General features: G+C 38.2%; 1 protein-coding gene across 3 annotated transcripts; it reads left to right on the top strand.

Moving 5' to 3' along the window:
• Window positions 1-306: 306 nt before the first annotated feature.
• ogfrl1.L (opioid growth factor receptor-like 1 L homeolog) lies at window positions 307-38216 on the top strand. 3 transcript variants are annotated; one of them, XM_041563148.1, is made up of 7 exons: window positions 307-469; window positions 24187-24276; window positions 27950-28031; window positions 29736-29814; window positions 30419-30485; window positions 32484-32629; window positions 37058-38216. In XM_041563148.1, the coding sequence occupies exons 1-7, from the start codon at window positions 401-403 to the stop codon at window positions 37878-37880; spliced, it is 1356 nt and encodes a 451-aa protein (XP_041419082.1). In that variant the 5' UTR covers window positions 307-400; the 3' UTR covers window positions 37881-38216. The 3 variants fall into 3 exon arrangements, with proteins under 3 accessions (XP_041419082.1, XP_041419081.1, XP_018096051.1); XM_041563147.1 differs by having other exon boundaries at window positions 341-1869; window positions 27953-28031; XM_018240562.2 differs by having other exon boundaries at window positions 341-1869.
• The last annotated feature ends 22732 nt before the right edge of the window (window positions 38217-60948 follow it).

Genomic DNA, 60948 nt, shown 5'->3' with positions numbered 1-60948 from the left:
CCCTCAGTCCTCCACCCTCCCTGCTCAGCCTTCCACCCTCTTTCCTCAGCACTCAGTCTTCCGCCTTCCCTCTTGAGCCCTCCGCACTTCTCCCTCCGCTAAATGACATCACATAAAAAAACAAAAGTTTAAAAAAAAACACCCAAAAAGACCACCCAGGACGCATGGCTGAGGAGGGATGAGTGAGGATCCAGGACCCATGTCGGATGGCTGAGGAGGGAGGATCGAGGACCCATGTCGGATGGCTGAGGAGGGAGGAGTGAAGATCCAGGACACATGCCTGATGGCTGAGGAGGGAGAAGTAAGGATCCAGGACACGACGGATGGCTGAGGAGGGAGGAGTGAGGACCCAGGACACATGTCGGATGGCTGAGGAGGGAGGAGTGAGGACCCAGATCGGATGACTGAGGAGCAGGAGCTGGCTGCCGAGGAAGTTGGAGCGAGGTGTGATGTCTGCTTTGAGGGAGGGGTGAGTTGAAAAGCAGACGATGTTGCATTCCTCTAGCATAGGAGATCGCATACAGGACAGGAATTGCCTCGGAGTATGTGCTGAAATGCGTTCTGTAATCCTTAACGTACTGGCCCCTCCTCCAATCGATGACATCACACGGCCTTCCTCCATCATTCTTATGGGCAACACAATTATTCTTCCCCCATCTGCCCTACCTTCTCGCCAAATAGACCAACCCTTTCGACGTCATGCAGTAAGGAAACTTTGGCCGAGGATGTACTAAAATTGTTGCTGCAGTCACACCTCGGTCCTGGACACATATCATGTTCCAATCTCCCCCCTCGTGTCTCATTTCTCGGTCCACCCGCCTCGGTACTCAGCCCTCAAGCTCTCCGTCCTCTGCATCTGCATTCCGCTTCTATAAGAGAGCACATACAGGAGACTGATTTCTCCTCAGGCTGTCCTAAAATGCTTTTGTCGCTTATGGGATCTCCTCTTTCTTTTTCCCCGACAGGTACCTGCTTCCCCAATCCCATCCTTCAACGCAACATTATCCCAGGCCCCTTCTCCAAATCTCGACATGGCCATCATTCTTACGGGCTACAATGTATTGCTGCTTCTAAAGCCCTGCTTGCTCTCATGTTTCTAACGTAATGATCATATAGCGCAAAAGAGAAAGCAGGGCGGGTGAGTGTGCAGCCCTTCAGGAGAATGGATGAAAGCCGAAGTGTGACGTCAGATGGAGGCGGACCAATGGATGATGTCGCAGGGAGAAGGATGATTGGTGAAGCTGGGACCTGTCAGGAGAGAGTAAGAGGAGCTCGCATAGCTGAAATGGGAGGGAGGAGACTGAATGAAGAAGGCGGGACCTGTCAGCACAAAATAAGAAGAGATCGCATAAGTGCTACCAGCAGTGGGGAAGGTGAACTAAGGATTTCTAAGCAGTACTGAGATTTTAAAGTGACAGAGGACAGGACGCACTTGAATTTGGTGCATCAGTGTCCTATAATGCACACCGTACTACCGGGGCTCAGCCTGCCGCTACCGCAGTGTGACATGGGACTCACTATTCCTATGGTGCTGATGCTGCTGCAATTCTAGTCATCCCAACACAGTCGTGCACCTGCTCCAAGCCGCAGACAGCCGCGCCAATGGGGAGCATCTTCAGTGTCGCCAACTTCAAGGAGCCCACCACAGTGGAAGACTGTGACTCCACATGGAATACTGACTCTGGGGGCGAAGAGGAGCAGCAGGAAGCCGAGGAGGAAGATGAGAGCGAGGGGGCAGAGAAGAGAGAAAGCGACAATGAAGAAGAAGAAGTCATCAAGCAGAAAGAGACCAGTGCAGGCGTTGATGAGGAGACAACAGCTGAGAGTGTGATCGCAGAAGGGAAGGCAGAAATCCCTGATCCAGAGCAGGTATAATGTAGCACAGCAACAGCCTGAGGGAATGGGGGCACCTCATATGGTCTGTCTGTGTGGGTGGCCTCAGCCTACCTGCTTAGTGCATGAGCCAGTCCATGCTGTGTGACACGGGGATGCTTACTGGTGTTTACCTTACTCCCTTCCTGTTCTGCTTTTCCGATCCCTGCAGTCACCATCTAAGTGTCCTGTATCAGGGATGTCGTGGTAGGCAGGGAATTAAAGTAAAGTAAAAGCTTATGTGGGGCAATTTGAAGATCTATCTTGCTAGGTCGTATTATGTACTGTATACTCAATATTAGGGATTCACTGAATCCACTATTTTGGATTCAGCCGAACCCCCGAATCCTTTGTGAAAGATTCAGCCGAATACCGAACCGAATCCGAACCCTAATTTGCATATGCAAATTAAGGATGGGAAAAGGAAAACATTTTTTACTTCCTTGTTTTCTGACAAAAAGTCACGCGATTCCCCTCCCGCCCCTAATTTGCATATGTAAATTAAGATTCGGTTCGGCTGGGCAGAAGGATTCGGCCGAATCCTGCTGAAAAAGGCCAAATCCTGGCCGAATCCCGAACCGACTCCTGGATTCGGTGCATCCCTTCTCGTTATTGACTTAAGGTGGCCATACAAGGGCAGATAAAGCTGCCGATATCAGTCCTTTAAGCTGGCCATAGACGCAAAGATCCGATCGTGTGAATTGAGGATTTCTGCAATTTTCAGACCGTGTGTGGAGAGTCCCACGGAGATCGGTCGTTTGGTCGATCAGACAGGTTAAAAGATTTCTGTCGGCTGCCGATATCTCTGCATGTATTGCTGATCATACGATTTTCAGATGGAGACTGTCACTAGCTTTTGTCGGACATAACTTTCGTACGATTGCTGTCAGGGGCAGAACATCGGCTGATCTGTTCTTTTACTACTTTATTTGATCGAAATGGTTAGTGGCAGATCAGGAGATGGGGAAGTCTGATCGTTCTAGGATTCGAACAATCGGATATTTGCATCTATGGCCAGCATTAGACCAATTTGGCAATTTATCTGCCCATGTGTGGGGGCTTCCAACAGGTCTTCCCGATCGATATCTGGCCACTATATAGATTGGGAAGGTTTAATTTTTCCACCTACCTGAGCCCATTGCTCCTAGTTGTAATCCGATCGTTGAACCCTAGAGTTTACCCCAATATAGCCCGGCCGTTGGTGGGCATATCGGTGAAAGATCCGCTCGTTTGGCGATGTCTCAGATGAGCGGATCTCTTCATGTATGGCAAGCTTTAGTTTTCTGCTTGTGGGTCAAATAGTGCTCTGTAATTTTAACCAAAGTTCAGCAGCATTTTATGCACCTCACATGCCTCCTGATTCTCTACATGATTTTATTGTGTGTGTATCTTTTCCCACGTGTGTAACATCTGGGTTGTTTGGGATTCTGTGCATAATGACAGGAGCCAGTGTTGGTCCAGGTGCTAGGACCAGATTCAGTTCAGTGAGAAAAAATCTTATAGTTCATCATGTGATAACTCATGGACAAGATTCAATGCAAGGAGAAAAAACGTTTCTCCAAATTCAATTCCAGTTTTTCCCCATAGACTTCAATAGAGTTTTCCTGTGAAAACAGTGAGATACATTTTTCTGAATAGAATTTCATCCCAAATCGAATTCTCCCTGAATATAATTGTTTCATGACCCTTTAGGCTATGGGCACACAAGCTGAAGGCTTCGGCTGTTGTCATCCTGCATATCTTTCAGGCTGAGAGAATCAGATCTGCTCAGTGCCCCTGCTCCAATGAATTGAATCCAATCAACCTGTGTGCGCCAATAAAAGCTCCAGAACAAGCCGCCAGGTTATTGGCCCATAGTACGGCTTGCCCTAGTCATATCTAGCGAAACATTTCCTGATATCTTTTGGGCAGGTAAAAAAATGAGGATCACATTGGTATGTTGGTGAGATCCAACAATAAGATTATAGTGCAGTGAAGGGCGGCACCAGTGCAGTTCAAAACCCAATTTTGCCCATTTTAGGAAAGGATCTGCATGCACTGCATTGATGCAGTTCTTATCTGAACGGTCCTGCACTGTGATGTCCACTTCTTAAGGTGCATGTTGTAACAGTTGTGTTTACAAATGGTATTAAAATTGTGTCCACTTTAATGCAATGGCACACTCTGTATCATATACAAATGGGGGTTGTGGGTGCACTCCTAAAGCTAAGTAAAAATATATTAAAAGTATAATGAAAGTGCTACTGACTTGTCCAATTAATCAGTGCACACTCTGTGTCATGCCTGATTATAAAGCTGTGTACAGGTATGGGATCAGTTATTCTGAAACCCATTATCCAGAAATTTCCAAACTACTGGAAGGCCATCTCCCATAGAATCACTTTTAATCAAATAATTCACATTTTTAAAAATGTTTTCCTTTGTCATAATAAACCAGTAGCTTGTACTTGATCCCAACTAACATATAATTTATTCTTACTGAAAGTAAAACAGTCATGTTGGGTCTAATTAATATTTAAATGATTTTTATGGAGATCTTAATAATGGATCCCTGATCCAGAAAACCCCAAGTCTCAAGCATGGTGCGAGTGCAGCAGTGAGTAACATCATGTAGGAAAAAGAGGTGTTATCTTGGAAAAAGAGCTTGTAAAATTCAGCATTGCTCATTGTCACCTTTTATATACATGTTTCTACACCACTTTTTATCCATAGATTTGTCCCTTTGACTTGAGTAGATTATGTCAGATAGGGCAAGGGCAAAAAAAATATTCCTACCTTATATAAAACTGCAATCTGCTCTGTCAAATTGATTATTACTACAGACATGACACTAAGGGGGTTATTTAATAAACCTCAAATTTATCTGGTCGGGATTTTTGGGGCAAAAACTAAAATTTTTTGTGGAAAAAAAACTAGAACTTTTTAGATTTATTGTACCACAATGCTGCAAAAATCCCAAATCCTAAAATTTGCCATCTCAGACCTGTCAAGATCATGTATAAGTCAATGGGAGATGTCCCTATCCCAATTGGAAGATATGGTGGTCTGCATGAGTTAAACCAGATAATCTGATAAATTCCGGGGGTCGAGCAATTTAGGTTTTCCTTCAATTTTTTCGAGCTTTTTTTATTTAAATTATTAAATAAATTAGGATTTTACTAAATAACCCCCAAGGTGTTAATTCACAACACAATTTGAAAAACAGGCCATTACTTTTTAAACATTGTGTTGGATAAAACATAATTTGCATTGGTGTTTTTCTGTACATTTCTGTCTCTGGCAGGGAACCTAAAAATACATTTTAATATAATGTAGACTTTGGTTTTTGTCCATGTGTGCAAGCTTTGCAGCTCTTCATCCAGCTGCAAATTTATGAGCAGTTTTTCCAGACAAATTGAGTTTTTGGTGCAGACTCATGGACAGAATGGTGTTCCCATATTAGGAGTAAACTATTTTATATAAACTTGGGCCCCTGCATAGACCCCCCTATTCAACGTCATCACCCATATAGCCAAGAGGGGCTGCTCTTCTTCTGTACAACATCCACCAGTCTCCCCAGCTTGGATTGCCAATCAGGAGTATGCACATTGAAAGCCAGGGCGAGCTCCTATTCTAAACTTCAGCATGGCAGCTTTCAAGTCTTCTATGTTGTGTTTGCTTACAGAAATGCTTCATATTGTCCTTTAACTCAAACCGTATAGACCCATATGATCAAATAATATGCTATTGAAGAATCACTGTAGAGAAAACACTGGAGTTTATTAAGCTGTATACAGTTATGGGACCTTTTATCCAAAATGCTCAGGACCTGGAGTTTTCCAGATTACAGATCTTTCTGTAATTTGGATCTTTATACCTTAAGTCTACTAGAAAATCATGTAAACATCATTTAGGATGAAATACAAGGCAATGTTTTATTATTACAGAGAAAAAAGAAATCATTTAAAAAAAATAGGATAAAATGGAGTCTATGGGAGATGGCCTTCATGCAATTCGGAGCGTTCTGGATAACGGGTTTCTGGATAAAGGATCCCATACCTGTAGTATAATTTCCCTTTTCTGTGGTTGAGTCCTTTGAATTTTTTTATTAAAAAAAAGTCTGGATGGTGATGTGCACAGACTTTTCTCCATACAGCTCATGTTTCAGGGACTAACAAATACAGGATTTGTTGCAAGGCATATTCTGTGTTTAAATTGCATCACTGCATATAAATTCAGTATTTCTTGCAAGGCATATTCTGTGTTTATATTGTATCACTGCATATGTCCTCTCTCTTCAGTGTACAGATAAATAGTCTACTTATTTAGTCTTGTCCCTGATCCTAGTAAGCCGTTTGTAGCATGTGGAATTGAAAATCCACAATTCTAAAACAATGTGCATCAACTGCCAGATCATAATAACTTCAGCAAGTTGTTAAATTTGTGAGGCTTTTTGTAGCATTCAGTTTTAATTTATCTGAAAAAAAGAATATAAACTGCCAGCAACTATTCTTCATATTATGTTTTATGGGTATGATGATCTAGGCTGTTGGTGTGATGCTTTCCAGTGTATTTCACTTCACATGGGTGTATTAATTGGTCCCATTCATCTTTGTGGAAACAAATGAAATATAGGTCTTAATCTATTGTTATTGTCTTTAGCATCTCACTCCATGCCCATGGGTACGCTGCTGCCTTGAAGTGCATCGGAAGCATGTAAGTGAAGCGTGCAAGCAGTTAACCACACTGGTGTTTGAGGATGAGCCATTTTACTTTGTGAGGTGATAACCTGCGGTGAAGTGGTGCATCTCTTATGATATTTTGATTATAGGCCATTTTCTGTAATTGTGCCATGGAGAGCATTATGAGTGGGGGATTATTAAAGGCATTACTCATATTTTGTTCTACCTTTCAGCAGGAAGCACATGCAGTTCATCACGCTCACTGTACACAACAAATACAAGACATCGTTATTACAATTATTTTGTCTTGTAAGACGAGACATTAAAAATTTCTTTAGGACAAAGGACCATAAAAAAATATGTTTATTAGTTTACTTTGTGTACTTGTGATTATAATTTAGCATGTTGTCATTTAATAGATTCAAAGGTGCAATATTTCCCATGCTATTTGTGCAGCAGTTTGCTTCAGCTAACTACAGACCCACTGCCCTCCTTCTCTGGGAACCTGAGCTTACTTCCTTACTGAATGGTCTGTTCTAGGGTCCTGCAGCGGGTTGGGGAACCATTGAATACCAGCAAACAGTGGCGCTGTGCCAATGAAGCAAGTTGAGAAACTCACCTCAGATGGTGAATCCCCAGGTACCCTTTAATCTTCTTCACAACATAAAAGCAATCAGAGTGTTACTCCATTTCAGGTTGGTGTGGCGCTAACATGATGCAATTACATGGGCATAAGGAAGTGGGTATGGGTTGGGCATAGGGTAAGCGGGTACAGGTTGGGTACAGGTCTTAAAAAACAGACCTGCTCAGGATCTCTAGTCTGTTCCTCTCCTATTTAAAACTAAGAAATGTCTACCTAGCTTTCTCTGCAGTTAATTCTCCCTTTTGCTATTGTTTTTCTGGGACATGTTGGTTTCATGACCAAAGTAATCTTGACCAGTGAGGCTAAATGGTTGGTGGGCAGGAGGTTTAATGTGGTAGGTCCTACTAACTGGTCTTCCTATGCATGTTTTTCCCCAGATAGGCTTGAGGTTATATAATGTGCTCCAGAAGCATATAACCCACAAACTAAATAAACTGTGTGGGGGACATGTGAGCACAGACATTGGGCTTACTGATTACTAAAGATTGATTGTCCTGAGCCAAGTGTTTGCAATTACCTTTTATTCAGTTGTAGAGTTCAATTTAACTTTGGTTTAATGTCTTTAAAGGCAAAGAAAAGGCCTATTTACTTGGGGGTGCCAAAAGTTAGCAGGCCCAAGTGATTATATATACTTACCTGAAACACCGGGCCGGTGCTTCTGTCAGGAGAAAACTGCACTGGACTGGAGGTTCTTCCAGCGAGCACCATGGAGCGTTCAACTTCCTTCTTCAAATTTCCCGAGGCAGACGCATGCCCAGTAGAATGAAATAGCCGACTTCTTTGTTAAAGTTTGACTTTTCGCGATACTGCACAAGCATCCCCGTGCGAGTTTAAAGAAGAAGCCGGAAGCCAATCGCTCTGTGGTGCTCGCTGGGAAAAAAAACCCAGAACGGTGCAGTTTTCTGCTGATAGGAGCGTTCGACCTCGGGGGGTGAGGTAAGTATATACAATCACTTGGTGGTGCCTAACTTTTGGCACCCCCAAGTAAATACAGTCTTCCTTCTCTTTTAAAAAGGTTGTTATCTCTTTTAAAAAGGTTGTTACGTACACACTTACTGTGTGTAAGTGCTATGCCTCATTGCAAACCAGGCAAAAGGGGGCTGGTCCTTGGTGGTTTTTGATAACTGCGTAATAATTCTGTGTGAAAAAGGTTGTAGAGAGAGGTTCCCAGAGGTCAGGATACTAGAACAAACCATGTCAGCAGATACAGTTCAGATACATATTTAGAGTGTTGTCACCATATTGCCCAGGAGACCAGCTAGAAAAATGGTTGTGTTTATGAGATTAGGAGGGGGACACAATGTCACACACATCAGTATATGTGAACATAACAACATTATAAAGAAGCTTTATGTCTCATCATCTATGGGGTGGATGTAGGAAGTCATATTGTGCATTTGCATTAGGGAGCAGTTATGATTACGAGGGAATGATAAATCTGCATTTTGTTAGGGCAATTCAGCATGTATTTCCTTGCTTTTGTACTTTTGTCTTTATCTACAGTGGCTGCACGTAAAAGCACATAAATTGTACCGCTAAATGCTTTACCTGATGCATAATTATATACTGTAGCTGAGTTGTTATTAGGGAATGAAAATCAATAGTTTGTTGATCATTGGTTTTGGTGTAGTACAATGCTCTATTATTAGCGGCACTAGTTTGGATTAGTTTGCCCATAATTTCAGTGACATTATGGCTAATGTTAATTTGCTGTGTTGTATCTGAACGCACATTATTATTTATGACTGAAAAATTATTTCCTTACAAACCACTGACTTCTCTGTCAAGATAACAATACCCTAGTGTAGGTAGCTGCTTGTTGTATGAATTGTATTCCATTAGTAAAAGGGCATTCCCATTTCAACTTCTTAACAAAGGTTCACAAACAGTAATGGCAGGGTTATGGTATGGTGATATTTTATTTGAAAGCTTATTTGCAGTGCTATATATCTACATGAGTCTTGTAAAAAAAAACGTGACAATAGTTGGTTAGAGAGCTAGGGACAAGGCTAGGTTGTTTGAGAATGGGAGTATTTAGTTCTTGTATGAACCAAAATAAAAAAGTGCTGGCAGAAAGTTACAGGTTTATTAGGTGAGTAAATGCAAGGCTAAGTATATTGAAAACTGTGCAAAAAGGTGAGAAGGTATGGGTCAAGTGAAAGAACATAGAGCATGGAGCACTGGAGAGGACATCAAAGGTATGGGTCAAGGGATTGGGTTGTAGGTAAGGATGCACGGAATCCAGGATTAGGTTCGGGATTCGGCCATATGCAAATTAGGGACGTGGAGGGAAATCAAATCAAAACAAGGAAGTAAAAAAAATGTTTTCCCCTTCCCATCCCTATTTTGCATATGCAAATTAGGGGTGGGGAGGGCTGCAAATTACGATTCGGTTCGGTATTCAAAGGATTCGGGGGTTCGGCCGAATCCAAAATAGTGGATTCGGTGCATCCCTAGTTGTAGGTTTATCCAATATACTATCTTTCAATCTTTTCGATAGCTGCTGCTAGACTTGTCCACCTATCTTACCATTCGTCATCAGCTACTTACCTAAGCAAATCTCTTCCCTGTTTTGAATTCAATTCAAAGTGCTAACATTTTGAAGGCCCTTAATTATGAAACCTTTCCTCCTAGGTCCCAACTCTGAAATCAAAACCCACTCCACTGTCCCTATGTGTGATATTCTCCCCCCTGTTCTCCACTCATCACCTCATACCATTCTTGACTGCAGGGCTTTTTTCAAGCCTCTGGACTCTCTCCTTACACCCAAACCTTTAAACCTTCCACAAAGACAAACCTGTGCATATTCAGTGCACCATGCCTGAAAGAATCCTTATTTTATTCAGTAACCCCTGTTTGTTAAATTATAACTATTATATATTATATAAATATTATAAATTATTGTTGATGCGTAATTTGCTGTCACCATATAAACAAATAATTAGGATGGTGATGGATTTAGAGCATCTAAGCTTCTAGAAGGAAAGAAGGAGGTGTAGGCTGCATGGAAACAGTCCAAGTACCCTTGTGTCTTTCAAGGCAACTGACTATGAAAATAGAAACTTCTTGTAGGACATATGTTCATTAACAACCATAGATAATTCTAAATGAAGGTTCTCTCTCATGGTATGGACTAAACTGAATCTTGGGCAATTTCTAAAGTACCATTTTGCTCTAGATCAGTGTCATGTTCTCCCACTTCTATGAAGTGGGCTAATTATCCAAAATAGCATGTCTTGGGGTCATATTATTGCAGTCACAGTATTTTTCATGTACTGTAATCTTTTTCTTGTCTACATTATTATACTATGTATGTATGTAATATTTTATTTCCCATATATTTGACCCTATCATGGAACTTCAAGGTATTTTTCTCAGATCTGATTGCCTGGTCTGCCTAAGTGTCTTATGCCAACATCACTTTCTGTGTTGTTAGTACCCTGTTCACCCAGAAGCAACAACCTATGTACCATGTATAGCTGGCAGCCAGTTTAGTGCCAAGAAAAAAATGCCTTTAATTCCTTTCACCAATGCCAACCCAGTCAGTGCTTTAAAATATACTTTGTTTGCACTTCAAAACACAAAAGCCACGAGTAATCTGCAAAAATAGATCTTGTAATACACAAAAACCATTAATAACCTGTAAAATATATCCTTGTGTCATTAAAATCTGGCAATTCAGGTAACTTCCAGGGTACTTGTATTTTATAATAGGGGTACATTATTCTTTGTAAACCATCTGAAGCTCTAAATAGGTTGCACTTCTATACCTTTCATCACAGTCTTGCTCCTATAAATTGAAGTATTGCCTGCTCTACTTTTTTCTTGTTCTTAGCAGTATCATCTGATGGTTATTCCGTTATCATCAGCAATTGAACTGTACTTTCAGCCTGCTTCTGCTGACTTTGTATGTAAAGGAAACAGTGTGTAAAGTGTCATCAGGTTCTGCTTACCCAAATGCAAAAAATGTTTAGATTGCTTCTTTAATAACATCAGTCAAAATCAAGCATGGGAACTGCTGATGCAACAGAAATAACTGCTGCTCCACAATGTATAAAATGTCTAGAAGATTAGATGTATTTATTAAATCTCACAGGATTAGCTATGGGTTTGAATGAGCTTTATTTGTTAAAGGAGCATATCACAAGTTCTAAGATGATTTTAATAAGCGTATTTATCTGCAACACAGGCTTGAATATGTATGATATAAAGAGTTATTCCAGAAGCCGCAATGCCATCTGTTATTAGAGTCACTCATCTGCTTGAAACAGCTGGTCTACTTGAAGAATGGTCAAGCATCTTGCTCTCTCAGTTCAGAATTTCAGAATTTGTGCAACACTTCCAAGAAGGGACTTTGTTAAGACATAGGAGGATCTAGCGTCTTATCAGTGTATATGTATATTAATTAGTGGTGGCATTATAGGGATCCTGTCATGATATTTATGGTTTACTTTCTTAATTACACTGTTTACATTGCAAATAATTCACTTTACTATTTAAAATTGTATTCTTGAACCAACAAATGTAATTTTTTTTAGCTGTAATATTGGTGTGGAGGCAGCCATCTCAGTTTATTGTGCTTTATTCTGAGCTTTGAGAAGGAGCCAGCACTTCAGGATGGAACTGATTTGAGACAGCTATTGTTTCTCCCCTTCCCATTGTATCATACCACGACATGGGTCGTTCTCCCTAGTTTAGGGATAGGTCAGCTAGGGTACATTAAGCAATGCAAACAAATCCTCTAGCAGAGATGTCAGGTAGCTGCTATCTGGTGAGCTGCCCATTGTTCTGTTGATAGGCTGCTGATCGGCTGCTGGGAGGGAAGGGAGGGGGAGATATCACTCCAACTTGCAGTGTAGCAGTAAAGAGTGACTGAAGTTTATCAGAGCACAAGTCACATGACCTTAGGGCTCCTGGGAAACTGACAATATGTCTAACTCCATGCCAGGTTTCAAAATATAAAAAAAAAATCTGCCCCTTTAAAAAAGGATTTCAGTGCAGAATTCTGATGGAGCACCACTATTAACTGGTGCATTTTGAAAAAAAACATGTTTACCTGTGACAGTAACCCTTTAAAGACAGTCATTTCCATCCACTGTATTTGTTAGCATGGAAATGGGTTTTCATTAAAGGACCAGTAACATCAAATTTTTTAAAAAAAAAGACAAATTATACTTTAAAATCACAAAGTCTTTATTAAGAAATAACTTACCAAAACTCCACTTCCGCTCTTCCTTCAGAAAAGGCGACAGGGCGACCCCCCATCCTGCGTGTCTTGATTCCATCTCCCTGGCTATTCTACTGACAGGTTTTTGGTGGAGGAGCACCCCGGGGGAGCGGGGCATCAGCAGGTCCCCATCTTTTCCTCTTCTTCCTCTGCCCGTGTCTTCTGCTACCACATCTGCAAAAGGCAAATTATAAGGCTGCTGTGGCTGAAGGGAGAGACCTGTACTCTCCCCCCATCTAACTGGTGCCTTATACTTTGCCTTTTGCAGATGTGGTGGCAGAAGACACGGGCAGAGGAAGAAGAGGAAAAGGATGGGGACCTGCTAAATCCCCTCTCCCCCGCGCTGCTCCTCCACCAAAGACCTGTCAGTAGAGTAGCCAGGGAGATGGAATTGAGCCCCGCAGGATGGATGGTCGCCCTGTCGCCTTTTCTGAAGGAAGAGCAGAAGTGGGGTTTTGGTAAGTTATTTCTTAATAAAGACTTTGTGATTTTAAAGTATAATTTTTCGTTCTAAACTAACAATTTTTTTTAAAAAAAATTTGTTTTGATGTTACTGGTCCTTTAAGAGTCATGACCACTTGACACTAATGTGAATCTCAACAGCTAGACATCATGGTACCCTGTTTCTGTGACTTCCAGTTATCAGATCATGCACACTGGTATATAGCCATTTCCATGACAGCAGGTAGCAAAGGCAGTATAGTACAGCAGGTTTTATCAAATAATTGGACCAATTCAATTCCACGAGTAAACGTTTCTTTATGGTTTATCTCATGAAAACTTATGGATGAGATTCAAATTAAAGGGGAACGCCACAAAAACATAACTAGTAAGTAAAAATAATTTCAAGCAAATTTGCAATATACAGCAATAAATAAATATGCAGATGATTTTTAATGGTTTGGAACAGTTCCCTAAGCCTAGCCCCCTGCTCTTCTGCTGACTACTTTGCTGAGCTGGCTGACTACTGTTACTTTGTATCAACAGCCAGCTGTACTCAGCCTGCATTCTCCAAACCCCACAATTCCCTGCACACATGATTTCAATATGGAACAGAACATCATAGTGCAATGCATTGTGGGTTATGTAGTTCCTGCATGCTGTCTGTAAGCTGTGGAGAAGTTGTTACAATTTGTAACATCTGTGTTTTAGTCCCTCCTTCCCTGCCAGGATTTCAAATGATGCAGAAAGAGAAGAACTGTTAAACAGCTGGATTTCACCTTAGAAAATGGCATTCATTCATACTTTTTGAAGAAACAGTTAACTGTGATTTATTAGGGGTTCCTGTGTTATGTGGGCCTCTTTATCAAATTTTGGTTTGGAATCCAGAGTTCTCCTTTAAGGAGGTTATGTGGGTCAATCTGGAATTGAATTAGGAGATAAAATGTTCTCGTAAAATTTAATCTGGTTCTATGCTTGAAGTCATAGCTGAAAAAGGACTTCAACAAATCTAGGCACTTAACCTTCAGTACATGATTTAGGACACAATGGGTTAGATTGAATTTGATGAGAAAAGCTTTTCTCCTAATTTACTTCCAGATTTTCCTATACAGCCTGGTGAAATTCAGTTAGAAAATCTTATCTCACCGTTTATCACATAAGAAGTCTATTGAAAAAACCGGAACTGCATTAGGAGGAAAGTTTTTTTTTCCTCCTCAGATTGAATCTTGTCCATAAGTTTTCACATTATATACCATAAAAATAATTATTGATTTGTATCTGGCCTCATCTCTTGAATGCAAATTAATATTTTAGCAAACATTATTTAGCCAAAGTGATTTAAAGATGGGTCAGTATTAATTCTATAACTGGGTAGCCTTTGCATGGGAATCGTTGGGCAGGCACCTGCCTGCAGTGATTGTGAATTCAGTTTAAATAAATGATATTGTGTAAGTAAAGTTTATTTTGGCTGATTAACACAATGAAAAAAAAATATTTGTAATTATTAGGGTGTATGGCCCTTTATACCACTTAGACTGAGGCCTATTGGAATAACCACAAGTATGACACTGGTAAACATTTTTATCCTGAAAGTGTGGCTGTCTGTATGCATAGTTAAGATGATTCAGTTGTCCACATTTGAAAACAACTAGAGACAATTTTCCATGTTTTATAGCTGCTACTTTAATGGAGAAAAGTCATTGCTAAACACTGACATATCTCCTGTGGTGTCATAAGCCTTTATGGGACAATTTCAGTTGCAGAAGCAATAAAATGTAACAAAGCTTGCAGTATTCCCTTATATCTGTGAAAGTTATCCACTTACAACTATAACAAAAGCTATTTCAGGAAATGACACAACTTTTATATATCATTTAATGCATTTAACCTCTTATTTCCTAATCTTTATGTACTGTGTTATATTTGCTATTTGAAATAACAAGGATTAAGGTGTTGATGAAGCTCGTAAAAAATAATGAAGTTGAGTTAAGTGAATGAAAAGGGCAATATAGAGAGGCTTCATGCATAAGGCCCCATAAGTCATACGGTAGAAAGCATTAAGCCAATATGAAATGATGTGAGCCCCATAGTAAAGTAAATGAAGTAGTTGTAGTTGTAAAAAATAAATGAAATCTATTTCATTAGAAATTAGAAATGGCCTAACATGTTTCATGCCGGATGGGGCACTTACTACTAACAGGCACACCACTGTACAATGTCTTTTAGAGAGGCCGTGACCAATAAAAAAATGCTTCAGAATAAAAGTAACAATTTTTTCAATTCAAAGAAATTGATTTTTTTTATGTTTGCTCAAAAGTGTGTGCATTAGTTATATACGGGCCGGACTGATAGATATGGGTTTACCAGCGGGATGGTCCGGTTCCGGACGTCGTGCACAGTGAATTCGGCCACTGGCAGGTTCAGGCCAAACCCTTCCTACCGCCCATCCCTCCCTCAACCTACGTATGCTATTTATTTATAGACGCAGCGTTTGCATGCTGCAATCAGGCCCGGACTGGCAATCTGTGGGTTCTGGCAAATGCCAGAGGGGCTGCTATAAGGTCCCATAGAAAGTCAGTATTTAGTGGGCTGGTGGGGGCTGTTTGGGCCTCTATGTGGGCTGATTGGGCCTCAGTGTATCTGAAATGCCAGGGCCTATTTTAATTCTCAGTCCGGACCTGGCTGCAATACATTTTAAGCAAGGTTTCATCCCGCCAGCATTACCTGTGTGCCAGTGATTTTCTTGCATATATTGGAAGCTGAGGTGGCCGGGGTGTGCGAGTACATTTTAACTATTTAAAGATACCTTTCTGCCACGCCCCCTCCGTGACATCAGGGGCGGGTATATAAGGGTAGGCAGAGCGACGGGTTGGGGTCAGATGCGGGTGCAGAGCAGAGGGTTAGGGTTGGATGTGGATGCAGAATGGAGGGTTAGAGTGACAATTTGTCGACCTTACACTTATGTATAAGTGTAAACTGACCATTTCAATAAGATATATAATCTGGTTCCTTTAAGTTGAACATATTGAATACAATGCTTTTAACACTGTGGATTTAAATATTAAAAGTATATTTTTGGTACTGTTCAGTGTTTTTCTGAAATCGTAGCTCTGTCCCCAATGGCAGTAAGCAGGATTAGACTCCTTCATGCTGCTCTGACCAAGCAATTGTGGAGTACTAGGTGCTACTGAAGAATATAAGAGTTAAAAAGAAGTTGTTTACCTTTAAATTCACTTTTATTATGATGTAGAGAGTGATATTCTGAGACAGTTTGCAGTTAGTTTTCATTTTTTATTATTTATGGTTTTTGAGTTATTTAGCTTTTTATTTGTCAGCTCTCCAGTCTGCAATTTCAGCAATCTGGTTGCTAGGGTCCAAATTAACCTAGCAACCAGGCATTGATTTGAATAAGAGACTTGAATATGAATAGGAGAGGGTCTGACTAGAAAGATGAGTAACAAAAAGTAGCACTAACAATACATTTGTAGCCTTACAGAGCATTAAAAGCTGAAGAGAGTGAGGAGAAGAAGGCAAATATTTAAAAAAAAAAAATGAAGGCCAGAAAAGTTGTTTAGAATTATCTATTCTATAACATACTAAAAGTTAACCTAAAAGTGAACCACCCCTTTAAGTTACTGGATTCTGGATCAGGGAAGCCAATGGGATGCTTGCATCAGCTTCTTTTAACCATAGGATACTCCGTTAATCTTCTTGTTCCTTGGGATGCAGAGGTAAATACATTGATTTTCTTACACTTGCTTGTGCCATTCATCCAGTCGTAACCAGGACTGAAATTTTAATGGCTCAGTGTTTTATTACCACAGAAATTAGCCCTGCACAGTCGTGTACCTGGCATATAGAACATATGTTACACTCGGCAGAAATCAAATAGGATAGTGTTTTACCTTTCTCAGCCTAAGTGTACAGTGTTCCTTCAATATAAATAAACAGAAGATAAACCTATAGCAGCATGTTTAGTATTATTTGAGCCTTATTTTCAACTTGATGAAAATTGTTGATCTATAAATGTAATAGTGAGGTCCAGATGCAATGACAATAGTGGTGATTCTGGAGCATATTTTCTAAGAAGGTGCGGGAACTATGACTGTTCCACTTGCTAATATTTCAGCAGGAACAGTTGCTATAGTGATATTGGCTAGAAGTCTTGAGGAAGGGCATAATCAGCTAGGGGTAACTGAGGATACTACTCCATTATAACATTGTATAGGCTACAAGCAAAAACAGACAATCAATCTTCATTTTCCTGCTGACACTGGCATGTTTTCATTGCTTCATCCCTGCTTATGAAATATTAGGGTGCCTATTCCTTCCTTTTTAAATGTTCACTTTATATTTGTTAAATGAAGTTATTGAGGGGGTTATTTATCAAAAATCGATTCAAGGAAAAGCATGGGAAAAAAAGCATGAGTAGCTTCTGACACCTTTAAAAGTAGGGATTTATTAAAGGGGGAAAAAAATTAGAAATGTTGTTGGAAAAAAATTGGCAAGTAAAACCTGGCGAGGTTGTATAGAAGTCAGTGGAAATCATCTCTGACAACTTTATTTCCTTTCCCAGTTCAATAAAATAATCAAGTTTTTCAGCCGCATTGAAAATAAATAGAACAAAGTTGTTTTTTGACAGTGTGCGTCTTTTCCCATGAAAAAAAGCAAACTATTTGGTTTGAGTTCTTAAATAAGCTAGCCTTTGAGAAAAAAAGTGAAAAGTTGCTCGTCAGCAGTTTCTTCTTTCAGGCTAGTGGTTTCCCCCTCAAACTCAAATTTTGATAAATCAGCCTCTAAGAGCTAAAAGGAAGACTGGGTTTGGTTTATAAGTGAGCAATCTGTGATGTAAGGAAGTTACTGTCTGTCTGTGAAACTAATGCACTAAAATTAGAAATCTTTATAGCTCAGGGTTACAGCTTTATAGAGTAGGATATCACAGCAGCACCCATATGTAAACTCTCTCTTAAAGGGATACTGTCATGGGCAAAATGTTTTTTCCCCCCAAAATACATCAGTTAATAGTGCTGCACCAGCAGAATTCTGCACTGAAATCTGTTTCTCAAAAGTGCAAACAGATTTTTTTTTATATTTAACTTTGAGGGCTAGAAAAATTGTCAGATTCCAAGCTGCCCCCAGACATGTGACTTGTGCTCTGATAAACTTCAGTCACTCTACTGCTGTACTACAAGTTGGAGTAGTATCAACTCCCCCCCCCCTCAACAGAACAATGGGAAAGAAACCAAATAGCAGCTCCCTAAAGGTGGCCATACACTATAAGATCTCGTTTGGCAAGGTCGACAAACAAGCGGATCTTGACCCGATATGCCCACTAACAGTTGGGCGATATCGGATGAATCCGAATGTTTGGCCCTGGGGCCAAACAATCGGATTATGATACTACAAATGGGCTCCGACGGGTTGCAGGACCACATCAACTAGCCGATGCGGTCCTGGATCGTACAAAAAAAAAATTAAACTTTACCGATCGATATCTGGCCAATTTTTGGCCTGATAATGATTGGTTGGACCCATTGGGAGCCCCCACACATGGGCAGATAATCTGCCGAATCGGTCTAAAGGACGAATATTGGCAGTTTTAATCTGCCCGTGTATGGCCACCTTTAGAGCGAGTTTGCTCTGATCAGATAAAGATCACCCTTGCGCTTTTGCGGTGCGACTAGTGTTTCGCACTGCTCTGAAATCTCTGCCTATTTGGGATGACGGGAACCAATGAGATGTCACCAGTAGCTCCGCTGCCTGACCACCAAGATTGACGTGGAAGACACGTCAAATTAATCAGAACAAACTGCAGCCAGATAACTTAAGATAACAGCTGCCCGGTACAGCACTTAATAGTTAAATCCAGGTCCCACTGTGACACATTCAGTTACATTGAGTAGGAGAAACAACAGCCTGCCAAAAAAGCAGTTTATCCATTCTATAGTCCTGGCTCTTTCTGAAAGCACATGACCAGGCAAAATGACCATAGATGGCTGCCTACACACCAATATTACAACTAAAAAAATACACTTGATGGTTCAGGAATAAGATTTTATATTGTAGAGTGAATTATTTGCAGAGTAAACTGTGTAATTTAGAAATAAAAACTACATCATAAAAATAATGACAGAATCCCTTTAACCTACATTCTGGAGCTGACAAACTGCTAAAAAGCTGTTACTGGCCATTATTTACCTAATAAGAGAAATTCAGCTTGAATAGATTAATACAAGTATGAGGTTTTCATACCACACTTTGGCAAGAATATGTAAGTTTATATGCCACATCAAAGCCCCTCATTGTACATGAGTCCAGATCAGCCTACTGGTGTACTACATTCTATGATATTTCCCCCTAAAAAGAGTTTGTGCCAGTGTGTAAGTGAAATATGTGTTTGATCATGACATCTGACAAATGTAAGACAGCTTTGAGAACGCATTGTACAATGTAGTTTGAATCTCTCCTTGTTCCTTCTTTGTTAAGCTATTTCTTACTTATCTCTTCAGCCTTTAGAGGTTCAGGGCTAATCTCTCTGGATGTAGTAATTCTTTTTATGTACCATAAAAGATTTGTACTTTCCACACAGCAAAGAAATTGGTTCTCCACAAGGAATATGTTTAAAAATGTACCAGTGGGCCGGACAGATATCTCATATATAGCTGAGCACAGAACAGCTCAGATCATTTGAACACTTCTTGTCTCTGGGTCCATCATACAATGCAATAGAAAAATTCTGTACATACAAGAGGATTAACAGCATGGCGTTGCTTTGCTTTGAAGTTTGCTGCCTGTAGTGCAGATTTATTGGAAAAAATACTTCTATACAATCCTGAAACTTTATATTACTGTTATTAGGAACATGTAGACGTGGAGTTAATGTTTTCCTCACAGCCTGAGTGGACAAAAAAAATGCAGTGGCATAATTCTAAAAAGAACAGTTGGATATTTAGGGACACTTCCAAATGGCTACATGAGGCCTGGTGAAGGGCGGCATATCTGTCACTAGTCATATCATGTATATAGTATAAACTGGTCAAAGGGCATTGGTCATCCTGATTTCTTTTCTATTTTTCGATAGGGGCTATTTTTTTTTTTTAAAAGACTATTATATCCCCCAACCAGAGTGTGGGCTCTATTAGCAGGGTAACAGGGTGACCAGTGCCTTTCATACAGAACATGTAGGTATTTTCGTTATCTTATGGGGTTTTTTTACCCTTTACATGCCAGGGATAGTAGAATGACATGCAAGTCACAAACAAATCAAAGTTCTTGGCACACAGAAGTCTCTCTCATAATTTCACAAACACGACTTGAAAAGTAGTTCCTTTTTTAACCATTGATATTATTCCGATTTGTAGTTGTAATTGGCTGATCTGTGTAATGTGCCCAATATGACTATAAGCATTAGATCACAAAAGAGGTATCAAGCCAATGAGAGCGAGGACCACATCACCAAGTTGCAGTCCTTGCTCCAACACGATTTTTAAACCTGCCTAATGGACATCTGAGTAGTTTTTGCCCGGAAATCGAGAGATAACTTGTTGTTTCGGTCTGAATGGAGTGAATTGGAACCTTAAAGGAATAGTTCAGTGTGAAAATAAAAACTGTGTAAATAGATAGGCTGTGCAAAATAAAAAATGTTTCTAATATAGTTAGTTAGCCAAAAATGTAATATATAAAGGCTGGAGTGAACAGATGTCTAATAAAACAGCCAGAATCCAACTTCCTGCTTTTCAGCTCTATAACTCTGAGTTAGTCAGCGACTTGAAGGGGGGCCACATGGTACATTTATGTTCAGTGAGTTTGTAATTGATCCTCAGCATTCAGCTCAGATTCAAAAGCAACAGATATGACCCATGTGGTTCCCCCTCAAGTCTCTGATTGGTCACTGCCTGGTAACCAGGGTAACCAGTCAGTGTAAACCAAGAGAGCTGAAAAGCAGGAAGTAGTGATCTGACTGACATGTTATACTTCAAATCACTCCAGCCTTCATACATTACATTTTTGGCTAACTAACTATATTAGAAACATTTTTTATTTTGCACAACCTATCTATTTACCCAGTTTTTATTTTTACACTGAACAATTCCTTTAATCTACCCATGTATGGCCACCTTGAAGCTCATGCATGCCATTTAAATTGAAACACGTGCATTATATGTGTGGACTAAAAATTATATTTAGGGCATGATTTACCAACGCAAACAGAAAAACCTGCGGCTCTATCCAAAAGTTTAAAGTTCAGCAATTCAATTTGTAAATCGAAGCTCACCCAATGTAAAAATTTACCTTGGTGCAAAGCCCCAGGTCTGTCTCTAAAGGGTCAGTCTTCTCTGCAAATTTAATCAAACGATATGAGCATTATTCACACTCATCGATGGAGATGGGTGGCCTGGGTGCAGCACCCCAAACCCGTAGCTTGTGGAGGGATGCAAGAAAATCCTGAAATGAGCACACACTCCTGTGACACATCAATTAGGATAAAATTCAAACTTTATTCCATAGGTTAAAAAAAATGTTCTAACGCATTCCGTATCTAGAGATAAGAAAGCAAAGGCACAAAGTCAAAGCAAACCGTTACACAAATTTAAACCTTTTAAAAGGATATGACGTGAGGGTAACCTCACTCAGGTTTTTTTTGGGTGCTAGCTGACACATAAAACATGTATCCATATATCTAAACAAATTAAATACATTTAATTTAAATTACAGAATATGAATATTTAAGCATATCTATTTTTTGAACAACTTCTATCCAGAAAGAGGAGTTTTTCAAATAGCTGCATAACATCATTTAGGGGATAATACATTATAAAAGTACGGGTTAAGGATTTTGAAGATACAAGTACACAAATGTCATTATGTCCTCTTAAACAGGTAAACGTCATTTTATAAATTTTTCATTAGATTGATATCATTCCAAAATTGACATTAACTTCATCCAACATTAAAAGAACGCCGACTAAAATTATAATTAATTATATAAATAATTGAATTCAATATTTAATTTATAATTAATTAATCAATAATGTATCAATAAATGAGACAATCCAATAGAGTTATCAACTTAATAAGCAAAAGACGAATACACAAAATTGCCTCCATATAATATATATATTGCTGGTACTTATAGAATCCATATGAGGTATTATGTTGTATCCTATATATACCCCCGAAAAATGCCAATATCACTGAAACGGGATTAAAAAATCCCACAAACCAATTCAATGGTTAAACAGATGAATGACCAAGCAAGCGCAAGTCCGCACTCAGAGCCTTCATAATAAACGCAACACGTAAGAGCAAAAAACCCCACTGTTTTATAAGGCTTATCCACATGAGATCCATTTAGCTCAATATAGATTTAATCGATCACAGCGTGTTCCCATAACTGTATGCACATTACTTTGTGTAAACTGTGACCCGGTAGCAAGTTCAAATAAAATGTATAATAAAGTAAAATTCAATGTATAACCAAAGGCTGGTGAGTTCATTGGATAAGAATAACGATCAGAAAAATGCATTCTCCCAAAGAATTACTATGATGGACATAATGACCAGGTGCAAAGAATGCCGATGCCATAAAGCTTTTGTCCTTAGAAAATGCGCCAAAATTGGTGGATTGATCTAATCCAGCACGGCATGTGTTTTAGTTACATATATTTATTAAATTGTTTAACGTATCAAAAAAAGGAAATTTTGATGTATTCTATGAGTGTCAATACTAATGTGGATGGAATTAAACGAAACAGGTTGAATTAAATAAATAAAATAACAAGCTAATGTGCAATGAAAATGTGCTCTTAACGTGCATCCATAATAAATGGTGCAACTATTATGCGTGGGAATACCATTACAGGATGTATTAAAACAACTCTTATTCTAAATTAATCTAGTGACCAAATAAGTGAATATATTACGTAATTAAGTGTTTATAAAGCAAATCTAAACGCAATCTTAAAATTACTGATTTATCAACACTCGTTTTAATATTTGCTACAATTCTTTTTAGTTAAAACATTTAGCTGCAGAGTTCATGTAGAAGTCAGAAGTTGTCCTAGGCAAGATTTAAGCATTTTTTTTAATTTGAGCTATTCAGCTATATTTTGAGCTTGAATTCCTCAAATTTGTGAGTTTATATGTTTTTTGTTTCACAATTTTATTCAATAAAGTTCATTATACTCAGATTTTTTAATAAATAAGCAAAATTACACAACTTCAGATTTGGCTAAATATGTCACTTATTGGGTTTACCCACTTTTCACAAGCTTAAAGGAGAATTCAACCCTTAACTAAAAAAAACCTACCCCCCTACCCTACGTAGACCCTCCTCCCCCCAGCCTAAGTGTTAGCCCGGGCAAATGCCCCTAACGTTTTACTTACCCCTCGGTGCACTGCAGATTCAGGCATTGCAATTTTCTGGGTCTTCGTGTCTTCTTCCTTCGCTTTGGTAATTTCCATCTATTTTGACGTATGCACAGTTTTTCGTGAACCCGGAAATTGCTCCAGTTGCGCGTGAGCCGCTTTGCCGGTCTCAGACCCAGAAGATGACTGCCGTGAACTACGATCCCTGAAGCTGCACCGAGGGATAAGTAAAAAGTTAGGGGCATTTCCCCAGGTTAGCAGCTAGGCTGGGGGGGGGGAGAAGGGAGGGGGTGGGTGTAGGGTTTTATTTCGTTTACGGTTAAATTCTCCTTTAAGCATTATTTGTCAGTATTTTATAACTTGTCTGTATTTTTAAGTTGTTATAATTATGGTCACCTTTACACACATTTTGTGTCCTACTTTTTATTAAGTAGGCTCATACAAAATACAGCACGATTCCATGCAATAATCTGTGCTTATATTTATTATATATTTATACTCTCCTTATAAATAAACAGAGCTTCCACGCATATTTAAATACACAACAAAGCAAGTAAGGTTTTTACACTTATTTATTAGGATTTTTCCCTCCTGCCTCTTTAGTTCTTGCAGAAAAACTCCCAGTATCCCCTCGCCAGCAGTGGTACAGGGAGTTGTAGTTTTGCAACCCATGGAGTAGCAAAGGGTGCTTGTGCTTGATGTAAAGTATTTCTACATGAGTTAAGCACTTACAGCATCTAGTTCAAAATGATGCAAACTATTTATGTTGCTCCATTGTCCACTAAAAGCTATAAAGTATAAAGCAAAGGGTTCAGAGGCCTATATGGCTTTCATGGGATAACAGAAGACAGACCCTAACAGTGCTTTGTGGAGAACATAAAAAGTGGATTTAGTTACCATTTAGCATTGTGACAATGTCTTGTCTTATTATCTATTTTCATTGTATTTTTCATACTTTCTTTTATGCATTGCAGGGTGACAGCAGCATTGCAGAACAAAACATCAAACCAAAGAGAAGCTTTTATGCAGCGAGGGATTTATACAAGTATCGACACCAATATCCAGTAAGATTGGCTTTTCACATTTTCCTTGCAGCAGCCTTTCTATTTTCATTTTTAGCTCTGAAAACAAGCATGTTAGGAAGACATAAAATGAACAGCTTTATACTTTCCATTCATATCCGTTTTGTCATATACTGCTCAGTGCACTTTCATTAAATGAACTGATGCTTCTAAAAGCAGAACTGTTGACTGCTGTATTACTCTCTGTTCTCGGAGATTTGTTTCTACTACCTGTTTTCATAAAGAGTAGATGGGGAAGTATATCTTTTTGAAAGGGTGATGTAGAAATGTACTGCTCTGCAGTCACATTTAAACCAGTTCTGATTTGTTAAATGGCTGTATACTGAGAGGTGTTAGTTATATCATCTGTTTTGCACCCAAACTGACTTTGGGTTTCTGGGTAGACAGTTTCTGCAGACAGCTTATTTTTTATTTATAATATAAGACAAAATCAGACAGAACTATTTTACTTAAGGTAATTGTTATTGTCACCTGTGTAGGAGTGTAAAGGTTTTCCTATGCCCCAGGGAATGTGTTAGCCAGCTAGACTGGGTCCTTTTTCCCAGAGGAGAGGGGGAGTAGTTCCCACAGGTTATAAAAAGGGATGCTCCCATGTGTTCTGCAGGGTTGCCAGTTTGGCGGTATTCCAGGCAAATTGGGCTACTAATTTAAAGCCCAGGCTGGTTTTGAAAGTACAAACTATCCAAAGTACGGATTTGGGCTACTTTTTGGGCTTTTGGCTGGTTTTACTTTGGAAACCAGCCAAAGTTTTTTTATTGCCGTAATGTGCTAAGCCTACATCTTCCAGTGCATGTTGGGTAATGTAGTTTTTGTTTGGCCATCTGCCAAGTTTAATGTAAGACCACAATACCCAGCATGCAATGGGACTGACTTGTGTAGAAGTCGGGAGCTAACAGATTTTGGTCTCTGTACCCCAGTCTCCTATCACTCTTAAGCATTCTCACGTTTTCCAGTGACTTTCCTCAATTTCAGCTCATTTTGGGGCAAAAATCTGCTGGCCATCAAAATGTGTAGAAGTTGACCAGTTTTACCAATATTTATTGACATTGTATATGTATGAGGGCTTTATGGGCCCCTATACCTCCTGGGCCACCTCTGTAGTTAGTCCCTGGTGATGGGCGAATCTGTCCCATTCTGCTTCATGGAAAAATTTACTAACCAGTGAAAATTTGGAAAAGGCGTATTTTCACATATATTCATTTATTGTTTAGATTATTTTTTTCACTGCACATATTGGGCTACTTTTGAAGTGCCTCTTGGCTATTTTTGGGCTGGTTTTGTAGCTGACTTTAGCTGGTTTGAAAAATTAGACCTGGCAACCCTGGTGTTCTGCCTCTTTTCTAGTACACCCAGAAGGTGGTGTGTGGTGGAGAGGGTCTGAGATGGAGGTAGGCCTAAAGGTAGGCAAGGCCTTATGACCAGCGGCAATTCTGGTGAAGAAGCCACCTGAGGCGGCTCCTTAAAGTGCGGCCCCCCCTTGCCGGCTTACCCATCGGGTGGGGAGGCATACGAGGCAGGAGTGGCTTTTTGCCGCCCCTGGAAATGCATCTGGCGCTGCCGCCTGTGGCCAGCGGCACTGCCGCCTGTGGCCAGCGCTGCAGCCTGCCTCATTGGCCGAGCGCCCCTGCTTATGACAGGCTAAAGTAACAGATCCAGTCCTGGTCAAAGGAGTAACCAAAACAATGCCACATGTGATTACATTAAAGAACTTTTGGTGTAGCTTCCATATTATTTTAACAGAATTCCATGCAGTTATCTTATTGAAGATATCAGTTTTTCCACTTTTTTAGTAAACTTGTTTTGCTTTGTTTTTTTAAAATCTGCTGCTGCTTACTTACTTCTATTATGGAGATGGCACACTGTGCTTGTTTTGCTGCGCAAGCATTTTCCAGCTTGGGTAGTAGCTAAATATTTTTTATTACGATAAGCACCATTGTCCTTAGAGGGCCAGTAGTATCAGGGAAAAAAGCATTTTCATAAACTGTTAATTTAGTCTGCACTTTTGACTTAACATAAGTTATTTTAACTGGAAAATGTATTTATATTATTTTGGTATGGTTTTTGGAGTCATAATTATGATCTGTTATTTGCAATAATATCTGTAATCCTGTAATTAGAGATACTAGTGTGCTACACACAACTCCTGGAAAATTTATGGGGCCTATTTATCATGCCGTGTAAAAAGTGGAGTGAAGCATTACCAGTGATGTTGTCCAGAGCAACCAATCAGCAATTAGATTTCAAAAATTAGAAAACAAAAGCAAAGATCTGATTGGTTGATATGAGCAACATCACTGGTAATGTTTCACTTCACCTTACAAATCCCTAAATGTAAATGCTCTATGATGCACCTGGCACTGAACTTCCCATCACAACTTATGAAGTGTTAGAGATGTAACTAAATATTTACATGAAAGTTAGTTATGTCTCTCCAAAGTTTGAAAAACTATGATCCAAATTTGACCTATATGTGAATATTGATAAACCTGAGGACAAACAACAAGGTATGCATATATAGGTATGGGACCTGTTATAAAGAATACCCAGGACCTGGTTCAGGTTAACGGATTTTTCAGTAATTTGGATCTTCATACCTTAAGTCTACTTGAAAGTCATGTAAACATTAAATAAACCCGATAGACTGGTTTTGCTTCCAATAAGAATTAATTATATCTTAGTTTTATTTTTATTACAGAGAAAAAGGAAATCTTTTTAAAAACTCTTTTTAAAAAATCTGGATAAAATGGATTCTATGTGAGACAACTTTTTTTACGTAATTTGGAGCTTTCTGGACAATGGGTTTCCGATTAATGGATCCCATACCTGTAACTTCTGTAACTTAAATATGTACTTGTAAAACCCCCACGATGTTCTCCCCCTTGAGCATTTCTAAGCAGGGGATCTGTCTGTCACCACATTTAAATATATAGGAGCAACATTTTCTATACATTGATATGGAATATGACTAGAAGCGTTTTGATCACCTTGTTTTCAGCCAGTTGGTAGCAGAGGAGAAATTCTATGTCTGTCATCAGTAAAAAGCATCAAGATAAAGTGTACTGGGGCCATATTTTCACATAGCATTTTCAAGCAGTTTTTTCGATATTCACCAGATTTTTACACAGAGGCACATGATTGCTAAAAAAAACTATACGCAGCTTGACAAGTGCACCGTTTTTAGGCTATGGAACGGGATGATCTGTTGTACATTTAGTCACCATTGATTTATGCAGCATGATAAATAGGCCCCATAGCCTGGTGAGACCATTCTAAAATAATTTTTGTTCCTGAAAGCACCTTCCTGGATGTATGCCAGCATGTCATAATCAACAAGTGATCCAAGTATAAGAGAAGGAAGAGGAACTCCAGCAGTATTACTGCAAACAACTTTTTATTCCAGGCAGTGGTAAAGCACAGTTTACCACTGCCTGGAATAAAAAGTTGTTTGCAGTAATACTGCTGGAGTTCCTCTTGCTTCTCCTATACTTGGATCTTTTGAAGCAGTTGCAGCACAGAGCAACTATTAAGGAATTGGACGCATATTATTTGGAAAAGCTGTGCTTACCACCATCCCTCTCTTCTATTTGGATAATCAACAAGTGTATGTGCAGTATTCGTTTCTCTGCATATATTTACCTAGATTTTTCTTTTCTAGCAGAATTTTAAGGATCCTCGCTCTCCAAATGACCTGTGCAATCTGAGATTTTACATGAATAAGATCCCTTTCAAACCGGATGGTGAGTAAAAAGGCAGATTTCTTATTATACGTGAAAAGCCTAAATTTTTAAGGCTGATGGCTCCTATTGTTGCCGTCTTGTCAGAATATGATTTTAGCTAGGTGATGCTCAAATTGCATGAAGAATAAGGACAAAGATAAACACAATCACATTTTCCTGTGATAAAGAAGCCTGTATGATTATGTCTGTGTCTGTGCAACATATTTCTGTTGACTGAGCTACCACAGCAGTGTGTCTGCCTTAAAAGCCATTTTAGTTAGATGCCTATAGAAACACGTTGTAAAGATTTATTATCTAAAAAAAATCTCAGATTTGTTTAGATGTCCTTTCGTAAAATAGTATTTTAGAAACTATTCAATAAAAAAGTATGATTGGAAAAAAATGTAGAAAGTGATAATGAAATTTAGTAAAGCATTTTAAAGGACCCCCACACACTTATTAAAGTTTGCCCCCTTGTGTCCCATGCTTGGTCTTAGAATACAGCTAGGTTGGTGGCCACAAAGTCTCTCTACATTATATCAGAGGTCCATTTTTGGTTACTGGAAGGTTTCCTTGGCCTTTAATTATAATATAAATGTGTAATTAGTTTGCATTGTAAGTTTTTTGGGCAGGGCCCTTTCCACCTTTGTATTTAGCTATTGGTTGCTTTGTATGTAAAATGCTTAATATTATTAGAAGCAATAGTGGAAAAAAAAACACTTTTTCCAGTCCATAATGAACACTGTCGCCAGGCTTATACACCTCAGCAATCGCTCCTCCTCTGCAATTCCACTCTTTTCAATTTGTGCACTGGCTTCCACTACCTTTCAGAATAAAATTCAAATGAATGACTTTGACATTCAAAGCACTTCATAACTCTGCCCCACCCTACATCTCTGAACTCATCTCTAGATACTCACCCAACCGCTTACTACTCTCCTCTACTGACCTGCTACTTAACTCCTCTCTCTTTACCTCCTCACCTTTGCATTCTCCAAACCTTTCTGCTTTCAAAAGACCTCTTAAACACACTTATTTAAAGAAGCCTACCCTCACTCTGTTAAGCTACCAAATGCAATACCATATGATACATTTCTTACCTTGCTTATTTCTGATCTTGCTCACTCCCACACCTTGTGTCTCATCCCCTTCCCCTTTACATTGTAAGCTCTTTTACATGGGGCTTCCTCACCTTTTTTACCAGTATTGGTTGCTATGTATGTAACTCTGTATGTTCAATGTATGTAATTCATGTGATTTCTTTGTATAAACACACTTATTTTACAGCGATGCTCAATATGTTGGTGCTATAAAATTAATAATAATAAAAAGACTTTTCAATGCAAGTAACATATAAAAATGTAGTATAATATTTTGTATGCTGATAACAGCCTGGTAAAGCCAAAATCTGCCAAGCCAACACACCAGTTTTGGGACAACTAGAAAGCTGAGAAACACCGTTGTTTTTATAAATGACGCTTTATATTTGTCTCATAAAATATTGAGAGGCAGATCTAGCCTAACCTGTGTTTCCATTGCCGTTGTTGTACTGATTCTGATTTATTGAAAATATTGTTTCTTCTCTATTATATTCTTTTCTACTATTTTTCCTTTCTTACCCCATCTTACCCCACTCTTTTTTAATATTTTTCCCTACCATGTGTCTTCCTAGTTGAAGCCTGTTTGCATGGACTTTTAATATGTTTATGGTTCGATTGCTCCCAGGTGTTAATATTGAAGAGATTTTAAATAAATGGAAAGGTGACTATGAAAAGCTGGAACATAATCACACCTACATACAATGGTAAGTACTATTACTTTAAAGGAAAACTATACCCCCCAAACAATGTAGGTCTCTATTAAAAGATATTGTATAAAACAGCTCATATGTAAAACCCTGCTTCATGTAAATAAACCATTTTCATAATAATATATTTTTCTAGTAGTATGTGCCATTGGGTAATCATAAATAGAAAATTGCCATTTTAAAAAATAAGGGCCGCCCCCTGGGAACGTACAATTCACTGTGCACACAAACATACTAACAAACCATACTTGTTAGGTCACATGAGCCAATTAACAGACAGAGTTCAGTCTTTTGCTTCAGCACTTCTTCCTGTTACAGTTAGAGTTGTATTATTTCTGGTCAGGTGATCTCTGAGGCAGCACACGGACCATCACCAAATGGTGGCTCAAGGCAAGAGATGTAAAAGGGCAATATTTACTTAAATATATAGACCAATTTGGTAAGATTCTTTAATATGCCACTTAATATGATGTAAACTATCTGTTGCTTAAGTGTTCATTTTGGGGGTATAGTTTTCCTTTAACTCCTGTTTTATGGTACGTTCTTATTCAGATCCTTGTTGAAACGTATACATGTGTGAAAATGTCTTCTCTTTTTCAAGGCTTTTTCCTTTAAGAGAGCAAGGCTTGAATTTCTATGCTAAAGAGCTGACTTCGTATGAAATTGAGGTAATTTACGACTCCTTTCCCAGGAGAAGGAACTACGCATGTCCTAGTCAAGCCCTATAAAAACTGTTCAATCCTTTCTTATAAAACTTTTTAATTTTGTGGAGTGTTTATTTGTTCTCTGGAGCAAAAATATAAAAAAAAATTCATGTGATATCAGAGAGGTTGCTGCCTATTCGTGTGGGTTCTTGTGAAATAAGAAAGCACCCTTTGATGCTCTGATATTTTCAGTGTATCTTGTGTGACATCTATTAATGCAATAAAGGAGCCGTAAGATCCAATATTATTTATTAATTATAAGAGTAATTGTAAGTACAACCTGCAGTCTGTTTTTTAATAATAGGCTTCTATTGTAGGCATCAGCTTCAGGCATGATACAACTTGGCCCTTCAGATGTGAACTCCCATCATTTGCATCACTCGCTAAGGCATAAACTGTTCATATCACCGTGGCAATATATAAGATAGAGCCCTGTGATGTCCCTGTTTACTTCTGAAGCCCACATAATGTTAAATAATGGGAAATATACCTTAATCAATTCAATTCTTTAACCTACAAATACAGCATACAGGTAAATGAATATTCTTTATGGAGGTTAAAAGCAACTACAGGTATAGGATCCTATTATCCAGAATGCTTGGGACCGGGCTTTTAGTCCTGTTTACCTACCTCTGTGAGAAGCAGTTCCTAACTTATAGTTAATCATTTTAATGCATTTTAGCTTGATCTTGTCTCATAAAGGCCACTTTCATTATACAGAAATGTATACAATTAATTATTTTACCAGATGCCTTGCAACATTGTGATGAGCCAGATTTTCATGGCTTATTTTTGTATTCAGGTCATCTCCTGTCCCTTTTCTTGTCTGTCGTTGAAATCACTGCCTAGATGCAGTTCTCCTCTTCCAGACTGTCTTGTTGCAGTATAGCTGCAGATCCCGTCTCTGCCAGACTTCCCATTAGTCTACTTCTCCACCTCACCTTTCAAAATCCTCTCCTATAAAAGACAGCAAGATATTGTGGAGTTTTCTCAGTGGTAGTGTACAAAGTATTTTGCCATCATTTCCATTCTAAATTCATATTGTAAATAAGTAAAATAAATAGCTAGACAGAGAGAGGATCTAGAGCATGAATACAATTGTATTCAATTATTCTATGGTAGCCCTTGAAGAAGTAATTGATTTATTTTAGTGAATAAATTGGGAAAAAGCAGTAGCAGTATTTGCACTTTTTGCACTCGTGAATGCTCATTGGAGAATTCTTGCTGTTTGAATAGGAATTATTTAAAGCTAATAGTGCTCTGCTCTTAAAAAAAGATGGCAGAATTTACAACACATGAAGTATGCACTAGCAGAAGACTTTGTTTAAAAGGTTGTATTTTGCAATTTAAATTACAATAAACAGTATAAAATAAAGTAGACATAAAAAAACAACAGAATAGTGTACATTATATAGTTATAGCATATAGTACAGGTATGGCAGCCAGTGTAAGATTACTAGGGATGCACCGAATCCACTATTTTGGATTCGCTCGATCCCACCAAATCCTTTCTGAAAGATTCGCAAAAATACCCAATCGAATTTTCATATGCAAATGTAGGTGTGGGAAGGGGAAAATATTTTTTACTTTTTACCTTGGTTTGTAACAAAAAGTCACGCGATTTCCCTCCCGCCCCTACTTTGCATATGGATGTGGTTCAAACAGGCAGAAGGATTCGGCCAAATCCGAATCCTGCTGAAAAAAACCAAATCCCTAAAGATTACACATAAAGTAGAAAATTTACAATTACGATTTATATTTCGAAATGTAACCCAGCAAACCCAAGTTTCATAGGGAAATCTGATGAGAAGAAATGTATTTTATATTATTTATTTATAACCTAGCGACTAGGTTGGAGGTCCTTAAAGTGGCAGCCCCAGTAAGACATTTCATGCAATTTAAAATAAGATTAACTTGAGTATACTTTTCATATATTTATAAATTCTTCTTTTTTTTTTTAAGGAGTTCAAAAAAACAAAGGAAGCAATGAAAAGATTCCTTTTGGCGTACAAGATGATGCTGGATTTTTTTGGGATCAAATTGATTGATAAAAATGGAAACGTTTCACGGGCTCCAAACTGGCAAGAAAGGTTTCAGCACTTGAATGAGTATGTTCTTATTTTCCACCTTGTTTGCATTATGACACATAAACTCATTGTTGGTCATGTCTTGTTGGGCTTTGGGGCAATATGAGTTCAATGAACGGTACTTGTGCTTAACATACTTTTTTGCCTATTCTTTTAATCCTGATAAATCTATGGTTTGTGTTATCTCTTGAGTTTAAACAGGGCAAACGGATATAGAAGCCACTCCATGTTTGGTCCTTACAAGGTAAACCATTAGTTTGCCAGTGTGTCGATGACCCCCTCACAATGGACTTCTGTTTATTGGGAATCTAATTGTCTACCTCACAAGAACCAAACATGGAGTAGATCTAGTTTGCTTGACTGCTCTGTTTAGCTCAAGAAGTAACAAAACCATGATTATTTTATCATTAATATAACTGGCAAAAGTATCTTCAGCACAAGCCCAGAACATTGCACTCATGTTGAAAAGGGGTATATGCTTTCCATTATGCTATTATACATCAAGGGGCAGATTTACATAGGGTCGAATATCGAGGGTTAATTAACCCTCGATATTCGACTGCCGAATGTAAACCCTTCGACTTTGAATATCGAAGTCGAAGGATTTACCGCAAATAGTTTGATCAAACGAATTGTTCGATATGAAGCATTTTAATCCATCGACCGAACGATTTTTCTTCTATCTAAAAATTGATAGAAAGCCTATGGGGACCTTCCCCATAGGCTAACATAGCACCTCAGTAGGTTTTAGGTGGTGAAGTAGGGGGTCGAAGTTTTTTTTAAAGAGACGGTACTTCGACTATCGAATAGTCGAACGTTTTTTAGTTCGAATCATTCAATTCGAAGTCGTAGTCAAAGGTAGAAGTAGCCAATTCGATGGTCAAAGTAGCCAATAAAAACATTCGAAATTCAAAGTTTTTTTATTCTATTCCTTCACTCGAGCTAAGTAAATGGGCCCCTAAATGTTCGGTTAGATTAAAGGACAGCCACGCCTAAAAACATTTTGGCATTAAACTAGTGAGATCTGAATTAATCCCCATTTAATTAATGGAGAAGGACATTACAGGAGAAAGCCTTAGTTATGTGGGCCTTTGTATATAGATTCTATACTAACAGCACAGTTCTGTGCTTCTCCATTTACATACCTTCATCCAACTTCTCACATAAAACCTTACACTTGTTTGCCAACTGCGTATTCCCTGTTTCCTTATGTTGCTCGAGGGAAATGACGAAGGACCTGTTAAGGATGACCGCTCCAGTATCTTTTTTAAGTGGCCATCTCTGGTTTATCTTCATTTGAAATTAAGATAAAGAAATATAATGTTTAATTTGGGCCCTTGAGTTTGAATATATTTTTATATATGTAACTTTCCTTCTCTTTCAAGAGTAAGGAATACTTTTTCTTTTAACATCAGTTTTATAAAAGTTTAAATTATTTAGAATCTTGAGCAATTTTTTTAACCACTAAAGCATTAATCTGCAGCACCCTGTCCTGCAATATATTTCTATGCATTGTTCCTTGCAAGGAGGTTTTGTTACGCAAACACTTTACTTTAACTCCACTTACTTAAACACATTAGATATTTGAAAGAGCTTTTATGTTGTTTTAAGTTGTCCGTTTTTAAACTGCTTTTGATCTTTCTGTATCATTCCACAGTGATCAAAGTTAAATGAATAACATGACATGAAACTATAAAGAGGCAACATCAAAGGTTTAACACTCTTCTAGTGCAATTCTAACGGTTCATTCTGTAATTTAGTTACAAGAAAAACTTAAACCTCTATTTTTAGAGCTCAAAATATGTATGGGTCTGGAGGTTAGTTAGTTGCTTATAAGAAAAGAATAGTTATGTTGGCACATGAGGGAAATGCTTAAAATACAATTCTTGAATAAGATTTATGGCAGAAAGATGTCAAATGTGCACTCCATAATCGGTTCTAAGATTGTTTGTTGTTTGGTCCTTCAGTTTTTATCTTAGACAGTGTTTAGAGTAATTGTAAGAAAACAGTTAATGGTAATTAAACATAAAATTGACTTTCTGAGATAAGATGCCCAGTTAGTGATTGTACCGCCCACATGGAAAAACAGACTGAACACTTGCAGGAAAAAAAAGAGATTAAATAAGGAACAGTAGTGTCTCTAATCAAAGTTAGCAAACACTTTACTTTAACTCCATATAAGCGCATTAGATATTTGAAAGATCTTTTTATGTTGTGCCTTTGTTTTAAGCCGTCCATTTTTGAATGTATCTCAAAAATGTATCTCATTCGAAAAGGAACAAACTCCTGTCTTTAGACTAGGGTGCATATTATCAGGCTCCAAAGAAAGAAAAGAAAGGTTGAGTCTCACAGAAATTAAACTACAAGAAATGTTTTAACCCAGATAAAGACTTATACTCCACAGATGTGTCAGATCTGATTAGTTTAGATATGGAGTCCATGGCTGAAGAACAAGCAAATGTGCCTTCTGCAGCATAAATCACAGCTGAATAATAATCAGCCCAAAGGCATGGAAACATTATCGGTGATCTCTGCTAAATATGTGAGGTGAAAACTGCAGGCTGCACATGGAGGATTCTACTATTTTCAGTGACACTAATTCAGATCAGCAACATTTCAGTGAAACAGTTAAAAGTTTGTTATAACAATGTCATTAGGTGTATTATAAATTGTTGCAGTGTATGCATGATTTTCATTGTCTCCTCTGGACTTCCAATTCTGGAGGAGCAATGATTCTTTATCTTAAAGGGATACTGTCATGGGAAAACATGTTTTTTTCAAAACGCATCAGTTAATAGTACTGCTCCAGCAGATTTCTGCACTGAAATCCATTTCTCAAAAGAGCAAACAGATTTTTTTATATTCAATTTTGAAATCTGACATGGGGCTCGACATATTGTCAATTTCCCAGCTGCCTCCAGCCATGTGACTTTTGCTCTGATAAATTTCTGTCACTCTTTACTGCTGTACTGCAAGTTGGAGTGATATCACCCTCTCCCCCCCCCAGCAGCCTAACAAAAGAACAATGGGAAGATAACGAGATGGCAGCTCCCTAACACACGATAACAGCTCCCTGGTAGATCTAAGAACAACATTCAATAGTAAAAGCCAAGTCCCACTGAGACTGATTCAATTACATTAAGTAGGAGAGATAACAGCCTGCCAGAAAGTAGTTCCATCCTAAAGTGCAGGCACAAGTCACATGATTGGGGGCAGCTGGGAAACTGACAAAATGTCTAGCCCCATGTCAGATATAAAAATTGAATATAAAAAAATCTGTTTGCTCTTTTGAGAACTGGATTTCAATGCAGAAGTCTGCTGGAGCAGCACTATTAACGGTTTTCCCATGACAGTATCTCTTTAAGGGCAGGGGCACACAAAGCTACTGGGGTAAATTAGTCGCCCAGTGACAAATCAATTCTTCTTTGGGCGACTAATCTCCCCAAACTGTCTTCCCGCTGGCTAGAATCTAAATTGCCGGCAGTGTCTCCCGGCTGGCTAGAATCTAAATCGCCAGCGGGATGGCACGCGGAGCGCTTCGTTTTCTGAAGTCACGCAAAGTTGCCTCACGCATAAACTTCGAAAAACTAAGCGTTCAGAGTGCCATCCCACATGTGATTTAGATTCTAGCCAGCAGGGAGGCAGTTTGGGGAGATTAGTTGCCCGAAGAAGAAGTGTTTGTAGCTGGGCGACTTATCTTCTCCAGTATCTTTGTGGGCCCCTGCCCTAAAGGTGGAAGGACTAGTTTACTTAAAAAATCACATCCCTAGTTAGAGTAATAGGTGGAGAGCTGATCCCATCATCACACTATGCACTATAGCTCTTGTACCTACTTGCACTCAGGTATACATTGTGCCAGTTGCACCTATGTTTGCATAATAGTTGCAACTCAGTCAGGCACAGTGGCCCTTTGAAACCAGGCAAATCGGTTGATGTAATTATTGGACAAACTTTGTAAATGATACTGCACTTCTGCTTATAAAATGAAATATATCACCATGAATAGTTGCAAGGGGTAACCTAATCGCAGCATGTTATTTTTTTGAGTAGTTCCACAATTATCAAATAGAAATGGGAATACTCCAAAGTAATATAATATAAGAAAGGTTTAGGGCTCTCTAGGAAACCACATATAGATAGTTTTTTTTTTAGATAGTAGAAAAAAAATCTTTATTCAAACAATCATCTCGAGCTTTTACGTATTTCGTGTCCCCAAGACACTCCAAAGTAATGCTTAAATAAAAATAATAAATGTGTATTTTAAAGGCAAAGCTCATCACACCATGCTTCCTACTTGCACTCACCTATACACAAAAGGTGCAATACACTCAGGCAGGGTGAACCCAGTGGGCATAAACCTGCAACAATGTTTATTTTGCACAACCAAAGTACAAATATCCCATTATTATTGCCATTATATTGTCTCCAGTTAATATGTTGTTTTTGCAGATCACAGCACAATTATTTAAGAATTACCCGGATTTTGAAAAGTCTCGGAGAGCTTGGCTATGAAAACTTTAAGCCACCACTAGTAAAGCTTTTTCTTCAGGAGTCTATTGTTGCCAACATAATTCCAAGTATGAGGCAAAGTGCACTGGAGTATTTTGTATACACCATTAAAGACAGAAGGCAAAGGAGAAAACTTTTACGATTTGCCTGCTTTCATTATAAGCCGCCTGAACACTTTATTTGGGGGCCACCCAATAAAGAGAAGGCAGACGAAAACAAAGCAGTTAAAAAGACAGCAACACCAAGCTCCCAGAAAAAACAGCCTCATGTAGAAAAGAAATCAAGGAACACCAAAAGCATCAAAGCCCCGGAGAGCCCAGCAGTTCAGCAGGTCGAAGAAAAGGGAACAGAAACCATGCAAACTGAAGAAATCAACATGCAGGCAACAGCTGAAGTTATTTCTGAAATAGAAGTTTGTGATGATGGAACAGTTACACCTGAGAACAATAGCTCTAAAACAGAGGAAACAGACACTTGCCATGATGAACCAGTTACATCTGGGGACAGTTGCTCTAAAACAGAGGAAACAGACTCTGGCAATGGTGAAACCAGGTCTCTGGACACAGAACATGATTTAAAAAGACCTGACACTAATAGTGAAACATGCTGTAAAGACAATATTATAATAGTAGAGTCTACTGAGAAAGAAAGCAAAGACTGTTTATGCAGCCTGTCACCTGTTACATCAAACAGTGACGTGACTGAACTTGGAGAAGAAGGAAAAGAAACGTTGGACCTTTTACAAAACAATTTAGCCAAATAAAAGCTCCAAACGTTACACTGTTATTTATTAAATGTTGTCCTTTTATGAGTAAAAATTAAATGTATAACATTTACTGTCACTATGCAGGATGTAAGGTGGTATTTATTGATGGCCTTAAAGTGGACCTGTCACCCAGACACAAAAATCTGTATAATAAAAGTCCTTTTCGAATTAAACATGAAATCCAATTTCTATTTTTTATTAAAGCATTCATAGCTGTTGTAAACTTATTTACATGAGTTCTCTGCACCAGTTAATTTTTTAGCCAGTGCATGGGGATGGACATCAGGTCCCCCATTCTGGTGCACAAACAAGATTCTGAGATGATGCAAGGCTTGCCTTAATAACAGTGTCCACAAAATGGCTCCTGCCTGCTTGCTATAATTATGAATTTCCAGACTGAAGGAAACAATATTCAGATACTTTATAATGTGTAATTTAAGTTAATTTTTATTGACTAATGTGATAAAATAGTATTTTGAATATTTTTTTGGGGTGACGGGTCCCCTTTAAGTGAAGCTCTAGGAATTCAGTGCATTTTCCTCCTATGCTACTCAAAGTGGACCACACCAGGTCTGTACACTTATAAATAGTCTAACATTCGACAATGAAGAAATCCTGGCTCAGTGTGTTTAAAGGCTTGTAGAAAGTGGCAGCCTGGTCCTTATAAAGGCCAAACCACAAGACAAATTAGCCAGTTTTGCACACTGCAAATGGAACAAAGTTGGGCACTATCTTCCAGAACATGACGACTACTTTCCCAACATATCTGTGTTTGGTCTATTAGACTGTTAGAGGATACACCATGTAAAGCAAGATCATATCAAGCAAACAAGATTTCCATAGTGCAGGATTTATTGCAAGGAAATCATATTAGAGAATCAAAATAATTATTTTTTCTGAATTCATATCTGTTTTTTTGTACTTCTGTGATATATACGCTACGGGAATTGTAATTAATTTTTTATATTAATTAGATAAAAGAGTCTCTCCAAGTTAGCATAATCTCTTTGTAATTAGGTAAAAGTGACTAGGAAGTGTTCCTTTCTGCTTTCTGAATGTGAAGTTATGCTAGGGATTAATTAAACAGCCACAGAATGCATTCATATGTCTAATCTGAATACTAATTGCAAATTTACAGTTTAAACAAATGCTACAGTATTAATGCAGAAAGGATGTGGTAAGGGCAATGGCACCTTGTGCTGATTCTGGCACTTTATGTGCCACATTTTTAAAGTGGACCTGTCACCCAGACATAAAAAGCTGTATAATAAATGTCCTTTTCAAATTAAACATGAACCCCAATTTGTTTTTTTAAATTCATTCATAGCTGTTGTAAACTCATTTAAAAATCTCAAGCTGTCAATCAAATATTGGCTGCCCCTCCTCTATGCCTGAGGCATACAGGCAGGGCAGACAATTACTTTCACTTTCCATTCAGCACTTTAGATGTCACTGCTCTCCACACATTCCCCCATTCTCTTCACCATTTCATTGTGTAACCAGGGCATGGGGATGAACATCAGGTCCCCCATTCTGGTACATAAACAAGATTTGGAGATGATGCAAGGCTTGCCTTAACAACAGTGTCCACAAAATGGCTCCTGCCTGCTTGCTATAATTATTAATTTCCAGACGGAAGGAAACAAGATTCAAATAAATTTTATAGTGTTATTAAAGTTAATTTTGCTTGACTAACATGATAAAATAGGTTTTGGAATTATTTTTTGGGGTGACGGGTCCCCTTTAAGTAGCCCAAAGGTGCCAATGTGTAAAAAACTCCACTTCCTGATGTCCGTTTCCTAGAAATTACTCCATGGGCCAATGCCCTAAGTGACTAGCAGAATATTTTTGTAAGTAAATTTATTCGCCTATGGGGTTTACAGGGATTTTCTAATGTACAATATTGCTTTGTCTTGTTTTTTAAATAGTTTTTATGCTGTTTGTGGTCTTGTTATACACTCCCCTTCTAAACTGGCAACTGTACTAAATTAATATGTATTTTGGTCCAACCTCCTGATTGGGCTGATTTCATAAAATATGTCTGCTAGGCAGGAGCCACATTTCCATGCAAGAGTAGGATCTCAGTGCCCTGTAAAATCTTCCTGCAACCTACTCCGTGAATAAACTCATCAATGTGATTGCAAACGACCTTTCAAAGGTTTTCTTTGCATTGCGTGTGATATGTAAAAAAAAAAAGCTATGTGGATATGTGTCACATTTAGAATTGTGTGCAAATTTAACACACATTTTAGCACTTGAAAATATTCATTATTGGGTGGAAAGGCTTAGTATGGAATCACACAGCTGCACATTTGTTGCCCCTAAGCATCTGTCTATCCTTCTTACTCCCTAGTTCCAGCCCTGATGCTTATTGGATTTAAAAGGGAAGCTGGAGGGCAGTGCTGCAGGATTAGCTACTAATTCTACACACACCAATCATAGGGCATCTGCAGACCATCTTTTGCAGATTGACAGCCCAACTGCTATGCCCGCTGATGGTATTTTTAGTAGTACCATTTTGACCTCGTGTAAGACAAAACTCAGTAAAGGAAAACCTTTAGTAATAGTCAGGCAATTTATTCATACATAATACAACATAACAGTTTTGTCTGGGTAAGCTGTTGGAGTAACACACAGAATGTCAGCCAAGGACTTACCAAAGACACACCTCTTGGTCCAGGCGTTATATAACTTTCAGAAGGCATTTTCAGTAATTGTGACAAGGGGTTCACGGAAATACCATACATAGTCTGACTCCTCCTTGTACAATTAATGTCTAAATGATTTACTTAGTCTTACATGTTATCAAAAGAATGTTGTAACATACTGTGCCTAGCTCCAACGGTCCACAACCTCGCAATCAGCTATTGGCTAACCAAGGCCATTGTGGTATTTCCAGTAATTTGAGCAGCACTTCTGCAAAAAGGGGCCCCACCAGACAGGCTGGCGTTATGCTGACACTCTGGAATTTAAGTAACAGATTGATGATCTTTTGTTTGTATTTGCCTAGTATAAGCTATATGAGTGACCATTGTCCACAGTAGACCATTAGCCCTTATAGTCCATCCTGCCTTGGGCCCTATAGCGTTATGGCGTCATGGAGGGCGGGGGTGACAAATATCAACCCTCTGACACTAGCCATTCGTCCGTCTTAGGATTTAGACCGTTCCAGATATATATTATATAAACACCGCCTCCTGAGGACCGAATCCATAATGCAATGGTTAGGTAATTAGGTTAAATAGAATAGTTACATATTAAAGGTTTACTGTGTATTGCCAGCTTAAAGGACAAGGAAATTCTAATTTACTGGGGGTGCCAAAATGTGTGCATGCACTCTCAAGGGAACTGTTGTCCTATCCAGAATGTTTGACTGGGGTTTTACTAGATAAGGGATGTTTCTGTAATTTGGATTTCCATACCTTAAGTCGGTTAATTATTAAACCCAGTTTAATTGTTTTGCCCCCATTAAGGATGTGTTATAGCTTAGCTTTGCATATCTCTCAAAGGAGAAATTAAACCTAGCCCCCTCCACTGCCGCTCCATTCTCCCCTCCAAGCTTCCTCCCTGCATCTACAGCATTCCTTTAAAAAGTCTCCTTGTATCTGGACCTGCTATAAATCCGCAGAGTTGAACAGAAGAGTTCAAAGGTGGCATCTTCTGCCATCGTCTAATCCTCTTCTGTCAGTTGCCAATAAGGATCTTGCAGGAGCATGTTTAGTAGAAGCTTATTCCGGACATTGAACTGCTCTTGCTCCTCCAAGATCTGTGTCGCCGGTCTACAGAAGATGATCAGACACAGACAGAAGATGGTGCCTTTGAACTCCGTTGGGCAACTATAGCAGGTCAGGAGACAGGCAGACTTTTGAAAGGAATAGACGCTGCAGGTAGGGAGCTTGGAGGGGGAGCAAAGGAGTGGGTAGTGGAGGGGGCTAGGGTTTAGTCCTTTAAAATAATTAAAATATTAAAAATGGCTTCCAACACATGCAAAAAGATGTCCAAAAATACAATTTGTGAGAAGATTAGCTTTTGTAATGGTACACTATCTTACGCAAAGAAGAGACAGGGACATACAAAAATGCAGAAAAATAAAAACTTTGCTATTAATCGTTAAACAAAAAACACATTAACAGGGTGTTTGTCTTCATATGGCAATATATCATCAAAAGATAGCAGTCTCTCATATATGAAAATGTAATCTTTCTGACTATTCCGTGGCCTCTCGCAGACTCTGGTCCACTACAAGGTCAGCACCCTGTTACAGTTCCAAGTCAGCTTCACTGTTGCACTTTTATCAAAACACTCAGCCTCTTCTTCAGGCAGTCACCAGTTCGTTGGCACTTGCTTTCTCTCAAACTCAGGCACTCTGTCTCTCTTTATGAGACACTGTACGTGTCTCAGGCTTCACGGGTCCGTTGGTCCTCTCTCAGGCTTTTTTTCCCACACCAGGAACACCCAGCACTGTGTCTATTCCAGACATCCAGGGAAGAGCCCATAGGCATGGGAGTGCACCCCTTTTACCTGCAGTAGCAGCTCTGCTCTCAGCAGCCACCTAATTATTTGATCTGGAGGGAATATTAATCTGGAGTAGGCATCTCTCTGCAGGCCATATTATACATCTTAAATGCATGCTTTTCTGTACAGTTCCATGCAATACAGGTGGGTTTTCTAAACACACTGTCACAATTTGTATTGGTGGTACAGGGAATCTCCATGTCTGAACCAGCTGTATTGTGTGAAAATGCAGTGGGAGACTCATCTGGTTTAAACACAAATATTCCATTTGCCACTAAAGCTCTTAACCCAAACTCTAAACATTTGGATTTAGAAGCGTATTTATCAATTGGTTAAAGTTAGAGTTGTCATTTGCTGAATACTGTATGCCTCTAAAATTTTCATAGGCATGAATAGAGAGTGGCAGAATTATACTGTGGTGAGCTCTATTTTTACACTTTGTTAAATCTGCCCTTTAGTGTTGAGAAGTTCCTTAGATCTGTGCAACTTGTCAGTTGTAGTCCAGACTACAGGTACAATATATGCCCAATTGCCATTATCATGTGAAAGCTTGGGGACCTGGGTTTTCTGAGTAAGCTTTTATGTAATGTGGAATCAGTTCTATGTTTGGCACAATTTTACAACACATAACAAGTGCAACCTGCAAGGATGAAGTTTTATTGATCTCTAGGTGTGGGAAGGGCATTGTCAGTTTTGGAGCATTTTACATAAAAGATCACATACATGTATTTTATGTGACAATTCTCCAGTTTTTCACTAGCTAACTGTTGTTCTATATACCACTGGTCTATGCTATAGCTCATATCTGTTGAAACATAAACCTGGTCAGACGCTGGACCTTAAAGGACATAAACCCCCACAAAAAAATCAGCGAATAGCCTTTTTGAAATCTTTAAATACCTGCCATTCCAGTTGTTAGAAGGTCAGTAGTAAGGCTGCAGCAGTCACTTAATCACTTAGGATTCCTTCTCCTCCTCTATCCCACTCAGCCCCTCCCTGAGGAATTTGTTTTGGTTGTTGGCTAATGCGCACACTCAGTTCTTCTCAACTCAGCTTAATAAACACACCCTCCAATTTAACAGCTAATGAAGAGATAGCATTGCTGGTTCCTATAGCTGTCTGCTTCTATTTTTCTCCTGAGCTCAGCTTTACCATTACAGTGCTCAATCCAAGCAGAACTTTTTATAAAAGAAAGGTGTGCCTGTGTAACTCACTCGTTTATAGTAGACTTGATTCACGGATACTTTAGGATGCGTTAAAAATTTTTTCACATTCTTTATTTCTTCACATTTAAAAGAATATCAGCATTGGCACAGTGCATATAGCACACCACTGACGCGTTTCGTACCTCTATTAGAAGGTACTTCCTCAGAGTATATCTTTTCAATTACAACATGCAACTTTATAGACACCCCACATCTTAACAGAGAAAACCTTAAAGGGATATTCCAAATGGGATATGTTCAACTATACATATCTTCTATGTCTCAGCATGTCACACTTTACTTTTAAAAACAATTATTTAAAAACAACAGTGGTTAAATACATTTACAGATCTCATCCAAAGGGAAAACTTCTTAATATCAGTATAATAGGTAGGTATCTTTTAGTATATATACTCTCTAGATATCTTCTTATATCTTTACATATCTCATTATTTATTTCTCCCTTATTTTTCAGTTTATATATACTTCTCTATGCCTCTATTTGCCTAGATAGTACTTTATATCCCAATCTTTATTCAGACCTATAGGTCTCTCAGTACATTTACAGATCTCATCCAAAGGGAAAACTTCTTAATATCAGTATAATAGGTATCTTTTAGTATATATACTCTCTAGATATCTTCTTATATCTTTACATATCTCATTATTTATTTCTCCCTTATTTTTCAGTTTATATATACTTCTCTATGCCTCTATTTGCCTAGATAGTACTTTATATCCCAATCTTAGACTGAGAAGGATTTGTTCCACTTGGGATGCCTTCCAGAAGGGGGCAATCGAGTTATGGGACAGACTAGCAGCAAGAGGCTATAGTTTTAAGACATTAAAGAAGGCCTATGAATCTGCTGTGAGAAGAGATCGAAGAGAACTTTTAGGAAAGAGAAGAGAAAATAAAAAGTATAGAGAGCGAAAAATAATATATTTCATTTCAGGGTATAGAACAAGTAAGCCTAGGAAAAAGGAAAGGAGATATGGAAAAACTAATAAACAGAAGAGAAGTATGGTGGATGTTCACCCTAGAAACTGAGAGACCTATAGGTCTGAATAAAGATTGGGATATAAAGTACTATCTAGGCAAATAGAGGCATAGAGAAGTATATATAAACTGAAAAATAAGGGAGAAATAAATAATGAGATATGTAAAGATATAAGAAGATATCTAGAGAGTATATATACTAAAAGATACCTACCTATTATACTGATATTAAGAAGTTTTCCCTTTGGATGAGATCTGTAAATGTATTTAACCACTGTTGTTTTTAAATAATTGTTTTTAAAAGTAAAGTGTGACATGCTGAGACATAGAAGATATGTATAGTTGAACATATCCCATTTGGAATATCCCTTTAAGGTTTTCTCTGTTAAGATGTGGGGTGTCTATAAAGTTGCATGTTGTAATTGAAAAGATATACTCTGAGGAAGTACCTTCTAATAGAGGTACGAAACGCGTCAGTGGTGTGCTATATGCACTGTGCCAATGCTGATATTCTTTTAAATGTGAAGAAATAAAGAATGTGAAAAAAATTTTAACGCATCCTAAAGTATCCGTGAATCAAGTCTACTATAAACGAGTGAGTTACATGAATCCAATGCCAGGATGTGAGACTGGAGGTCACGTGAGTAACCTGAACGAATGGGGAGCTCCACACTCGCAATGAGAAAGTGTGGTGTGCCTGTGTAAACCTGCATTCTAGATTGCATGAACTTTACAGCATACATGTCCTGTTTGCAGATGTCAATGTTACTGATGATGTGTCAAAGGGAAACTTTCCACAGAGTGAAAGCTGCTATTTGTGAAAATGTGATGGTGCTGGCGTACGTATGTTATGTATTCTTGAATAAAGGTTTGGATCACAGAGGGGAGGTAAAGAAACCAACTCCCTTGGAGTGCCAATAAAATCCATGCAAGCGGATATAAAACACTGATGATTACATCCCAGTCATTTGGAGTTTGTATTCTAGTAATTACAGAGGTGCACAGAGAGGGGCAAATTGTTCCATCTGGTACCTAAAGGTACCTAAATTAAGATTTATGTAATTCCTTGCTTGCAGTTGTGAGGTTCTAGAGGTTGGGTTATTGTGTTTATGCTAAGATGGCATTGCATCTGAACCAAAACTCAAGTTTGTATTCCTCTGTATTTAATGTGCTAGTAAGGGACATATTTGTCAATTTCTATATATATATACACATATATATATACTGTATATGATCAAGGGCTTCTCTGTTATCGGAGATTTTCTGCTGAGTGGTGATCGGTCTTTATGGCTAGAAGGTCTTGTAAAATGAGGCCAGGATATTTAAACTCAGTATTTTGAGCACATTTATGGTGGTAGTAAGGGCTTGGCAGCTGGTAATCTTTAGTCCCTTATTTTCTGGAATCTACACAGATTTATATATTGTGAAATTATAATGTTAATGATGATTTTAATCTAATGTTTCTTCTCCAAAGTGTTCAGTTTTGGACCCAAGGAGAATGCTCATGCTAAATTAAACAATGAAAAGAAAACTAATCCAGCTCTGATTGCATTTTTCCCATTATCATTATCAATTATATTTTTTGCTTTCATTAAGGGGTTTATTTACTAAAACTCAAATTAATCAATTTTTTTATGAAAACAAAGCCAACCTAACTCTCTTTCACAAATTATTAATTTGTCTCAAAAAAATCGTAGCGACAAAATCAGGCTCCGAAAACTCGATTATGTAAAATTTTTGCTGCAAAAAACTCAACTTTTTCAGATTATTGGACAAAAACCTTGACTTTTTCGGATTACCCAGAGCAGTTCACAATGTCAAGAAACAAATTCAGGGTCATCTGCCAATGACTTCTACATGAACTTTGCAGGTTTGAGATGGTGTATTTTAGGATTCGGTCTTTTGAGCAGCTTTGGGGTATGATAAATCTCTAAAAATTTAAGTATTCCCCCTAAAAACCTTGAACAGAAAAAAAAAAAAGAGGTTTCATAAATGGGCCCCCAAGACGTGTTAGAGATCAGGTTAACCAAGTATTTGATAGTATATATACTGTATATGCTGTAGTTGCTGGGGAACAGGTTTGGAAAGTATAAAATCTGAAATATAAGTGTATTTATCAACGTACACTGTTATTGCCCCAGATTTCTGATTGGGAGCTTTTCTAGCAGACTATTCCTTCTCTGAATACAATTTTTGTTTTAGCGATTTCAATACAAGCAGGCTACATTGATGTTCATTATGTTGTGTGTAAGACAAGGTTATTTTCAATGCATTGCTCTTGCACATTATGTCGAATGAGGCATGATAAATCCCAGAAGGCTGGGCATATTTGTTCCAATACCATCTGTTTGTGGCATTAGCTGTAATTGTTTTTTTTAACTGTAGAACATTTACACGTTTTAGAATTCTGTAAATGAGTTGAGAAGGGACAACCACAATTTAAACAATAACAAGAACATTACAGAATCAGCGGCTTGTTCCAACTACCTTTACCTAATTTTTATTTTTTTTAACAGATGCGGTCAGTATAGCATCGTAAATGACCTTTATATTCCAGTCTTTATTTTCAATGAGGTTTTTTTTCAACATAACTATCCATTCAACAATATTGTATTGGAAAAAAAAGAGACCTTTGTATGAGCACAGGTTATCAATAATAAAATGAATGTAAAAGTCTTTTTGAACTTTAGACTGGCCTATCTCCTATCAGCTAATATGGCAGTCACTGATTTGTAGGGTTGGCAATGGGCAAGACCACTCTATCACACACAGCTTCTCACTTCCATGCAAGTTATGACTATGAACAGCAATACAACATATTGTACTACTCCACATTTGGAATGGCCTCAGGGCTCTGTGGGGTGTAGCAGAGTTCTGCAAATGGTCCACTTTTATTCAGTTTGTTCATTATTGACCCAATTAAGTCCATCCATGATGTGGCATCCTTACAACAAGGATTGCAATCTGGACGGCAAGGTAGCAGGTAAAATTTAGCGTTGATAAATGTAAGGTAATGCACCTGGGATGTACAAATATGCAGCCATTATATTCTTAATGAGACGAAGTTTGGAAATTCCTTGATGGTCAATGACCTGGGGGTACATGTAGGTAGTGCAAGCAAGCACTGCTGTTCAGCAAGGGCCTTTGAGGTATTAAAAGAGTACAGATTCACAGAAGAAGAAGGTAATTTAGAATATACAGGTTTCGGTTTTCAATGCTTAACAAGGATATTAATGAAACAGAGAAAGCCCACTTCAGCATGGTACAGGAACCTTAATACCACCACCACAGAAGAAACCTGGTCCAAGATATGGGAGTGTACAGCCAGCTGTTCCAGGAATATCTCATTATTGGAAAATGCATATAAAGAGGGAGGGGTGATATCACTCCAACATGCAGTACAGCAGTAAAGAGTGATTGAAGTTTATCAGAGTACAAGTCACATGACTTGGGGCAGCTGGGAAATTGACAATATGTCTAGCCCCATGTCAGATTTAAAAATGTAATATAAAAAAATTTGTTTGCTCTTTTGAGAAACGGATTTCAGTGCAGAATTCTGCTGGAGCAGCACTATTAACTGATGTGTTTTGCAAAAAACATGTTTTTCCATGACAGTATCCCTTTAAATAGGATAAACCCCTCAGTTTAGTAAAGATTGGTTTAGGCACTGTGGCCAAAAAGGCTCAGTGATGCATATTTTGTCGGAGTGTCCAAATGTTCAATAGTTATGGACTCGAATGTATATAATATACTCGGTAACACAAGTCAATCTCAAGAAATATCCTCAAAACACTTTATTGAATACAAAGATACAGGTGCCTAATGTTAATACTCACACAAGAACACTGATAACTTATTTTTCTGGCAGCCAAAATTACAATAGCTATGTATTGGATATCATTTATCATTTCTTACTTTGAAGACAAACTGAATTGGGTTGATGATCAATGAAAGGCTAACTAGCACACTCATAGATAAATATGAGAAATCCGTGGTATGTTTATTCCTTCCCTACTACAGGGAACCTTTCTATTCTTTTGTCCTAGATCTGCATTTGGCATAAAAGTTATAATTTCCTCTTGATTGGCTAAATATATACAAGTACATACTAGTCGCTTTTTCCCCACAATTGCTAGCCTCTAGAACAGGGGTCCCCAACCTTTTTTACCAGTGAGCAACATTCATATGTAAAAGGAATTGGGGAGCAAATTAAAAAAAATCAAAAACCAAATCAAAATCATTGAAGCAAAAAAAGTCCAAAGAAGAGCTAATAAGCTGGTAAAAGTTATGGAAGGCCTCAGTTATGATGAATGGCTGGCTAGCTGTGAATAGTGATGAGCGAAACATTTCACTGGGTTTCACTTCTAAAAATCCCATGAATTGCAATGTATTATGCGCTGAAAAAGTCACTTTCAAAAATAGTCACCACAGTTTGGAAAAAGACGACACGATAAAAAAGCCCATTGCATTTCACAGTTTTGCAAATTCTTTGTTAAAACGGTACAGATTCGACAAAGCACTAGTTCTATAGCCCAAAATACGCTGACGACGCCTTCGCCACACTTCACCAGGCGAAGTTTCGCCAGGGCGCCGCTAATTCACTAATATCCAAAGTTGTGCTCAGGGAGGCGAAAGGTAGCGAAGTTGCACTAGCTTTAATTCGTCGTGCAAAGGGAAGTTACGCTAGCAATTCCTAATTTGCATACGGTGCCAAGTTAAAGTACAATGGACGCATATATAGCAGCAAATACATTACACTACACAAGCCTGGGAAAGCTTCATAAAATAAAATAGTTGTTAGAGTTATTTTGCCCTACACATGTGCCCAGTGTATAGTTTATGTGCCATATGTTAGGAAATGTAGGGGGGAAAGAGGGTGCCCCAAAAAGATTTACAGTCTTTTTCAGTCGATCACCCAGCGTTTTTTTGGGACTTTTTTTGAAGTAAGCCCTATCTACTCTATTGCACTTCGTCTGATTTGATGTTGGCAAAGGCAAGTCTGGCGCACGAGGCAACGTTCAGTAAAATGCGCAAGTTAGTGAATTAGCGTAGTTACGTCCCTTCGCCATAGCACAACTTCGCCTGGCGTAAGGGTGCGCTAGCGAATTTCCACCAGCGCCCGTTAGTAAATCATCAAAGTAACGAATTGACGTCATGCTGGCAAATTTGCACTAGCGTTAGCCGCTTCGCTCTTTAGTAAATTTGCCCCTAAATGTTTATACTCAGAAGAGGCACTTAGGGGGTTATCATAAGTTAATGCTTTAATTACTGGTAGGGCCTTCCAGCAGCCGTCAGGGCATTCTTTCAGATTAGAAGAAAGGAGGTTCCATCATAAAATTCGAAAAGGGTCTTTTACAACGAGTGTTGTAAAGATGTGGAATTCTCTTCCCAAGGCTCTTATATTGGCAGGTACAACTGATAGCTTCAAGAAAGGGTTGGATGCTTTTTTAGTTAGTGAGAAAATACATAAGTTACTGAATAGTACAAAACTGATCCAGTAATAGGTCAGGTTGCAATCTTGGGGTCAGGAAGGAATTCCTCCCCCCTTCCCAAGGGAAATTCAGAGGCTTCAGATGGGGGATGTTTTACCTTCTTCTGGATCAATTAGCAATTAGGCAGGTTCCAAAAAGGTTGAAGTTGATGGACAAGGGTATTTTTTCAACCTCATCTATTAAGTAACGTTAATTCTTTCCTTATTCTAGAGCAGAAAATGAGCCCAACCCCCAAGATGATCTCTTATACTGCTTTCTGGAAAGAAGAAGTTGTAAACTATAATGATACCATCAACCTTGGTGGTTTTCTCACCACACTTTTCTTGGAATAAATTATAGTCCCAGCACATACAACTTCTAATAAATAAATATGCCCTTTTTCGTGTTTCTATAGGGACTTGTTATTATGATTTGCCTGACTATTTGCAATACGCATTGTAACACTAGCTGCAATGGTAATTATCTTCACATGAAGTCTTTTCTGTGGGTGTGCAGAAGAGCACCATGCATTCTCACTGTGTACTTGTATACCGTTGAGATGACAATACATATAACTTGATTCTGTTGTCTTTACTGTCTATTTTTCCCTTTGTACTGGGGGTTAGGTAGGCTGTCAGCAGCTACTGGATTCGTAAACTTGTAATGCCTTTATTTCACTTTATAGTGAAAAAGTAACTCTGAGCAAAATTTAAGTTAACTAAAATACATTTAGAGGGTTATTAAGGTTCGAGCGAGTTTTCTCGTTGATTTTTTTGTTCAAAACTCAAATTTTCTGGTAAAAAAAACTCAATTTCTTATACCCCCAACCCTGGAAATAGCTCGAATCTGAAAATACATCATCTAAAATCTGTGGAGGTCATGTAGGAGTCAATGGCAGAGGTCCCTTGGACCATCTGAAGATGTTAAGTCTTTTTTGGAGAGTTTTGCCCAAAAACTCCGTCAATTCGAGAGATTCGAGTTTTTATCCGCCAAAAACTAGATGAATTTGAGTTTTTGAATACCTTAAAAAACATACCATTCAAGTTGTGAGTTCATTCGAGGTATAAAAAACTCTAACATTCAACCTTTGATAAATCATCCCATAGATTTTCAATGATATTTAAGTCGAGGGACTGTGATGGCCATTCCAGAATATTGTACTTCTCCCTCTGCATAAATGCCTTTGTAGATTTAGAAGTGTGTTTGGGGTCATTGTCTTGTTGGAATATCTAACCCCTGCGTAACTTCAACTTTGTGACTGATGCTTGAACATTATCCTGAAGAATTTATTGATATTGGGTTGAATTCATCCGACCCTCGACTTTAACAAGAGCCCAGTCCCTGAACTAGCCACACAACCCCCCAGCATGATGGAACCTCCACCAAATTTGACAGTAGGTCGCAGGTGTTTTTCTTGCAATGCGGTGTTCTTCTTCCACTATACAAAGCGCTTTTTGTTATGACCAAATAACTTATTTTTTGTCTCTTCAGTCCAAAGCACTTTGTTCCAAAAGACTGTGGTTTGTCTAAATGAGCTTTTGCATACAACAAGCGACTCTGTTTGTGGCATGAGTGCAGAAAGGGCTTCTTTCTCATCACCCTGCCATACAAATGTTCTTCGTGCAAATTGCGCTGATTTGTAAAACAATGAACAAATACACGATCTGCAGCAAGATGTTCTTGCAGGTCTTTGGAGGTGATCTTTGGGTTGTCTGTAACCATTCTTACAATGCCACAATATCCAAAGAATAGAAAAGAACCCCCACTGGAACAGACTAAACTCAGGCAGTCACAAAATGTTATTAACACACTTATTTGTAGTAGGTTAAAAAATTAAACACCACTGGTCAGTGCATGAGGCTGAATATGCCACTTATTATTGTTGTAAAGTGCTGTGCAATAAATTATAAAGTGCAGTGCAAAGGATTATAAGTGAGGAGCATGGGAGGCCAAATTTATTGTTTCCCACAATAAATTCGGCGATTAATAAAGTGATACCAAAATTAATAACCAGTTTCTAAATTACTAGTAATACTAAGGAATAAATTGATAGTTATAATTGATTGACTAAAATGGAAATATATAATACAATAGATTATAAAGTGCTACAGTGCTAAATGGATTAGGTAATCCTTACTAAGATTCGATTAGTTGATTAACTAGGCTGCCATTAGATAGAATAAAAATAAATCAATGCTCAAATTCATGAGAAAAGGAGGAAAATGAAAAAGGAGATGGTGGAGTTGTCCCAAAACTGCTACCTAATTTGTTCTATCCCTGGGACACCACAAAGGTGGAGAAGGCAGAGTAACCGGGACTGTGGTCTCGTAATTAACTGAGCCCTAAGCTGATTTGAGAGACTACGATATCCTATAAAACCACAATTCCGCGGTCTCCTGGGAGTTTTAGTATTGCAGAGAAAGAGAAGGAGTTGAACCGAGCAAAGATTCTATCCACCACCCTCCGAAATTGTTTGACCCCAAGTTTAAATAATTGTTTAAAAGATAACCAGATCTGGAAATGAAACGCCGACGCGCGTTTCGCTATGTTAGCTTTGTCAAGGCGTAATAATAGTGTTCCCTTGGACGCGTGGTTTAAATTACTTCCGCGTCCTGCGTCACGTCAATCAGTTCTCGCGAGATCTCGCCCCGAGATCGCGCGTACTCACACGCTCCCACTACACTTATCGCGAGGAGTGCGTGTACCTCCCTCCTATTGGTGCCGCCGTTGCCATGACACCCATGCCGCAACTCGGAGCCAACTCGCAAGACATGACACCCCTTATGGCTCGCCCTTACTTATTCCAATTCTTTACTTGCAGATCCTGCATTAATCTTACCACATCAAGGGCTGCCATGCACACAGGGACATTGGGGAGCATTTATTATTTATTATTTATTATATTTACTGATTGACGTGACGCAGGACGCGGAAGTAATTTAAACCACGCGTCCAAGGGAACACTATTATTACGCCTTGACAAAGCTAACATAGCGAAACGCGCGTCGGCGTTTCATTTCCAGATCTGGTTATCTTTTAAACAATTATTTAAACTTGGGGTCAAACAATTTCGGAGGGTGGTGGATAGAATCTTTGCTCGGTTCAACTCCTTCTCTTTCTCTGCAATACTAAAACTCCCAGGAGACCGCGGAATTGTGGTTTTATAGGATATCGTAGTCTCTCAAATCAGCTTAGGGCTCAGTTAATTACGAGACCACAGTCCCGGTTACTCTGCCTTCTCCACCTTTGTGGTGTCCCAGGGATAGAACAAATTAGGTAGCAGTTTTGGGACAACTCCACCATCTCCTTTTTCATTTTCCTCCTTTTCTCATGAATTTGAGCATTGATTTATTTTTATTCTATCTAATGGCAGCCTAGTTAATCAACTAATCGAATCTTAGTAAGGATTACCTAATCCATTTAGCACTGTAGCACTTTATAATCTATTGTATTATATATTTCCATTTTAGTCAATCAATTATAACTATCAATTTATTCCTTAGTATTACTAGTAATTTAGAAACTGGTTATTAATTTTGGTATCACTTTATTAATCGCCGAATTTATTGTGGGAAACAATAAATTTGGCCTCCCATGCTCCTCACTTATAATCCTTTGCACTGCACTTTATAATTTATTGCACAGCACTTTACAACAATAATAAGTGGCATATTCAGCCTCATGCACTGACCAGTGGTGTTTAATTTTTTAACCTACTACAAATAAGTGTGTTAATAACATTTTGTGACTGCCTGAGTTTAGTCTGTTCCAGTGGGGGTTCTTTTCTATTCTTTGGATATTGTGAAATTTTTGAATACTGACTGCAGTCAGACCTCCACCAGAATTAGAAGGATAAAAACCAAGGGGTGTTTTGTGTTTGTAATTAAGACATTCTTACAATGCTCCGCATATGCTGCTCCTGTATTTTTCTTGGAGTTGCTTTGAGGATCCCATGCTGTCACTCTTCAAAGGAGAGTCAAACAGAAGCACAACTTGCAATTGGCCACCTTAAATAACTTTTCTCATGATTGGATACACCTGCCTATGAAGTTCAAGGCTTAACGAGCTAATCCAACCAATTTGGTGTTACATTATTGAGCAGTTACATGCATTCAAATTACAAACTTACAAGGTTATCCTCATTTTTGCACAGCCAGTTTTTCACATTTGATTTAATTACAGACAACTGAATACTGCTTCACTAAAAATCTTTGTTCAGAAAACACCCCACCCCATACCACTGTTATGTTTTTTGTTGAAAGTGGAGTAAATTATTATGTAGGCTGAAAGGGGTTCCCAAACATGACTGTATCATCAAGTAAAATGGTATTGCTTTTTAATATTAAAGGGATACTGTCATGGGAAAAAAAAAATTTCAAAATGAATCAGTTAATAGTGCTGCTCCAGCAGAATTCTGCACTGAAATACATTTCTCAAAAGAGCAAACAGATTTTTTTATATTCAATTTTGAAATCTGACATGGGGCTAGACATATTGTCAATTTCCCAGCTGCCCCAAGTCATGTGACTTGTGCTCTGATAAACTTCAATCACTCTTTACTGCTGTACTGCAAGTTGGAGTGATATCACCCCCTCCCTTTTCCCCCCAGCAGCCAAACAAAAGAACAATGGGAAGGTAAACAGATAGCAGCTCCCTAACACAAGATAACAGCTGCCTGGTAGATCTAAGAACAGCACTCAATAGTAAAAACCCATGTCTCACTGAGACACATTCAGTTACATTGAGAAGGAAAAACAGCAGCCTGCCAGAAAGCATTCCTCTCCTAAAGTGCAGGCACAAGTCACATGACATGGGGCAGCTGGGAAATTGACAAAATGTCTAGCCCCATGTCAGATTTCAAAATTGAATATAAAAAAAATCTGTTTACTCTTTGGAGAAATGGATTTCAGTGCAGAATTCTGCTGGAGTAGCACTACTAACTGATGTGTTTTGAAAAAAACAAGTTTTCCGATGACAGGATCCCTTTAAAGAGAAAAAGCAAATAAGTCAATTTAGATTTGTTTGCTTAAATAGGACTTAATGAGAAATCTAAATTAAAGCTTTTTGGATAATAGATCCCATGCAATAATTAAACCAAGGAATTCTATGTCCATGAGTGATGTGATCATTTTGAAAGTGTACAACTGTGGCCCATGATTCAGAGTATTTTATTGCATGTGGGAAGCATTTCATAGTAGGAAGGAAGTATTGAGTTTAAATCATCTGGTGCCTATTGTTTCACCTGACCTTGCACTTCCAAACAATCTTTAATGGGAATAAAAGTGGCAAATGTGCTTACATTATATTTTAAAACCAATAAAGTCTTCTCCCTATAGGCCACAGAAAGAGCTGACCGACTGTGCTTTTTTTTTATAATGAATAGTGTGAAATGCTTGCTGGCATTTTTTTCTGCAATAAAATGTGCTGAATATGTATGTCAATTCCAGCACCATTTCCAGATACTGGATAAGTAAACGGGGAGTAAGAGATAAATCCAAACTCTAAAAAGTAAAAGATTTACGTATTGTATGTGACTTACTGTAAATACTGCATACAGGGTTTGCTATATGTGGGGACTATAATAGACCATTCTGAGCTGAGTATATGAAACGGTGTAAACTAAGTACTTTTCATTTAGAATCATAAGTGTTATTGTTATGTTCTCAAATTCTGCATCCATTGTGTATTGCAGAGTAACTACATTAACCCTCAATTAACTAACCATCAGTTAAAGTCAAGTTTCATTATCTTTGTAAAAAATTTTCCTTTATAATCCCAGTGTTCATGGATTGATTACATTCAGGGCAATAAAATACCGTCCTGGTTTCATATAGGTGGAGTATGTCAATGAGGGGTGGGGTTGAAAGGAATTAGAGGAGGGCCAGGGGCAGAATGTCAGGTTATTTATTTAACAGTAAAATACTTCGCCAGTACATTTGTAATAGAGGTCCCAGCTTTGGCAAAACACCGGCCAGGTGGAAACCCTATCCTGATTCCTGAATATTCTGAAGAAAAATATTTGGGGATGGCAAGAATGATAATCCCATTGTGCTAAGAACTGCACAAAAAGAGTCAAGCCTCAGAAGCAATCTAGTTTGTGGTTCATTATGTTTCATGTTAGAAAAAGGCAGAATTAAAAAAAAAAGGATGGAATTCAAACACAGGTATGGGATATCTTGTCCAGAAAGCTCTAAATTACAGGAAGCCATCTCCCATATATTCCATTCTGTAAAAAAAAGAGAGTCAAACATCGTTTAAGTTAATTTTAAGTATGCTCCTTGTGAATCCACACGATCCCTTAGTAAATAATTTGCCTTCTTTGGGTTTTAGAACAATTTCTGTGCCGATGACTCTAATAAAAACTTTTGCAGATAAAAAAATAACTTTATTTAGATCAACGTTTTGACCCTCACTGGCAGTGGCGGCTCAGAAGCTATAGGGGGCCCCATGCAGCCCAAATAATGAGCAATTTTAACATATATTGGTAAAACAGGGCAGTCTCTTTATATGCTGGGACAATAAAATTAATTTGCAGTGGGGCCCAGTAACATCTAGTTACACCACTGTATATATATATAAATATAGTTAAATAGCAAAGCCACCAGCAATACTGGTCCTTTCCATGCAATGTACAACTAGCATTCAAGGGGGATACTGTCCCATTTGCATTAACAAACTATACCTATGTCAATTTACCATTCATTAATGAGCAAAATGTCTACTGTAAAAACTATTCCATTAGTCTCATTAGCTGTCCCTGGGCTTATAATTATATGCATCCATGAAAGGTGCTCCCTCTGTTTTTTTATCATTTCAAATTCATCATTTATTGCCAATGTGGATTTAAAAAGCCAAAAACAGCACAAAAGGCAGTCACCACAGCCCTTCTAAATGAAGCATCTCAAGTTTTTCACATGATCTGGAAACCTTATTCTAGAAAGGGGTATTCCATACTACATAATGCCCACTGTATATATCGACTGTAAAAAGTGCACAGCCACAGCTCCAGAGCAGTATATGGCACCCACCTTGGGTATAAGAGGTTCTGTATACCCCCATATCTTTCTACTTTTTCTCCAGATTAGATAAAACCTGAACTTATCTACTGCAGCTGCTCAAAAAAAAGAGTCATAAAATTCAATTTATAGGTCTCTAAATCTTTATAGTGTACCTTTTAAAATGTTGGAATCAATTACACAGGAGGATGTATCAGCATTTTGAAGAGCAGCACAATTGCAAACACTGTTCGTGGAGGTAATAGAGCTAATAGATCATTGTAACAAAATGAAAGCAGCTTCCTAATATAGATTTTGGGTCAGCTAAAATACCTTCACTAAATGATTTTTTGTTTAAAAGTTAAACTTTACTTACTGAAATTAGTTCAAGGTTGTTGTTCGCGCATCTATGTCTAATTGGCATTAAACTCTTCCTTCTCATTTCACCCTGAAAGACCAAATAAAAAATATGGTCCAGACCTTTTAATCTACTTTAGTAAAATATTAAACTTAAACAATTAAAACAAAATGATGTAAAAAGTATAATGCATTTATATACTGTATATATATATATATATATAAATATATATATCGGCCCTCGGTGCAAATTAAGCCCCATGAGTGCTCTGTGTTCTTTATGCTGATATTATTATTGCAGATGGTTTTACTAATTATCCCTTTCAACAACCTTTGCCCAAACAGTAATGGGTAATGAAAAAATCTGTTTAAGGTCTGTGCTTATTACAATAGTATTACATTATAAATGACTTGCAGATAGAAATCTCTTGAATACGTGCCACTTACTGTACATGATATAAAATTATAAGAATATTCAACAAAACTGAAATGAGGCAGTTTTTACATCTGGTCTTGCTACACATTAAAAGGAATGTAAAGTCCAAATGAATTTGGTGTTATTATTCAGGATTTTAGGTCCCCACTTTCAACATAGTATGAAAGCACCAACACTTCGGGACACACTGTGTGCTGCCTTTTAAACAGGGTTAAAGCTTAACAACTCTCTATGAAATCATGAAATATTTATCTAATCAGCAAGTGAGAAATATCAGACCATAAGAAAGGAAGTAGATAATGCCAGCCTAGCAAAGTGCTATTAATATTTAAAGAAGGGTGAAGCTGTCAGAGTTGTCACTGGCAGCTACAGAACAGTAGTCAACTGAGCAAACTGTATATCATTCTATGGTTACTTTACCAGGATGATTATTTTTCCAGAGATTGTGATTTTATATTTATGTACCTATTTCTAGATCTCTATCTATTATTTGTGGTTTTTGTATTATTTAGCATTTTATTCAGCAGCTCTTAATTTTGCAATTTCAGTGATTTGGCTGCTAGGGTTAAAACTACCCTAGCAACCATGCAGTGATTTGAATAAGAGACTGGAATACAAATAGGAGAATTATATAGACAAATACAAGAGTCCTCTGCACTCAACCCATTATCAATATATTTAAGACAGAGACATTTTGTGCATACTGCTACTGAAAAATGCCTTACCCTTTAAACAAAACAGGGATTGTTTGTCCATATATTGCAATATATTTAAGCTGGCCAACTACGTCAAAGTCATCCCATATCTGGCCAGTCCTACACTCAATTTTATCTGATTCATTAAGAATTCTATTGCTTCATTATACATTTTACAAAGGGACTAAGTTTTACCTGCAACTTGCTGCTTTCAAAGTAAAACTCCCAAACTTGGCTGCCCTTTTATTAGACACCAGTGGGATCACCTGACTATAGCTGGGAGGGGTGGGAGCTACAACATGAAGCTGGTCACTGCTCCTTGTTTACGAATAGGAGAATGCCTGTATAGAAAGATGAGTAAACAAAAGTAGCAATAACAATAGAGGACGTTCATTTTTTAGATGGGGTCAGTGACCTCCATCTGAAAGCTGGAAAGAGTCAAACAAAGAAGGCAAATATTTCAAAAACTATAAATAATGAAAATAATTCAAACATTTCTTAGAACTGACCATTTTATAACATACTAAAAGTAACTTAAAGGTGGGCCACCCTTTTAAAGGAAAGGCTTTAACTAAACTCTGCTGTATGTTAAAGTGCCCTTTAGCCTCTTCTGGTTTTCTATTCCAAATTCCTCCATTTTCTCTAGTATGGAGCCTTTACTGGATACACTTGAAACCATCCGTTGCAGTCGCCATCTTAGTTATACTGACATCATCTACATGGCCGCACAGAAACAAATGCACATGCCCGAAGATTCCGCCTGCCCTTTGAGATTCAATTGTACACTTCACAGAGCAAGAGTTAATATTAAAGGTTTATTAACATTTTATATATTTTCACAAAATAACTGTACAGTACTTTCACTGGACATGCGCATTTACCATAAGAACTGTTAAAGTTGGTTGCGATTGGTACATGCTTGAGGAAGGGAGGGAATTGGCAGGACCCACATATGGGAGCGCACATTCACAAAGATTAATTATGCGCATGCTCTGCCTGGAAAAACTCTCTAATGCTCATGCGACTTGGTCTTAGTGTGATGAATGTTATGTTTTTTTTTTCTGAAATCTGCTTTTTTTTCTGAATGTTGCATTTAAACTGGAAAAGGGTTTAAACAGGAGGGGTTTGAATTGTGCAGATCTCATCAATAGAGGTATGCATTTCAATGAAGATAATTCTTACATAGCCTTTCCTTGTCCTTTAACCTTTGGAAGGAAGCGTCATCTTTCTGGCTACACACAATGGGGCTTTATTATTACTGGGCAGATATATCGCAGTACAATAGCCCAACAACCAATAAGAGCACAACATATGACACTATGACAGCGAACATTTTACACACACAAACAATAATACAGAGAGTTCTGCATGCTGGGGTCGGGATGATTTTTATTGGAGATGTTCCATGTTAAACACGTGGGCAATAGGCTCCTTAGAGAGCCAAAGTAAGTGAATGTAATTGCTCAAATGAGAAAATCTTCAATCTACAGATATTTTTGCAATTCGTTTTGACACACCGGAAGCTTTTATTAGGAGAACCAAGAAGTAGGATTTTCTCAATACTTGTTGCTAAATATTTGCATACACTGGGACTTTTGCAGAAGTTTTGCAACAGGTACAACACATGGAAATTCCCATCTCAGGAACTTCACCAAATATTTGCATATTTTTTCAAAGCAAAAGACTTACAGTGGTTAAATATACCCAGTAAACCAGATAAACATCACTGTAACTGCCAAGGTTATACAGTAAATCCACTGCTGCTCCTCCCTACATATATTTAACAAGTTCAATTTCCCATCATCATCTAGATTCCAACTCACTGGCTCTACATAAAAGAGAAGAAATTGCACACAGATTTCCAACCTCTAGTAGATAAGCCATAAAGTCATCATTTTGATACATAGCAATGATTATTACTTTAGTGTATTCAATGCGCAGGTCCCCATAGGCTAACACAGCACTTCGGTAGGTTTAATTTGGCGAACTATTGAAGTTGAAGTTTTTTTAAAGAGACAGTACTTCGATTATCAAATGGTTGAATATTCAAATGATTTTACTTTGAGTCGAAGTCATAGTAGCCTATTCGATGGTCGAAGTACCCAAAAATTCACTCGAATCGACTAAATTTGCCCCTAAAAAAATGGTATTTATACATTATTGAGTACAGTATGTTACCTATTATCCAGAATGCTCAGGACCTGGGATTTTCCAGATAAGGTGTATTTCGTTAATTTGGACCTCCATACCTTAAGTCAACTAAGAATTATTGACATGAAATCAAACTAATAGGAATGTTTTGCTTCTAATAAGTATTAATCATACCTTAGTTGGGATAAAGTACAAGGTACTGTTTTATTATTACAAAGAAAAAAAGGAAATCATTTTATTTAT

The sequence above is a fragment of the Xenopus laevis genome, chromosome 5L (genome assembly GCF_017654675.1).
Source record: "Xenopus laevis strain J_2021 chromosome 5L, Xenopus_laevis_v10.1, whole genome shotgun sequence".
NCBI lineage: Eukaryota > Metazoa > Chordata > Amphibia > Anura > Pipidae > Xenopus > Xenopus laevis.
This window is presented reverse-complemented; position numbering and strand designations above follow the sequence as displayed.

Coding starts and splice junctions, on each gene's coding strand:
- ogfrl1.L (XM_018240562.2), top strand. CDS start 1,603: ATGGGGAGCATCTTCAGTGTCGCCAACTTCAAGGAGCCCACCACAGTG. Junction 24,277..27,949: donor AGTATCGACACCAATATCCA/GTAAGATTGGCT, acceptor TTTCTTTTCTAG/CAGAATTTTAAGGATCCTCG. Junction 30,486..32,483: donor TGACTTCGTATGAAATTGAG/GTAATTTACGAC, acceptor TTTTTTTTTAAG/GAGTTCAAAAAAACAAAGGA.